Source organism: Schistocerca piceifrons, chromosome 8 (genome assembly GCF_021461385.2).
Source record: "Schistocerca piceifrons isolate TAMUIC-IGC-003096 chromosome 8, iqSchPice1.1, whole genome shotgun sequence".
Taxonomy (NCBI): domain Eukaryota; kingdom Metazoa; phylum Arthropoda; class Insecta; order Orthoptera; family Acrididae; genus Schistocerca; species Schistocerca piceifrons.
Genome location: NC_060145.1, coordinates 236,733,961 through 236,806,049, shown reverse-complemented (window position 1 = coordinate 236,806,049; position 72,089 = coordinate 236,733,961).

The window sequence follows — 72,089 nt, the reverse complement described above, 5'->3', positions numbered from 1 at the left end:
CTCCTTGAAGGAACTGTAAGTACGTCTCGCCAGTTCGGCGTCTTGGGAAAATGAATGGTCCAATAAAGTGTGTTTTGATTATACCACACACAACAGTTCTGCTAAATCGCTGCTGGAAATTGCGTTGCACTGTTGCATGTGGGTTTGCTTCAGACCATACGTGCTCGTTATGTAAATTGTTTACACTATCTCGAGAAAACAGTGTCTCATCAGTAAATAAAATGTATTTGTTTAACTGCCGATTAGTATTTAACCAGTTGTACAACTCCAAGCGAAGTGCAGGATCTCCCGGATGTAAATGATGCACTTTTTGTATATGTTAAGGATATAGATTATTGTACTTCAGTGTACACCATACCTTAGATTGTGAAATGCGTAATCGTTGAGAGGTAAGTTGTGTGCTGGTACCTGGGCTACGTTGAACAGCATCCATAATATCCTCATCATCGTGTTCACGTATCGAGCGCTCGTACTGACTATGAACGTTAGGTGGAGAACCTGTCTCCCATAACATTCGAAATACTCCAATAATGGTTCGTGCATTCGGAATCCTCAGAGTTGGATAACGTGCACGATACTCGTTAACTGCAGCCTTAGCGTTACCATCACAGTTGCCATAAATAAACACCATATCGGCTTGTTCCTCTGTCGTAAATCTGAAAGACATCCCTATTTCATAAATAACTATAACAGTTACTATGTGGTTTCACTTAAATACAGCCGGCCGGAGTGGCCGAGCGATTCTAGGCGCTATAGTCTGGAACCGCGCGACCGCTACGGTCGCAGGTTCAAAATGGCTCTGAGCACTATAGTGCTCAGAGCCATTTGAACCACTTAAATACACTGTTGTTATTGTCTTCCTTCACTAAACAATCAAGAAGCTAACTCGTTTCAAGGTTACGAAACGACTAAAACAACTCACTAACGATTGCCAACAAAGACACAAACGTTTCTGCGTTCTTGATGGAAAGTAAACAAATTTACTTTCATAATGATCATTTCTTCACTGGATGTTGTGGAAAACTACTACAGATACACGTCTGGAACATGTTTCATTAGATTCACCAGACCAATATCAACAAAATAAATGGAAATGTGTGTTACTTTAACCTCGTACACTTTTACTATAGCTTCATATCAGCAAAGTTGCTAAATTTCAGACAAAATCTTTTACTAGCCGTAACTCCGTAACTGAACATTTGCGGACCTATGCCTACTTGAACGTTTTTCTTTAGTTTTACTTGTAGAATAACATATTAAAATATTTGTACATCTTCGTGGATCATCCTATACAAACAAGGGAAAGGCAGTATATGGGGATATGATCATCCGAAGCAAAATTGTCCAACATTAAAATTCATATACGTTAAGCAGTAATAGCACTACTTCATCTTCCATACTGTGAAACAAATTTCTTCTATTGCACGTTGTTTGCTTTCCATATTTTAGGAAGTAATAGTATGAACAAAAACAGTAGCGAAGATGAACAAGTGTTCATAACTCTTAAGGTACGTACTTTAGTCTATTTATACTGGACACCTTTTTCTTTGTTTACCTCTAGAAATATGTTAAGAAAAAACTTGAATCAAAAGGGCTCATAGTTCTTAAAGTATGCATTTTTTGTGACCAAGTTTCGCTTCGAATGATCGTTCCTACCATCTCTTTCAACGTTCGCCTCCCCCCCCCCCCCCCCCCCCTCCCATGAACCAAGGACCTTCCTGTTGTTGGAGAGGCTTGCGTGCCTCAGCTATACAGCTAGCCGTATCGTAAGTACAACCACCCACAACAGAGGGGTATCTGTTGAGACGCAAGACTCACTTGTGGTTCCTGAAGAGGCGCAGCAACCTTTTCAGTAGTTGCAGGGGCAACAGTCTAGATGATTATCTGATCTGTTCTTGTAACATCTACCAGAACGGCCTTGCTGTGCTGGTACTGCGAAAGGCTGAGAGCAAGGGGAAACTACAGCCATAATTTTTCGCGAGGGTATGCAGCTTTACTGTATGGTTAAATGATGGCGTCGTCTTGGGTAAAATATTCCCGAGGTAAAACAGTTCCCCATTCGGATCTCCGGGCGGGGACTACTCAGGAGGACGTTTTTATCAATAGAAACAAAACATGCGTTCTACGGATCGGAGCTGGTAATGGCGGATACCTTAATCGGGCAAGTATGCTATAAACTTCAAGAAGGGACATTGGTAGGTTAATGTTAGATATAGTGGGAATAAGTGAAGTTCGGTGGCAGGATGGACAAGACTTCTGGCCAGGTGATTACAGGGTTAAAAACACAAAATCAAGTAGAGGTAATGCAGGATCAGGTTTAATAATGAATAAAACAAAATAGGAAGGCGGATAAGCCACTACGAATAGCATTATGAACGCATTATTGTGGCCAAGATAGACACGAAACCCACAGTCACTATAGTAGTACAAGCTTATATGTCAACTAGCTCTGCAGCTGATGAAGAGATTGAAGAAATGTATGATGAGATGAAAGAACTTATTCAGATAGTTAAGGGAGATAAAATTTAATATTCATGGGTACTTGAAATCGATACGAGGGAAAGGAAGCTAAGGACAAGTCGAATAGGTGCATATGGACTGCGGGAAACGAATGAAAGAGGAAGCTGCCCGGTAGAATTTTGCACTGAGTATAGTTTAATCATAGCTAACCGCTTTTGACAATGTTGACTGCAATTCTCTCTTTCAGATCATAAAGGTGGCAGGGGTAAAATACTGGGAGCGAAAGGCTATTTACAATTTGTATAGAAACCAGATGGCAATTATAAGAGTCGTGGGGAACGAAAGGGAAGCAGTGGTTGGGAAGTGGGTGAGACAGGGTTGTAGCCTCTCCCCGATGTTATTACATCTGTATATTGAGCAAGCAGTGAAGGAAACAAAAGAAAAATTCAGAGTAGGTATTAAAGTCCATGGAGAAGAAATAAAAACGTTAAGGTTCGCCGATGACATTGTAATTCTGTCAGAGACAGCAAAGGACTTGGAAGAGTAGTTGAACGGAATGGATAGTGTCTTGAAAGGAGGATAGAAGATGAACATCAACAAAAGCAAAATGAGGATAATGGAATGTAGTCGAATTAAGTCGGATGATGCTGAGGGAATTAGATTAGGAAATAAGACACTTAAAGTAGTAAAGGATTTTTCCTATTTGGGGAGCAAAATAACTGATGATGGTCGAAGTAGAGAGGATATAAAATGTAAACTGGCAATGTCAAGGAAAGTGTTTATGAAGAAGAGAAATTTGTTAACATCGAGTATAGATTTAAATGTCAGGAAGTCGTTTCTGAAAGTATTTGTATGGAGTGTAGCCATGTATGGAAGTGAAACATGGACGATAAATAGTTTGGACAAGAAGAGAGTGGAAGCTTTCGAAATGTGGTGCTACGGAAGAATGCTGAAGATTAGATGGGTAGATCACGTAACTAATGAGGAGGTATGGAACAAAATTGGGGAGGAAGAGGAGGTTGCGGCACAACTTTGCAAGAAGAAGGGACCGGTTGGTAGGACATGTTCTGAGGCATCAGGAGATCACAAAATTAGCATTGGAGGGAAGCGTGGAGGATAAAAATCATAGAGGGAGACGAAGAGATGAATACACTAAGCAGATTCAGAAGGATGTAGCTTGGGGTAGGTACTGGGAGATGAAGAAGCTTGCACTGGATAGAGTAGCATGGAGAGCTGGATCAAACCAGTTTCGGGACTGAAGACCAGAACAACAACTCCACTTAGTTTAAGAATCATGAAAGAAGATTGTATACTCGGAAGAGGCCTGGAGACAAAGGAAAGATAGATTATATAATGGTAAGTTGGAGATGCAGGAACCAGGTTTTAAATTGCAAGACATTTCCAGGAGCAGATGTGGACTCTGACCACAATTTGTTGGTTATGAACTGTAGATTAAAACTGAAGAAACTGCAAAAAGGTAGAATTTAGGGAGATTTGACCTGGATAAACTGAAAGAAACAGAGCTTATTACGAGTTCCAGAGAGAGCATTAGGGACGATGGGCAATAACAGGGGAAAGGAACATTGTAGAACAAGAATGGGTAGCTTTGAGAGATGAAATATCGAAGGCAGCAGAGGGTCAAGCAAGTAAAAAGACGAGGTCTATTAGAAGTCCTTGGGTAACAGAACAGATATTTAATTTAACTGACGAAAGGGAAAAAGATGAAAATGTGCTAAGTGAAGCAGTCAAACGAGAATACAAACGTCTCAGAAATGAAGTTAACAGTAAGTGCAAAATGGTTAAGCAGGAATGGCTAGAGGACAAATGTAAGGCTCAAGAAGCATATATCACTAGGGGATTTGAAAATAGCAGTTGGACGGAATGGACAGTGTCTTGGTGGAGTACGTAAGATGAACATCAATAAAAGCAAAACAAGGGTAACGTAATGTTGGTGAATTAAATCAGATGATGCAGAGGGAATTAGGTTAGAAAACGAGACGCTTAAAGTAGTGGAGGAGTTACCTATTTGGGCTGCAAAATAACTGATAATAGTCGAAGTAGGGACGATATAAAATGTAGTCGGCGATGGCAAGGAAAGAGTTTCTGAAGAACATTGAGTTCAGATTTAAGTATCAGGAAGTCTTTACTGGAAGTATTTGTATGGAGCGTAGCCATGTATGGAAGTGAAACAGGGACGATAAACAGTTCAAACGAGAATGGAATACAACCTTTTGAAATGTGGTGCTACAGAAAAATGTTGTAGATTGGGGGGGGGGGGGGGGGGGAGTTAAAATGTGAAACTAATGAGGAGGTACTGAATAGAATGTGATTCAAAAGAAATTCATTGCATAGCTTCACTAAAAGAAGGGATCGGTTGATAGGACACAAGATAAGACATCAAGGGATCACCAATGTTGTTCTGGAGGGAAGTGTGAGGAGGTGGGGCCAGGGAGGGGGGTAAAAATCGTAGGAGGAGACCAAGGTCGAGTACAATAAGCAGATTCACAAAGATATATACAGGGTGTAAATTCTAAGTTGACAAACCAGAATTACTCGAAAAACAAGCTTTACACGAGAAAATGTGTAGAATCCAAAGTTGATTATTTTCGAGAGGGACATCTTCTGGAGGTAAAATTAGCCCGCCACCCCATCCACCTGGGGGTGAGGCGGGAGGCAACATCAAATTTCAAATGGGAACCCCCATTATTTATTGCAGAATCAGATTTTACATTAAAAACTACGTACATTTTGTCTTAAACATTTGTTTTGATTCTTGGTAGTTGGCGCTGAATTCAAGAAAATTCATGTTCTGGTTTTTGCATGGAAAAATGGTTACGGATAAATAAAAACTGAGTTCACTCGTTAGTAAGTAGGATGTCTGGTTAGTTAGCTAGTCAGATGATTTGTTTGATAATTAAAAGTTGTGTGTCCCCATGACCACGAAACAAAGCTTATCCGAACCTGCGGAAAAAATTAATACAGTATTTGGGGTAACATTTGTAAAACTCTAATTCCTCTCTCTCAAACACCACCATATGGTGAGAGAGAAAGAGATTTAGTTTTAGCGAATCAGAATTTACGAAGTAAATAGGTATTTTTTACTTATCCGTTTCTTATGTTGGATCTGTTTCTGCAATAAAAATGGGGGTTCCCATTTGAAATTTTAAAGTTGCCTCCTGTCCCAGCCCCAGGGGGCTGGGGAGGCGGGCTAATTTTAGGGCCAGCAAATGTCCCCCTCGAAAATAATCAACTTTGGATTCTACACATTTTTTCGTGTAAAGCTAATTTTTCGAGTTATTCTGGTTTATCAACTTAAAATATACACGCTGTATATCCCTCACGCTTCCTCCAGAACTAAACTGGTGACCCCTTGATTTCTCATGTGTCCTATTAACCGATCCTTTCTTTTAGTGAAGCTATGTCACAAATTTCTTTTCTTCCCAATTCTGTTCAGTACCCCCTTAAAAGTTTCATAATCTACCCGAAATCTTCAACATTATTTTAATGCTGTTACCAGTTCCCGGCTGTCGTGACCGTTTACAGATAGCTAATGTTTCCAGTTAGAATGACGTATTCGTCACAAGCATACGTCCTGCTTCAGTACTGCGCCAAAATATGTATTTACCGCCTCTTTGTATGTTGTGTGGATTAAAATGATGCACTAATGTGTATTTGAGGAGAAATAGAGTAAAATACTTCTATACTACTCAGATATGATCCGGAAGGCTGTGTTTTGTCTTAGTTTGCTCCTTACTTCTTTACAAAACGACATACGATGTATCACATTGCAAAGGGCACACACTTCATTTTATTCCTCATGTCATCTGCAACCCCTGACTGTGCTTAACGGGGCTGAGGCTGTGTTTGACATTTATGAGGCTGTAACTAGTGTGAGAAATATTATGAAGTCTTTGTGTACCATAGTAGCTTGTTTAGAAAGTGGGTGCTGGTTCCATTTCCATACTTTGTGCGTATCGTCCTGAAAAGCCATAAGGATCGAAGCAACAAGAAACACCGTCCACTAGAACTTACTGTATCTTCGTCACTCACAAGGAGCACAGCGCCACCTTTACCCGCCCTTGTGATGAACGGTTTACATCTCTTTAACTTACTATTTAAGTTACCTATAATCCTACTTTCATTATTGCGGTTGCTCTATGACTGCAGCTGTGTTATGTGTTGCTGACTTTGAAGGCTAGGTCGTTCTTCTTACGAGTGAGAAACTTCGAATCAGTATTTTGCAACCTGAGCTATTATACTGGTGACTGGTAATATTTATACCTTTCAGCAGCTGTCTTCCTTTGATTATGGGCCACTAAGTTCTTCTTAATGTCTGAAGACTTTTAGTCTGTGTCATATACGTTACACATCACTTGAAACAGTTTTGCCATGGCATGTTCTTAGTGTACTTCTGGGAGCACACACACACATATATATATATATATATATATATATATATATATATATATATATATATATATATATATGAGAGAGAGAGAATTGGGTGGGGGAAGATGAATGGATATCAAAGGGTTATCACTCGATTGGAAGAAAAATTCCAGAACTGAATTCTCTGACACATCACCCTCTCAGTATTTGGTGTTATTTGGCTAGTAGTATATGAAGTTAATTTGACAACTGACCATCTAGCCCACTATGCAGAAGGGATGAAACTTACAGAAAAGTAAGTCAATAATTAAAATTATAAATAATGTAGCAGCCAGTCGCGGAAACATAATTTATTTATCTTGTTGAAAATCGGTTTCGCCTTTTATCAGTTATCATCGGTGTATTTTTCTAATCGATCCATGCAATAAGAAAAAGTACTGTCCTTGGCTACATTATTTATAATTTTATATTCCACGATTGCTGCACAGAAAGGGAACCTTATGGATCGTTCAAAAGCAAATAGTTAGTCACTTGTTTAATATACCGAGCGAGGTGGCGTAGTGCTTAGCACACCACGACGGTTCAGACCTTGCGCCTGGTCATCCTGATTTAGGTTTTTCGTGAGTTCCCTACATCACTTCAGACAAATGCCGGTATGGTTCCCTTGGAAGAGCACGGCCGACTTCCTTCCCCATCCTTATTTAGTGACCTCGCTGTTTGAACTCCTCCATAAAATCAACTAACCATGTTTCATAAATCATATGAACGATAGCTTTATCGAAATGATGTGGAATGAGTCATTTTACAGGCGTACAACGTAGATGATCAGTGTTTACGTTAATCAAGACATTACGTTTTAGTCCTACTCAGCCACTGCACCTGGAAACCACTCTTTTTTTACAGTTTACTAATTTTTAAACTGAAATTCGTATGTGGAATAGAAGTCGCTGTCCAGGAGAAAATATTTTAGGCAACATTTAAAACTTGGTTTGCGGCCTTGTCAGATACTTTTAGTGTTGGGAAAATGATAAAAATTTGTTTCTGCTCGTTGAACTGCTTTGTAAGCCACTGTCACCATTAATAATGGATAGTAAACGTCAGTTTTTCCTCTACTTTGTAGGCATGGATATCACAGTTCTTAAATTCTGACCGGTTGTTTATAAAGAATATCATTAGAAAACATATGTCTTTCGATGGTGCAGTTAAAATGCCAATTCCTTGAACAGGTACGTTCATGACGTCTGTGAGTGATTATTCTTAGTATTCGCAATCGATACTTTATTTCTAACTGGTGAGCTACCCACAGTAAATTATTCCGTAAGACATAACTGAGTGTAATTTGTTTCCGGGACTAGCAATTATACGAAGAACAAAATTAGTTCAACTAAATTGTTCGAGAAGCTGAGTAATATACTTCGTCCAATTATAGTTTTCATCAGTACGTACATCCAATAATTTGGAGCATTCATCCTATTTACTGACTCATGTACATGTATTATATCAATTGTTTGTATGACTTTGTTGAACATGTGCTTTTTGAAAATTTAGCGACAGCCACTTTCAGAAACCACTCAACAATTTTTTGTAAAACATCCTTAACAATCTCTTATGTTGCTTTCTCTCTAATGCGACTTAATAGAACTCTTGTATCGTTTGCAAAAAACACCAACCTGCATAATGAATTTTAACTGGAAGATGGTTCACATATACTTGCATGGAACAGGAGTGGTTTTTCCCCAATCATAAATTTTTCTCTCTTTCCAACTTGGTCTGAATTATTCAGCAAAACTTTTTCATTTTGTTTCTTAAGTATGTTTCAAACTAGTTGTGTAAGGACATCAGTTCCATAATATATGGGTTTTTCTAGAAGCGTAACGTGATCTACAGATGAAAATGCTTTGGGAACATCACAGAAAATACTAGCTGGCTATATTTTATTATTTGAAGCTTTTAATATTTGGGGAATATGTAAATACATACATCAAAAAAAGTTTGCATCACCCAGGTTCTCAGATCTCCTGAAGATAAAGTGTAAACAACCATGCATGAGCAGCGCCTATTAGACGGAGGGTGTCCGACAGCCGATCAGTTCCAGTTATTCCACCAGGAAGGAGGTACACGGCTCGTGTTGTCTATAGTTCAATCATGACTAGATGGTCAATACGGCGCTCAGATCGCGTCCACATTGTTACTTTGTGCCGGGAAGGGCTCTCAACTAGGGAAGTGTCCAGGTGTCTCCGAGTGAACCAAAGCGATGTTCTTCGGACATGGAGGAGATACAGAAAGACAGAAACTGTCGATGACATGCTTCGCTCAGGCCGCCCAAGGGCAACTGCTGTAGTGCATAATCGCTACCTACGGGCTATGGCTCGGAGGAATCCTGACAGCAACGCCACCATGTTGAATAATGCTTTTCGTGCAACCACAGGACGTCGTGTTAAGACTCAAACTGTGCGCATTCGGCTGAGTGATGCGCAACTTCACTCCCAACGTCCATGGCGAGGTCCATCTTTGTAACGACGACATAATGCAGCGCGATAGAGATGGGCCCAACAACATGCCGAATGGACCGCTCAGGACTGACATCACGTTCTCTTTACCGATGAGTAATCACAGGAATGTGACGCAAATTTTACTAATGCAAGTGACTCGTTGATGATGAAGATATTAACTACATATCGTAATACGAATGCATTTCATTGCAAGACTATAGTTAATGATGATGATTTCAATCCAGATTTCCCGCTTTTTTACGTTTTGAATGATCTGCAGATGGTTGTAGAAAACATCCGAACTAATCATTATGCTGTAATTGTGTACTGAAAACTGCGGTCTAGACATAAAAAGCCTTTTACAATAACATTTTTTGTATGATAAATTTAAGTCCTTCTTGTTATCTTTCTTGCAAAGTGGCTTAACAACTGTATATATTAACGTGCCTAGAAAAAAACGAAAACAAATGCACGAGATAGCTACAACGACTGGGATAATGTAGTGTAGCTCAACGGTAAACGTCCCAGAATTCGTTTGGAGTAATTACAAAGAAGCTGTTTTACTTACGTTCGCTGAGATCATGATGGACCAGTTGCGGCACTTTTTTACAGATATTTTACGATACGGTTATATAGTAAAGATACAAATGACAAAAGTAAAAAAAGTATCTAATGCAATGTCTCCCGCTAGTTAGGAAAGTAACTAAGATTCGAAATTCGGAAGCTTAGGCCTCCGAGCACCCGATTCTTTGTAGAAGCCACACAGGAGTGCGACGTAAATATTTGTGGAAATCGATAATTCATTAACGGATAATGAATATTTGATGAAGTTATAAAAATGAAACAACTGACTAAACCTCGTTGCAGAGTTGCTTCGTTAATAATTTTTGCCGTGTACAGCTCTGCCGTATGGTCTGTCAAATACATCACCTAAATAATTCCCATATTATTTGTCGTGTACTAGAAGGTGCTAAGTTAGGAAAGAACATATTTACGAACTTCTCGATAGATTATGTGCTTTCATTTACAAACACATTCAGTAGCGCTTTTACATTCTAGACTCTTAGAAGTTTGTATAGAATACTTTGTGGGATGTTACTTAATGTTACTTGCCATGATGTAGGGATATGGAGCATGTGTTAGAACTTTAGCTGTTACTACAATACGTTAAACTGTTCCCTATTTCTAAAGCTTATTCACCATTATTACTACCTACACAACCTCAACCAAAACGGATTAAATTTTGTTTCGATCTAGTACTCTCCAGAGATGTGTGATTGGACACCTAATTCGGTAAGCGACGAGTCATAACTCCAACTCCGAAAGTACTGTATTCATTCCTCCATCGTTTCCAGGATTTCTTCACTGACTTATCCCTTGAAGGAAGGAAGAATGGGTTTAACATCCCATCGACATCGAGGTCACTGGAGACTATCTCGCACCGAGTTCAGGATGGAGAGGGAAATCGGCCGTGCCATTTCGAAGGAACCAGCCTAGCATTTTTATAGAGCGATTTGGGGAAATCACAGTAAACCTAAACCAGGGTCGCCGAACGCGTGTTTTTACCGTCGTCCTCCCGAAAGCGAGTCCAGTGTGTCACTTAGCACTTGTTTCACTTCTGGCAATGACCTGTGGTTGTGAAAAATGCTAACTTCTACCGTGGGTTGCCATTTGTGTTAAAGTGTAGGCCCTTTGTAGCTGGTTTGGTGATGCAGTTGAAAGGGCAGAGGAAGCCAAGGCCACACGAGCCTCAAAAAGCTCGCACCTACTAAATGACTATGACATTGAAACCAACTTTCGCTTGGAGGACAATAAACTTGTAGATGTCAATTAGCAAATTCCATTGAGTGGTATATTTCCCTTAAATTATTGCTAAACTGAGTTTTGTGGATCGCATATAAGGTGAATTGAAGCTGTACGCTTATTAATAATATAACAAGTATGTCTCTACGAATCTTGTCAAGAGGTAAACGAGGTTTGAATATTAGTATCTCTTGTTAGCGACTTCGTTTAGAAAAAAAGAAAAAGCTTTCTGCTTTGGCTGGTGCTTCTTTAGTTTGCATGAAATGAGATTAACGGAAAGTACGATAGTAATGATGAAATCGAACGTCATTGTACCTTGGTTCGCTAATGAGCTGGCGATGTTAAATCTCACTTGCGGTTCTGGTTTTGTCCTGACCGCGACCGACATCAGGCTCCTTAGCGACTAGCTGCGATTTCAGTATTTAAGTGATACTACAATGGAGACAACAGGGGGAAGCCACAGACCAAGGGAAAATGAGACGTGTATGTTAAAATGTTGAGCCGGCCGGGGTGGCCGAGCGGTTCTAGGCGCTACAGTCTGGAACCGCGCGACCGCTACGGTCGCAGATTCGAATCCTGCCTAGGGCATGGGTGTATGTGATGTCCTTAGGTTAGTTAGGTTTAAGTAGTCCTAAGTTCTAGGAGACTGATGACGTTAGAAGTTTAGTCCCATAGTGCTCAGAGCCATTTTTAAAATGTTGAATTTATTTCCAGAAGTACACACTAAATGGGAGGCTGCCTGGTACATGTGAATAGCGGTTACTGTAACAAATTAAGCTTGGAAAATGGCGAGAACACACGAGTAACATTAACGAGCAAACAATTATGGACATTGTACTGTGCCAAGAGATACTTGAAATACTACTAGTCATGAGAATTGAGGCGACAGGTCGAGTTAGGGGCAGTTTAGAATGCTATTCCGGAAACATGATGCGTTCCCACGCCGACGGTTTGATACACGCGGTACTGCATCCATTCGAAAGTATTTCCGATCAGTACGCGATAACTTGTTGTTGACCATACTACAGCAAGTAGCGCGATCAGTGGCTGCTACAGATGCGAGAGGCGTGCACACCCAAGCTTAATGACAGCAATTCACAAGCTGACGATGATCGCGAACCTGAGCGTCGAAGGCGTCTCTTGTCGCTTTTGTGTACGGCCACTCACCGACGCTGCCGGTCCCCGTGACCCATCAAACAGGTGCGTCTCTTGGGAATTAGTTGCAGGTCTTGAAGGCAGTGAAAAAAAAAAATCAAATGTGTGTGAAATCTCATGGGACTTAACTGCTAAGGTCATCAGTCCCTAAGCTTACACACTACTTAACCTAAATTATCCGCGGGAGGACTCGAACCTCCGCCGGGACCAGCCCCACAGTCCATGACTGCAGCGCCCTAGACCACTCGGCTAATCCCGCGCGGCGAAGGCAGTGCCTGCAGCACACAGGTTGGGAGACGTGGAATAGCGGTTCCTTAACGAAAACGGCGGGCGCTGGAGGAGGACTGAAAGTCAAACTAACGGCAACCTGGGCCTTTCGGCATTACGCTCTATTGTGCAAATTCTATTAGACCCGGCGTTATAGCCGGCCGCGGTGGCAGAGTGGCTCTAGACGCTTCAGTCTGGAACCGCGCGACTCCTACGGTCGCAGGTTCGAATCCTGCCTCGGGCATGGATGTGTGATGTCCTTAGGTTAGTTAGGTTTAATTAGTCCTAACTCTAGGGGACCGATGACTTCAGATGTTAAGTCCTATAGTGCTCAGAGCCATTTGAACCATATTTTGAACCAGGCATCACAATATCTCTATACGAGCTAGGAGTTCTGTAGTTAGGTAAGCCTGTGGACATTCCTAATTGCTGCGGAATATTCATTTACTATGATTTAATCGTCATTTAATTAAACTGCGTTTTAAACTACTGGGCCGAATCTTTCGTGCCCTATGTCAGTCGGCCCATAATATGAAGACAAATCTGATTCTATAATGAAAGGTATTAATTAAATTTCATTTGGTCACTCTCTGTCAGAGGGTTAGACCAGCACCTACTGTGCTTCCACATGCTTTGTGGATAGGTATCACAATTCCTATGAACTGGCATTCAGTTGTAACAGCATGTTTAAAGTTAAAACGAATAGAATTCAAGATTATAGTTAAACGAATATGATAAAAGACTTCTATAATAATTATGATTTACATCAGTAGCAATGCGACAGCTTTATATAGAAACCAAGCTCTGAAGAATCGGGCAGTAGTCCATATGTGTCGTGGTTTTGACAGTCTAATATCGGTTGAGTAATAACTAAAATGGTGATATGTAATAAGCCATAGTCCTGGTAAAACTGAAATCTGCTACCTACTTAAAGAACATCTATCACATACAAACGATGAATCTTAATGTGATTATGTACTTCGGCGTTCAGAGATCTCATGCAGTTTTTCCTCAAAATAATCAAAATTAGTAAGAAACTTTATTCTTGAATAGACTTCTACGAACTTTTGATTGGAACAAACTGTCTTAGTGTTATAACGAGTTTTTCTGTTTTTTCCTAGCTGTTCCGACAAAATCTCTTTTAAACGTACAAAAGGAACTGAAAGTACATGAAGCTGAACACTGCGGAAGATGTTTCTCCAGGCATATGCTATTAAGAAATTTAGCTTCGATAAATAGTTTACAGCAGAACGTTTCTCCAAACAACGAGTGAACGTTATGCTGCTGTACGATGTCGAAATTGCGGATGAGTTTAAAGCTGTGGCACACAAGAAATACCTAAGGATGTTTCTTTTCTTAGTGGTAAGCAAGATTCGACATGATTGTTCTGCAACTTTTGCAAGGCGTGACCTTTAAAACGTTGTTGGTAAACGTATTCAGAATGGGTTAGGTGTTACACTATACACGCTGTGTCAGTTTCCTTACCTAGATTTTAATCCTTGCAGTTCCGAAGCACTTCCAGTCACCTTTGCCAATGAATGTCAGCTTCAGCCTATTTACGTTTAGGTGGTCTGTGTTTTATGTTTCGCAATAAATTATATTTCACTCTAGGAAACATGTGTTTATAACCCCTCTACGGCAATGTGAAAGGATATCAATGATACGATTCGCTGATGACATTGCTATCCTGAGTGAAAGTAAAGAAGAATTAAATGATCTGCTGAACGGAATGAACAGTATAATGAGTACACAGTATGGTTTGATAGTAAATCGGAGAAAGACGAAGGTAATGAGAAGTAGTAGAAATGAGAACAGCGAGAAACTTAACATCAGGATTGATGGTCACGAAGTCAATGAAGTTAAGGAATTCTACTACCTAGGCAGTAAAATAACCAATGACGGACGGAGCAAGGAGGACATCAAAAGCAGACTCGCTATGGCAAAAAAGGCATTTCTGGCCAAGAGAAGTCTACTAATATCAAATACCGGCCTTAATTTGAGGAAGAAATTTCTGAGGATGTACGTCTGGAGCACAGCATTGTATGGTAGTGAAACATGGACTGTGGGGAAAACCGGAACAGAAGAGAATCGAAGCATTTGAGATGTGGTGCTATAGACGAATGTTGAAAATTAGGTGGACTGATAAGGTAAGGAATGAGGAGGTTCTATGCAGAATCGGAGAGGAAAGGAATATGTGGAAAACACTGATAAGGAGAAGGGACAGGATGATAGGACATCTGCTAAGACATGAGGGAATGACTTCCATGGTACTAAAGTGCGCGTCATATATGTTGGCGGCCGAGTTTAGGTTTGTTCTGCGCATCTGACGTCACAAAACACAGTCAGCCAATGAACAGAGAACGACGTTGCCAGATCTCGACTGCAGAGCAGAGCATGGACGAGTGTCTTCAGTTTTAGAAACGTTCAGTCATAAATAAAGTAATAGAACAAAAGCAATGTCTTGATAGCAGATTTTCTTTTATAGAAAGTTTGGAAAAAGCATTCTTTATACCAATTGCTTCATATTCTATTAATTAATTAAACCAAACAAGCAATAAGTCTTCTAATTCAGGCGATAGCAAGGAAAGGTGATTGTATCAATCTCTCGAACCGCTTTTTCGCAATAAAGAACAGCGGTAATTGTTTATTTCCTATTGTACTTCATAATCATACCAACAGTGTTTGTCAGTATTTTGCGTGACCTGTTAGATACCTCATGGTGTCATAATGTGGGACGAGTTGCGGTAGCGTAACGGTTAAGGCATTGCCGGCACGGTAGCTCAGCATGCTCGGTCAGAGGGTTAGCAGCCCTCTGTAATAAAAACACTGAGCTAATCGATCAACAACGAACTTAAACGGATGTCTTACGACGTCCGCCCGAGCAGATACAACGAACAATAGCGAACAAAATGAGACTTAAACAAAAAAAAAACAAAAAAAAAAAGGTGTTGGGTTAGTAAGCGAAAGGTGTAGAGTTCAAACCTTGTGCGGTGCTTATTATTTTCTTAATTTTAAAACAATATCGAAGTGTCTTACTTCACGAATTTTATTCGTTTGAATGCCTGTGCAGACACATGGTGTTCTCACTGCTTTGACACATTTATCATTCGATTTCACATAAACTATTTGGCCCAAAAATTAGATTTTTACGCATCTTCTTGACTGATACCTTCCCCCCCATAAATGACTTAATTTTGTTTCGATGTTCAACCCAGTTATTGTGCAGCATTAAATATAGTAAACCACTGCATGAAATTTTGAAGAGTTTGCAGAGGTAAATGTCCATAGAGTATACTTTCCGTATGGTCGATTTTAGTTGCCACAATGTTGAGAATGAAATGTGGACAAGATACCTAAATTTCATATAAATTTACTGTGTAACAATATCTCATTTAATTTAAGTACCACATAGGTGTCGTATGTAATATTGAGAAATATTCCATCTTTCGCGACTGCAACAAAAGTGCGTCTGCACAGGCGAGCAGTGCAGTGACAAAATCGCGCACAGTGCGGAATGCGGGGAGCACGTCTCTGTAGCAGCGAAAGGCTTAATGCGGCCGTGGTGGCATTACTTCATGAACTGCGCGCTCCCCCATAAACGTAAGCTTGCGAACTATGCTATACTATGGTGCTGCTTCTCTTGGCGCTTGCGTCGTGTGCAACTGGCAACGCAGCAATCTCCCGCGTCTGGGCGGGCATGCGCGAGCCGCCAAGATAAAAGAATTGAACTATAGAGGGAGCTGTAGAGGGCAAAAACTGTAGAGGAAGACAGAGATTGGAATACGTCAAGCAAATAATTGAGGACGTAGGTTGTAAGTGCTACTCTGAGATGAAGAGGTTAGCACAGGCAAGGAATTCGTGGCGGGCCGCATCAAACCAGTCAGTAGACTGATGACCAAAAAGAAAAAGAAACAAAAAAACAGCAATGTTTATTCATCTCCCTCCTGCGCTTGGTGGACAGCAGCTTACAGCTTCATATGAATTTCTCGAGTGTAACTACAAAGTTTTCATGAAAACACTTCTGTAAGGAAATAATTATATGACTGTTTGAAACCGTGTTTGTACGAACTTCATATTAAGGCCCAAAGCTCCACTGAAAGAGTAACACAGGTCCCCGTTTATCACAGTTGTGACTTGTTTGGTGCCGTCTCATACACAGCGCAACTATTTCTCTGCTTTCACATTTGGTAAGTCTACATCTGCATATATACTCCGCTAGCCACCAAGCGGTTTATGGCGGAGGGCACAATTCACGCCAAAGTCATATTTCCCCACCTCTGTTTCACTCGCGGACCGTGCGAGGGAAAATCGACTGTGTGAACCTCTTCAGCACGAGCTCAAATTTCCCTTACCTTTGAATGGCGATCATTGCGCGATTTCAAATTTGGTGGTAATCATATATGCTCTACATCCTGGGCGGAGATCAGATTTTGGAATCTAGTGTGCAGCCCCTTCCGTTTAGCGCGTCGTCTATCTGCAAGTGTGTCCCACTTCAAACTTTCTATAACATTTGTAACGCTCTCGCGATGGCTAAATGTACCAGTCACGAATTGTTCCGCTCTTCTTTGAACCTTCTCAGTCTCTTGAATCAGACCCAACTGGTAAAGGTCCCATACAGACGAACAATACTCCAAGACTGGACGAACTAAAATATTGTAAGAATTTCCTATGTTGAAGGACTGCATCGCTTCAGGATTCTACCATTAAACCGCAATCTAGAGTTCACCTTGCCCGTTACTTGTGTAATCTGATCATTCCATTTGAGATCATTTCGAATAGTCACACCCAGGTACTTGACGGATGTTACCGCTTCCAAAGACTGGGCATTCATTCTGTACTCGTACATTAATGGGGATTTTCGTGTTGTTATACGCAGTAGGGTACACTTACTAATACTGAGAGATAACTGTCATATTTTCTGCAAATCCTCATTGATTTGTTAACAACTTTGGTTTGGTACTACTTTCCTGTAGGCAACAGCAGCATCGGCAAACAGTCTAGTGCCGCTGTCAGTACCATCAACCAGATAGTTGATGTAAATCGTAAAATGCTCAAGACCGAAAGTTTTTCTGTCGTTTCTTACAATGATACACTTGTTCAGAAACGTTGGCGATATGCTGAAACTCTCCATGAGACAGATTTTACTTTATGAATCTACCGTTTTTCATAGGGTTTTTGAAAATATTTTTCTATCTTCGGACGTTATTCTTATTTTCACAATTACAAAGTGTTTTCATAACATCTGCATTACGACTTGGAATGCTGTACAAAAATAATGAGAGTAAATTAAAGCGGTGAACGATACCAGGTGCAATAACGGACTTCAATCCAAGTCTCATTATTTCTCACTCCTTTCTTGGGCTGTGATACAGAAGTCCAGATTGATCACTTAGATGTAACTTACCATCAGTTGGAAAAATTGCCATATTGTCTTTCATGTTTTATTTTTTTAACCATATCCGCAGTCATTTGTTGTACAAAAAATGTTATTGCCAGCTAGACTGCCCTTTGTCTCAAATCAATAGAGTCTACTGCTTGCAGAAATACACCAATTACTCGTGAAGCTGTCACAGAACTAAAGAATTATCAATCGAATCGATCGAACCCAAATCCATTACATTATTAGTAAAATATGGGATCTAGATGGATAACGAAATTTGTTGGTTATTTGTCATAGCTGCAAGAACGTATAACGCATAATTTATTGACGTCGCAGCTATTTAAGGCGGTGAATGTGACGTTTTGCACTGTAAGCACACAGTTGACATCTGGATATGGCCCCTAACGGTCGTAACCAGTCTCTATCTCTTGTATATTTTCGCAGTTATAAACAGTTTTAACTCATTAACAGGTACTGTCTTTCCGTAAGACACTATTTGCACGGTTATAAGGGGATTAACATATATTCACTCATTTGCAAGCAATAACCCTTTGCTGCTTTGATTATAACTACTTGCCATCCATTTCTTCTGAATGTTTGTATCCGTGAAACCATTCGAGTTTCTTTGTGAATTTTGATGACTGTTCGTACCATGTAATGATTACCTTCCACTTTGTAGGATACAGTACAATCTTTACCATTTTCTGGAATACAATGCAATGTTGTTTCACTGGGAAGGAAATTGAGGTATAAAATCTAAACATCATTCGGAGAATAGTGCTCAAGGAAGTAACCACAGCCAGTTTAAGGAAACTTACTAATATTCATGTATTCTTTGTTTTGGGTCATCAGTCTTGACTGGTTTGACGCGGCCCGCGGCGCCAGATGCTCTCCTCTTCATCTCGGAGTAACCCACGTACTCAATTATTTGCTGGAAGTTTTCCAATATCTGCCTTCCTCTACAGTCTTTGCTCGCTACAGCTCCCTCTAGTACCATGAAAGTCACTACTTTACTTCTTAACAGATGACCTATCATCCTGTCCCTTCTCCTTATCAGTGTTTTCCCAATATTCGTTCCCTCTCCAGTTCTACATAGAACCTCCTCATTCCTTTCACTACCATACAATGCTGTACTCCAGACGTACATTCTAGGAAATTTCTTCCTCAAGTTGAGGCCGATATTTAATACTAGTAGACTTCTCTTGGCATGAAATACCCTTTTTGAAGTTGCTAGTCTGCTTTTGATGTCCTCCTTGCTCCGTCCGTCATTGGTTATTTCACTGCCTAGGTAGCAGAATTCTTTAATTTCATCTCCTTCGTGACCATCAATCCTGATATTAAGTTTCTCGCTGTTCTCATTTCTTCTGCTCCTCATTACTTTCGACTTTATTCGATTTACTCTCAATCCTTTTTCTGTAGTCAGACCATTTCCTTCAGCACATCATTAAACTCTCCTTCACTTTCACTCAGGATAGCAATGTTACCATTGAATGTTAAAAGTGACATCGTTTCACCTTCAATCTTAATTCCACTCCTGAACCTTTCTTTTATTTCCATCATTGCCTCCTCGATGTACAGATTTAACAGTAGGGGCGAAAGGCTACATCCTTGTCTTACACACTTTGTAATACGAGCACTTCGTTCTTGGTCGTGCACTCTTATTATTCCCTCGTGGTTTCTGTACATATTGTGTATTCCACATCTCTCAGAATTTCAAACATCTTGCACCATTTTAAATTGTCGAACGCTTTTTCCAGGTCGACAAATTCTATGAACGTGTCTTGATTTTTCTTCAGCCTTGCTTCCATTATCAGCTGCGACGTCCGAATTGCCTATCTCGTACCTTTACCTTTTCATATGCCAAACTGATCATCGTCTAGCACATTCTCTATTTTCCTTTCCATTCTTCTGTATATTATTCTTGTCAGCAAGTTGGATGCGTGAGGAGCTGTTAAGCTGGTTTTCGATAGTTCTCGCACTTATCAGATCTTGCGGTCTTCGGAATTGTGTGGATGATATTTTTCCGAAAGTCAGATGGTATGTCGTCATTCTCGTACCCTCCACACACCATCGTGATAGGTCGTTGCCACTTCCCCCAATGATTTTAGAAATTCTGATGGAATGTTACCTATCCCTTCCGTCTTATTTTATCGCAATCCTCCAAAGCTCTTTTAAATTCTGATTCGAATACTGGATCCACTGACTCTTCTAAATCGACTCTTGTTACCACCCTTGCTTTTAATGTTAACTAATGCTGTTCTGTCTTTTTTGTATGCTGAGTCCGTCCTTCTGACAATAATTTCCTTTTCGATTGCTTTAGATTTTTCATAGAGCCATTTCGTCTAGGCTTCCCTGCACTTTCTCTTTATTTCCTTCCTACTGAGTTTCCTTGAACACTTTTGTGCTTAGTCCTTTCATCGATAAACTGAAATACTTAGGGTTCCATGCCCTCTTTTACATGTCGCCTCTCATTTACATCAATTATATTAATGTTTTATGCCATTGCACGGTGGTAACAGGCCGAGTAAGGTTATTCTAAGGAGCGGATTTATACTGAGAGCTCAAAGTACTTTTCACTTGAGTGCTATGCATGTTGGGAAGTGTATGTGGTGTTGCTTTTAGTTTCCTCTGTTACTTCCCTGGGTGGCCTGTTACGAGGTGAGTCCCGGAGGATGCGGCACACTGTGTTTATGTAGGGAGCTGCAGTTCCGCAAATACGGAGAGGGTCGTACATCAGAGGGCTTGAGAGGCTGGCGGGACGACTGACCTCGGTCGAGTTTCGCCTATCGTATGCAGGGCGAAACGACCTGCTAGACGTCTGAGTGTCGTCACAGTGTATGTTTTTCCATTCCAGCGCGTCTTAAACGAAGACTGCTAGCGCCGACTGACTGTATTGTCTTCATGATTTTGAGAATGCCTCTCGATCATGCCCTGCTGAATGCGACAGTCTGGCGCCAGATGGCCGGTGGTCTAGGCATGTTGTTTTCGTAGCCAGTGAAATGGAAAGTTCAGTGCCACCAGCTGGATAGCAGAGCCATGACTTAAACTGAGGCCAGCTGACGTCATAAGGCCCTGCTCGAAATTGGAGGGAACAGTCGCTATTGGCACGAATGATGTTCTGAGATAGTGTGGGGGAATTTTGGAATCAGCACGCGTTGCTGATACGCGGTTTTTCGAGGGTAATGGGGAGCTGAGTAACGTTGACTATGCTGTTGTGTTGCGCTGGCGCAGGGCATTCGGGACCTGATTTTCGTCGATGTACTTTGCGACTTAATCGCACTTTGTCGGCAGAACTTGGAATTCTCGGACAGCCTTCGAGGCCAGGCGTTGAAACAGAGTTGCTGCACAGCAGAAGTCGGCGCTTACATCATCAGAACACTGGCTACCGACGACGTGTTGCAGATTTCCGGACTGGTAAAGTATTTTGCAGCTCCAGCATTGTAGGACCTCATTGTAGGACCTATCCTTTTTATACTGAACTCCTCAGTAGCATGCACGCTCTCTTTGCTACAAGTCCACCTTGCTTGTTTCTCCATGTGATCCAATTTGAGCTCTCACCACTAATTTCAATACTGCAAAATAGTCGGGGGAGTAATATTTGATTCATTAGGACCTCCAGTCATCATCGTCAATCTATTGCATCAGAGAGAGTAGGAGCCACTTGTTCTCGAGGCAACTCTTACTCTCATAACAGTTCAGTATAACCTACCCTTTAGCCTTCTGTTTGTGTTGACAATCAAGTACTTTTGTGCTGTGATTTATAATAAATCACATTGTAATATTTAATCCGCATATCATTTCATAGATAGATGCAGAATCCCACTTACTGTCGTTTATTATGATAAAATTTCTTTTTTCTTTACTGAGTAGATAATGATTTTTTTACTTATTGTGAGTGTGCACTCCTTATTTTACCAACAGCGTCCACCATCAACCCCTTTCGTTCCTGTTGTGCACAAAATCAAGTAAGTGGTAGGTAAGTAGGGGCTCGAGTGCATGTCCAGTTCTCATGCAAAATTCGCCAGAATTAAGGAGGTTCAAATGGCTCTGAGCACTATGGGACTTAACTTCTGAGGTCATCAGTCTCCTAGAACTTAGAACTACTTAAACCTAACTAACCTAAGGACATCACACACATCCATGCCCGAGGCAGGATTCGAACCTGCGACCGTAGCGGTCGCGCGGTTCCAAACTGTAGCGCCTAGAACCGCTCGGTCACCCCGGACGGCTGAATTAAGGAGGTACAAACTCTTCTCCACCATGGCATCTTGCAGTATTTCTTCTGTTATCCATGGTTTATTCAGTTACCTTCTTTGTACCGATATTTTTCTTTCCAACTTCAATGATGGTCCTTTTTAGAGGTGTCCATTCCTCTTAAACTATACTGCCTACTGAGCTATTCCTTTGTTTATTGATTTTTCCTTCCTTCATCCTACTGATTATCACTACTACATTTGATGAGTCTACATCTGCTCCTGGGTATGCTTTACAATCCAATATCTGATTTCGGTATCTCTGTCCGACCACGATGTAATCTAACTGAAATATTCCCGTCCCACCCGGACTTTTCCAGGAATTCCTCCTCCTCTTGTGGCCAAATATTATGTTCTCCTGTGACCTTTTCTTCTACTCCTTCCCCTATAACTGCACTCCAGTTCCCCATGACTATTAGTTTTTCATCTGTCTTTATGTACTGTGTTTCCAATGCGATATCATCATATACTTTTTCCCTCTCTCTTCATCTTCAGCATGCGACGTCGGCACATACCCCTGAACTATCGTCGTCGGTGTTGGTTTGCTGTCAATTCGGATAATAACAAACATATTACTGAACTGTTCACAGTAACACGCTCTCTGCCCTACCTTCCTGTTCATAACAAATCCTAATTCCATTACACCGTTTTCTGCTGCTCTTGATTTTACCCTGTACTCACCTGACCAGAAATCCTTGTCTTCTTTCCAATTCACTTCACTGACAACTGCTATATATAGATTGAGCCTTTGCAATTCCTTTTGCAGATTTTTTAGTTTCCCTACCATGTTCAAGTTTATGACATTTTACGCCCTGATTCGTAGAACGTTATCCTTTCGTTGATTATTGAGTCTTTTTCTCATGGTCATCTGTTCCTTGGCAATCCTCTCCCGGAGATCTAGATGGGGGGCTATTCCGAAATCTTTGGAAACGGAGAGATAATCATGACATTTTTTTTTTTCAATTACAGGTCACATGTCCTATGAATACTCGTTACGTGTCTTTGGTGCAGTGGTTTCCATTGCCTTCTGCATCTACATCTACATGACTACTCTGCAATTCACATTTAAGTGCTTGGCAGAGGGTTCGTCGAACCACAATCATACTATCTCTCTACCATTCCACTCCCGAACAGCGCGCGGGAAAAACGAACACCTAAACCTTTCTGTTCGAGCTCTGATTTCTCTTATTTTATTTTGATGATCATTCCTACCTATGTAGGTTGGGCTCAACAAAATATTTTCGCATTCGGAAGACCACTGCGTCTTTGACCACTGCTTATTCTTCCGCCTTTAGGGGCAGTTTCCCAGCCCAAGGGCGCCCTTTGCCCACTCCTCTGCCCTCTTGACCAGGCTGGAGGCAGAATTAGGGTGACTTATTATGCCGGAAATCTTCGGCCTACACTGCTGATTATTAATCAAAATTTAAGCAGTGGCAGGCATCGAAACCGGGACTGTGGACTATTTGATTAATAAGCAAAGACTCTACCCCGAGAGCCGGCTGGTGTGGCCGAGCGGTTCTAGGCGCTTCAGTCTGGAACCGCGTGACTGCTACGGTCGCAGGTTCGAATCTTGCCTCGGGCATGGATGTGTGTGATGTCGTTAGGTTAGTTAGGTTTAAGTAGTTCTAAGTTCTAGGGGACTTATGACCTCAGCAGTTGAGTCCCATAGTGCTCAGAGCCATTTGAACCATTTTTTTCTACCCCGAGACCACAAGTTCATATGTGGTGACAGCATACTTCTGCGCCATGTTACTCCGTGTGAATTAACGGAGAGATTAATCAGCCATTTAGATGATAAAGATAATTCTCATTCATTGTTCTGCCTCAGTTGCATGCTTTTAATTAGATTACATGTGGCTCTGAGCTGACAAGGCGGGTTGCTGAATCGAGTGCCTAGATCAGGAGATGCACCAGTGTGATCAAAACATATAAGTTAATTAAAAACGTGGAATGATACGGAACAACAAATTAGAATTATCTTAATTGGCAGAGACTTTTGTTTCGGCACATTAACCAATTGCCTGGACTACATGTTTCTCACTTAATATGCATCTCAGACTCACGAGAGCCACCAGTACTATTTACGATACTGATGAACCTACCACAGGAAGTTCTTGATAAATTTAGTCATTAACTCGCACCAGGGATTAACAGTAGAACAGAATTATCAGGTACAAAAATAAATAATGCTCTGACGAGCAGGACGGATTATTGCTAAGTAATCACTAAGAAGTATCGGACAATTGGTAAATGGTTTATTTAAATAAACAGTATGGTACGTTGACGTATTTTTAACGAAAATGTACAGGCTTCCCGTTAGAAAGGACTGTGAGGAAGAAAATGCCGTGCAGTGAAAATAGGCGGTTCGGATGCATTTCTCACAGTCAGTTTCAACTAGTATAGGGGTGCATGTAAACCATTCGGTAAATTGTTTATTTATGTTATACTTTGTTCTTATATGTACTTTCAGACATAAACTTCATATACAGCAGTGTGCTATTCTGTTTTACAGAAAACAGAAATTTTATATTTATATCTTATCGGATTATGATTAAAATACTACGACGGAATATATGTCGGGAACTTTGTAGTTCTATCCATTCGCAGATCAAAAGTGTGCAAAATACTGTTATTGAAGCTGCTAACCTCATGGATCAAGCTGCTGGAGCATTGTCCCTCATTTCTTGTATAAAATAATCCCAACCGATTTACCAGTTCATTCTAAGCCACTTCAATTCCTATTCGAGGTTTCGTTTGCAATAACAATAAACAAGACTAAAGATCAGAGAGAGGGGTAAGAACACACAAATTGTGTGGACGTAGAGAAGAGGGAAGAGTAACGAGGGGTGGAGGTGATGCACAGAAACAGGGGGATAGGAGGGGAAGATGGACAAAGAGAGGGGGGGTGGTGGAGGAGATTGGAAGAGAGGAGGAGGGAAGGAGTTCAGGATGTGTATCCAGTTCCCATACATACTTAGCAATTGCGAAGTATTGCCGGGTTCGCTAGTAATGAATTAAGTAGTGATTTACTACTTCTAATACAATAGTAAACAAGTCACCAGCAGCTGAAACCGTAAATAAGACGCTAAAAATACAGAGTTACGTAGCGATTTTCTATTCGAGTTGTGAAAGAGATAAATAGAAAGCATTGTGCTGTTGGCAGATAAGTCGCTGTATAAAATATGCCAGAAATAGAAATACCGGCAGAAAATAACGTAACTGTGAAACTAATTTTGGGATATACGAGAAAGAGCAAAAAGTTACCTACACTTACCGTTCTAAGTTCTTATATACCAAGAAAAAGTTTGCGTATTCGTCGCAAAGCCAATTTCGCATCGCTTTATCCAGATTTGAAAAAAAGAACTGTGAAACTAGTTTTGGGATATACGAGAAAGAGCAAAAAGTTACCTACACTTACCGTTCTAAGTCGTATATACCAAGAAAAAGTTTGCGTATTCGTCGCAAAGCCACTTTCGCATCGCTTTATCCAGATTTGAAAAAAAAGAAAAAAAAGTCGACCATCTTGCAAAACATCCCTGAATGGCCCAAAAAACAAAGTCGGGTGGCGCATTAGCTGGATTGTAGGGTGACGGGAAGGGGGGGGGGGGAGGGGGTTGTTCCAGCAGCACAGGAACCAAATTCTTGAAGATTTCAACGGTGTAATGAGCCGTGTGTGGGCAGAGGTTGTCAGGCTGCAGCTGGAGAGGAACAATAATAAAACAAAGCTGCTGGGCACAACCTCAAGACACTGTTCCCCAAATGAAATATGGATGAGAACTGACAGAAGGCATAAAAAAACTGAGGCGTATACTAAAAATTAAAAAAGTTGTAAGAAATATTTTAACAGCATACAACGCTGCTTACACGATGCTGGAATGCGAATTAAGATAAAACGATTGAATAAACGCAAAAACACTAGACCCATAGACGGAGTGTACATAACGTTTACCGGTTAAATATAAATAGTTTAAGCTTAAACGTCTGTGGTTTAATTAATCATAGAAACTTACACAACTGCAACACATTTCGGCAAGCACAATTTGATGTAACAGTGACACCGCCGACAACACAGTAGCAAACAGGAAATTACTGAACGCTCCAAGTTGTAGCACAGTTTGAAGGTGAAACACAGCGATCCCAGGCGACTCACAATCGGTGTTTTCCCAGAGCAGCACCGGAAAACTGTCTTCTCCTGCATCGTCGTTCAACATCACAGACCACAGGTTAATATTCACTTGTGTGCAGCCAGCGCGCTCTTCATTGGAGCCAAGATGCCAGACACCGTACACCCACCAGTGGCTGCGTTCTGATGCCAAGTTGCCGCTAGCCGCTGGCTCAGGTCCGATCCCCACACCAGACTGCCCCCGCACCGCCTCGCCCCTCCATCCCCTGTCGTGCTGGCCGTGCGAACTTGCAGCCTCAAATCCCTCCTCGCTGGCTCTCGACTGAATGATTCACAACTCCAGCTGACGCTCGGCGCAGCTCGAGTGGGGGTGTGGTGTCGGCAGACTGCTGCGCTTGACGCGTCCACTGGGCGTCCAGGCGGCAAGTAAACGCTAGACACTTGAGGCGTCCTGGTAGTTCACAGCTGTAATTCATGGCACACAGAATGCATGTATTACACCAAGTGAAGACGGGTCAAAACCCGAAACGCACGTTGGAGTAAACAAATCTGTTCAAAAATACGTATTTTTCGGGCAGTTCCACAGTAACGGAATTTGGGCTGTACGACGAAAGATGAAGGAATTACCTGAATGTGGAAATCGGTGAATATTATGTACATGTACAGATAAACAAATGATTGCATTTAAAAAAAAAGGAATACCCATTCTTAAAAAAAAACTTAAATGGGCGAGTCAGTAACGCTTTGGTCCAGCTCTGGCAGTTGAGCAAACAACTGATTAAAATTCATCTGGGTATTGTGCCGCGTCATTGCTAAAAACTAACAACAAAAATAAACTAAAACCGACGTTTCGGCCGAATTGCAACGGCCTTCCTCAGGGCACGACTGGTTTTGCATGGGAGATAGGTGCTTCTATTTATTACAGACTGTCGCTGTCTCACGTCACTGTTGTAAAACTTTTAATTGGCCCTCTGATATGATTGGCTAGTCATGGCGTAAGGTAAGATGCAAGGAAAGAGGCTATTCGTGGATGCCCATGTCGTCAACGATTGGTAACGGCAACTTTTCCTCCTGGTGTGCGCGGAAGTGGACTGACAGTTGCTCTACAGCTGCTTGTGCAGATACGTCCGTGTCCCGTGTCGCTTCTGCCCCGCGACCGCTCGCGGCCTATCGGACTGGGATGGCCGGCAGCCAGGACACCGGGAGTTTGTAGTCGTCTTCTCTGTTGATGTTGTCAGGCTGCTTAATAATTTCTATCGCCTCCCGTATTTTACGTCTCTCATCCACGATACTTTCGCCAGTACTCGGGCTTCCTGGAACCTGATAGGTCGTCCACAGTCACGGTGGTGTTCCGCTATCGCCGATTTATTATGTTGTTGTAATCGAACATAGCGTTCGTGTTCTGCTTGTCGTAAGCAGACACCGTAGTTCGTAAACACCTGCAGTGTCAAGATTGTTGACTACATACTTGGTGGAATGTATCATTTTGTGGATCCTGTGACTGCTTCGAAAAATCGGTTTGAAACCTCGTCGGCGGAGGACTTTGCCTAGCCGTTCACTGACGCCTTTTATATATGGTAAGTGTACCAGTGGAATTTTAACACTGCAGGTGTTTACGAACGACGGTGTGAGTGCGGAGCTGCCTACATAGGAGAAACAGGAGACCTGTCAGCTTACGACAAGCAGACCACGAACGCCATGTTCGATTACAACAACATAATAAATCGGTGATAGTGGAACACCACCATGACTGTGGACAACCTATCACGTTCCAGTAAGCCCGAGTACTGGGGAAAGAATCGTGGATACGAGAACGCAAAAATACGGGAGGCGATCAAAATTATTAAGCAGCCTGACAACATCAACAGAGAAGATGGCTACAAACTCCCGGCGTCCTGGCTGCCGGCCATCCCAGTCCAACGGGCCGCGAGCGGTCGCGGGGCAGAAGCTACACGGGACACGGAAGTACCTGCACAAACAGCTGTAGAGCAACTGTCAGTCCACTTCCGCGCACACCAGGAGGAGAAGTTGCCGACCAGAAGCCGAGCGCTGATTGGTGCACAACTACCAGTCTTTGACGACATGAACGTCTACGAATAGCTTCTTTCCTTCCATCTCCCCTTACGTCATGACTAGCCAATCTTATTAGAGGCCCAATTAAAAGTTTTACAACAGTGACGTCAGACATCGATAGTCTGTAATAAATAGAAGCACCTATCCCCCATGAAAAACCAGTCGTGCCCTGAGGAAGACCGTTGCAATTCGGCCGAAACGTCGGTTTTATTTTATTTTTGTTGTTAGTTTTTAGCAATGACGTGGCATAATGCCCAGAAGAATTTTAATCACTATGACAACGGGCACGGAAGCCTACGTTCATATAAAAATTGTTTGGCTTAGCATTGATTGACAAACAATCGTGCCATATTCAGTCCGACTGACGCGTCACATCGTCAAAATCCCGTTTTGGTTGGAGGACCCTGCTTATACTGCTCCATTGAGGAGAGATCCGACGACCTAGCCGGTCAAGGTAGGGTTTGGTCAACACTAAGACAAGCGGTGGGAATTGTAAGCTTGAGTTGTATGGTAACAAAGTGGGGCGTAGGATGTCGTCGACGTAGCAATGTGCTGTGACGGTGCCGCGGATGACAACCAAAGAGGTCCTGTTTTGAAAAGAAACGCCACCCCTGACCACGACTCCTTGTTGTCAGGCCGTATGACGAGCGACGGCCAGTTTGCTATCCCACGGCTCTCCAGTGCATCTCCAGATACATCTTCGGCCTGGAATCTGATTGACTGGAGTAGAATTGTCTTCAGTGATGAGTCCCACTTCGAATCAGGCCCGATATCCAGTGAAGACCTGTATGAAGACAGTCTGGACAGTGATGGGATACCAGCCTGTCACCTGCCATACGGAGCGGCAGTCCTGATTCATGTCACTGGACATTTAATAAGACGCGATGTTCATCTCCTCGAAGAAAAGCGGATTGAGACTGAAGGAGCTCGTGAAATTACTCACTCATTCACACATACTGAGTCTCCTGCACAACATGTGGTGGAATAGAGCCCCATATGCGACAGTTCTGCGCATTCACAGCACCGTGCAGAGTCAAATGTTCTACGTCCATCCAAAGAATATTCCCAAGTCACATGTGATCCATTTCAGTATGTGCCAAATGATGGACAAAGTACAGTACTGAGCGAGGTGGCGCAGTAGTTAGCACACTGGCCTCGCATTCGGGAGGACGACAATTCAAACCCACGTCTTGCTTCCAACATTTAGATAACTCGTGATTCCCTTAAATCTTTGCAGACAAATGCCGGGTGGGTTCGTTTGCGAGAGCAGGGCCAAACTTCCCTCCCCATCCTTTCCTAATCCGATGGGGCCGATGACATCGCTGTATGGTACGTTCCCCCAAATCAACCAATCAGCAAAATTTTGTAGCGTATCTTGGGGCTTTATTTGGTGGCCATTCTCCATCATGTAGGGATAGCAGCTTAAAATGCGCCACGTTGACTTCGGATCTCTCCCTGTTGCCCTACGTAATTTACCTGTTTCTTCAGATTTCTTGATAACGTTCTTTAGCCCATTTATTGACATGGGCCCTCTTCGCAGCTGCTTCTGTCGCTGATACTACCGCAATGAAGTGCTACTGTTGCTGCCGTTCTGATAAAAAACTTTACTATAGTGCATAGTCTTTCTTCACAACAGCCATTGCGTTTCGTATGGGAAACTTCAACTATCTTAACCCTTTACACTAGCAGTCGCTTCACAAAAGATACAGCATACTGGCCGCAAAAAAGGAAACATTTCAGATTCTGACTGCTTACCGCGCCATATTTTCGCCCTGTGGCAGAAAGTGGAACAATTATTTTTCCAGCGTACTCTGCGACCGCACAGATTAAGGAACATTGCCACGATGCTTCAGAGCACTGCGATGTATACAGCCAGCACTGTGGCAGTCTAAAAACCGTCACTTTAATTATCACCATCCGTTGTATCAATCGATGCCATGTGATGACACGATTACGAAACTGAAACTGAATTTCTTCTGGGTGAAAGATTGCAAAATATGTTGATGTCTTTGTTCTAATTAATTTTTAGTAATTACGAAGCAATCGAAACATCGCCTTTTAAGAGAAACTAGTTACCATAACACAGGTATTTTGACCTTATGATTCGGGTGATGTACAGTACTTGCTTTAACTGCTCTTAATAATAGCCAAATGAAGCTGAGCACAGATCTCACATCAGACTTCGCAGGGTTAGTTCGTGGGTGCTACCAACCACTAACCTAAAACGTCACTGCGGAAAAGAGGTGGTTATGGTTCCAGGACCAGTCAGTAAAGCTGGGGATAATTTCTGCAAGCGAAACCAAAATACGAAAAACGCAACCAAGCGAAGAAATCTCATAAAGTGAATGAGAATAAGAAGACTGATGTGTAAACGGATGGATGACTTCAAGTGATTTCATATAGTGACTAATAAAAATCAGCTTTCGCTACATAGAATTTTTGGTTACATCTACAGCTACATGGTTACTCCGCAATTAACACTTATGTGCCTGGCAGAGGGTTCATCGAACTATTTTCATACTATTTCTCTACCATTCAGATCTCGAAGAGCGCGTGGGGAAAAGGAACACCTAAATCTTTCCGTTCGAGCTCTGATTTCTCTTATTTTATTATGATGATAATTTCTTCCTACGTAGGTGGGGGTCAACAAAATACTTTCGCATTCGGAAGAGAAAGTTGGTGATCGAAACTTCGTAAATAGATCTCGCCCCAAAGAAAACCGCATTTGTTTCAATGACTGCCACCCCAACTCGCGTATCATATCAGTGACACTCTCATCCCTATTGCGCGATAACAAGAAACGAGCTGCCCTTCTTTGCACATTTTCGATGTCCTCCCTCAATCCTACCTGTTAAGGATCCCATACCGTGCAGCAATATTCCAGCAGAGGACGGACAAGTGTAATGTAAGCTGTCTCTTTAATGGGTTTGTCGCATTTTCTAAGTGTTCTGCCAACAAAGCGCAGTGTTTGTTTCACCTTCCCACAATATTATTTACGTAGTTTTCGAATTTAAGTTGCTCGTAATTGTAGTTCCTAGGTATTTAGTCGAATTGACAGCCCTTACATAGATAGTGTCGGAAGTTCCATGCGACTTTTCGCGGGTGATGCTGTAGTATACAGAGAAGTTGCAGCATTAGAAAATTGCAGCGAAATGCAGGAAGATCTGCAGCGGATAGGCACTTGGTGCAGGGAGTGGCAACTGACCCTTAACATAGACAAATGTAATGTATTACGAATACATAGAAAGAAGGACCCTTTATTGTATGATTATATGATAGCGGAACAAACACTGGTAGCAGTTACTTCTGTAAAACATCTGGGAGTATGCGTGCGGAACGATTTGAAGTGGAATGATCATATACAATTAATTGTTGGTAAGGCGGGTGCCAGGTTGAGATTCATTGGGAGAGTCGTTAGAAAATGTAGTCCATCAACGAAGGAGGTGGCTTACAAAACACTCGTTCGACCTGTACTTGAGTATTGCTCATCAGTGTGGGATCCGTACCAGGTCGGATTGACATAGGAGATAGAGAAGATCCAAAGAAGAGCGGTGCGATTCGTCACAGGGTTATTTGGTAAGCGTGATAGTGCTACGGCGATGTTTAGCAAACTCAAGTGGCAGACTCTGCAAGAGAGGCACTCTGCATCGCGGTGTAGCTTGCAGTCCAGGTTTTGAGAGGGTGCGTTTCTGGATGAGGTATCGAAAATATTGCTTCCCGCTACTTATACCTCCAGAGGAGATCACGAATGTAAAATTAGAGAGATTCGAGTACGAACGGAGGCTTTCCGGCAGTCGTTCTTCCTGCGAACGATTGGCGACTGGAACAGGAAAGGGAGGTAATGACAGTGGCATGTAAAGTGCCCTTTGCCACACACCGTTGGGTGGCTTGCGGAGTATAAATGTAGATGCAGATGTAGATTTGGGCGATTTATCGAATACCCAAAATTTATCGGATTTCCTTTAGTACCCATATGGATGACCTCCCACTTTTCTTTTAGTGCTGCCACTTTTCGCACCATAGAGAAATTCTATCTAGATAGTTGCTAGTTTTGTCCGAAGCAATAGATTTGGAATGGATCGCAATTAATCTCGGATTCCCGAAAATGGCGCCCACTTGAAAGGAGTTTTATCACGTGCTCAACCACCATGAACACGAATCACTCATTGTATCTCTAATATGTTGATTAATTCCGTCGCGTGGCGGCAGTAGCTGGTTCTTTGGCGTCGCCAAACGTGTCGTCTTTAAGATTGGGTGTATTTTAGGAGGGTGTCGCCTCCCTGCGAGACTGAAATGTTTCAGCTGGCTGTCGCGTCCCGCCCGGCCTCGTCCCAGCGGCCTCGTTAACTGCCGGCACAAAGACTGCGCTACCTGTGGACCGGCAGGCGGCAGTTAAAACAGCCGGGGTTGGCGCTTTTAAAGGGGCCCGATAGCCCACCTAGGCTCAGAACTACGTCTCACGTCCTGTATATAAACAGGTGCTGTCTCCTCAACTCTTGCTGGTCGACACCTACCGTTTACGAGGAATATTTCTATGTTCCAGATGGAGATCTCATCAGCAGGAAAGTTCCTCATTGGAGACTGATATGACTGCTACTATTCACGATGCGCAACATGCCTCCCGTTATGTGGAAACCTGTAAAGTTTTATAAACCATCTCAAGTTTTAAAACGCATTCATCAAGTGACAGAGCACAAAGGAGCAAGTGTTCTGCTGCGTGGTTTACATCTCTCATTTTTTTATCTATCTACATAATGCAGGCTACAAGGGTTTCTTACATTTTAATGTTTGGTGTTCCCTGTAGAGAAGAATACACTGATGAGGCAAAACATTACGACCACCTGCTTAATAGCGTGTCTGTTCGTCTTTGGAACGGAATAAATAACCGATTCCGCTTATCAGGGATCCGACAGTTTGTTGGTAGTTTCGTAGAGGTGTGTGGTATTAGTCTATGCACAGGTCATGTAATTCGTGTGAATAACGAATCGTTGATTTGTGTACGCTAACATGGCGCCCGATGGCGACCCAGAAGGGATTCCACATGATTTACATCGGCGTTTTTACAAAAAAATTGAAAGCGCTAAATATTAGACTCAGGAATAGGATATTTGTACGAAGCTTCAGTTTGATATTAAAACATTAACTATGTGACCCCATTAAGCTACCTCTAATAGTTTTGGCGTAATAACTAAACCTGGATCACAAACAGCTTCGATTGTAATAAATTAAGTATCATTTATATTAATGATAAGTTCTGATTACAGCTATGACAAGTTTCAAGACCTTAATGCAAATAACGATCAATACAAGGTATCTTAAGGATTTAGTTCAGAGGTCATGTTCTACTGTCAGTTCCGTTTTAAAAATTCTAGCTGGCAAAGTTTAAATGCAGTCAAGCTACAACTTCTTTTGTACTCCAAGCCAACGTAACTCCAGTCACACAAAAATTACGAAGATTGTAATTTGATACACGACAGAGTTACTTAATAACACGTGCCCGAGAAAGCGGACATTTAGATACTGCCACTTGGACTTAGGGCAGATGTTCGGTTTGGCCGTCCGTTGCACCCATATATAAATACGGCCGTAGAGGTAGTAAGACACGTTGCATATAGCTATCAATTGGTCCGCGTCAGTCAAACGTCGGCTTACGAGCTGCCTTGGATGACGTCACAGCCAGGCTGCTACTACTAAACACATGTTTTCGGTACAAATAGGAAGTGAAATCGCGAGTACTCTACGCCGTCCTGGATCTCTTTGATTTCGTAGAAGTAACTGTTTTTGTGCCGCCCGTAATGTTAACAAAACCGCGTGGCAAATGGTGAACTTATCTTCCGTTTATGAGGGGAGCAACGAACTTTGATTATTAGAAGTCAGAGCGAGAGACCGTTCAATTGGAACTTACTGTAGAGTTCACCTCTGAACTGCTCATAGTGCTGTTTATGATAGAGACATCATTATTACTATTATCACGAATATTACTGTGTTGTGCTTGTGAAATTTGATGGAATATATGAAAGAGTTGGAAGACTTTCTTTTATAATAATAGTTCCTGATCCTGCTGAGTAAATATAGAGTAGAAACATTTCTGTCAATGAGCGCCAGACGAATGTGGACTTGCAGACTGAGATGGTCAGTGTGTTCTCCATCGCTTTCGAGCTGACGGCAAAAGTAGTTTTCAGGCTCATGTGGAAAAGACGGCGACGAACGAACAAATACATTTATTACTATTATTAAGCCGCCGCCCCACATACTCTCACTCTGCGACAGCCGTAAGCCATCCCTTCGGCGATTCTCCGTATTGGAAACCCACTCCATGTCTTGGAAATGGAAGAGCGATCTGTCACGCCAGGGTCAATATAAGATACGCCAACATCCTCCCCCTCCCCACCGCCCGCCCACCTACCCAGCTGACGCCATAAACTGTAGTATTGGATAAGAAACCGGATTGTTCCTTCTACAACACAACAGATACAATTAATAGCCAAATCGTTACAGCTACTGCCCATTTCGGGTTTTAAAGTTGCCCCGTGGCGTTGCGAGCGCGAGGACGAAGGGGGAATCACAATGGCCAGATGCAGATGTCAAATGTAGAAATCCAATGTTGAAAACGACTTTGAAAGAGGGCAGTTTGTTATAGCCCAGCGCCTGGGAGCGAGCATCGCAGAAATGGTCAAGCTGGTTGGCCGTACGCTTGTTACGCTTTTGGGGATCTACAGAAAATGATTGAACGACGGTAAAACCACGATTAGACGACGTGGTGTTGGCCGTATCAGAGAACGTGGAAGTCACTGGTTAGCCCGCTCTGTAAAGCGGGATAGGCGGCAATCTGCGTCGGGTCTGACGGCAGAGTACATTTTTGGAGGAGTTACAATTGTTTGGGGCTATACCTTGCAGCGCACATTGTTAACCATGGAGCTCCGCAGCTGACGACCTCTGCAGGACCCAAGGTGACCCAAAGACATCTTGAATTCTCATTGCAGTGGTCAAAGAGTGGTAGAGACTGGACCGTGGATTAGTCGGATAGTGTAGGTTGTTACATCAGGTCGATGGCTGGGTAGAGCCGTCATCCAGCTGCTCGGAAGATGCACCGCGAAACACACGCAGACGGTGGGGCCTGTGTTATGCTGTGTGGGACATTCGCCTGGGCTCCCATGGGCTCTACGGTAATATACGAAGGCATCGTGACGGCAATAAACTAAGTTGACACTGTTGCCGACGGCCTGCATCTCCTCATGCTTGCTGTCTTAACTGACGGTGTTGCTTCTCTTTGTGCCACAAGATTGTAACTATGCTACAATGGTTTTAGGACAACGTTCGTGAGGTAAGGTTGGCATATTGGTCATCAAATTCGCCTGATCTGGAGCCCGGATCGAACACTTCTAGGACGCTACCATCAGCTGCTTGTTCACGAAGTACCCATAATTTACGTATAGATATATGGTGCCACATATCCCCAGAAACCTACCAAGGACTTCTACAATCTGTACCACACAGAATCGATGCTTTATTGCATTGTAAATATTGACTAACACGCTATTCACACTAAATTACTAAACCCTTGTAGAATTTGGATTGTGAGAGATTATAAAACGAGACATTCTGTATTTAATTTGGTACGTAACATACCATTGGATATCTAATAGTGGCAGATAACTGATGCATAACCTATAAATATGACTTCCTTTGAATAAAATGTGGAGTAGTAACCTTTACGATGGTTTAGTAGTTACGTAACATTTTTCCTCTTTTAGTATTCTAGGGCTAAGTATGAACATCCAGCACAATGAAATTAAGGTTCTATATAAATAAAATCTACTGGTACAGCGAATGTTCCCTCATTAGTGTAAGATTGTGCTTACGTAAAATTGACGCACGCTACTGATGACATGTGTCAAGCCACTAATCCTTATTCTTCAGTAGCGAACTACACACGACAATTAACCATGGATTTCAAATCTGAATAATCGGTTTCTTTCTGAATTTACTGATAACGCCGTAATGTGCCGTTCCATAGTCATTTCCCGTTCCTCATAACATTTTTGTAAGTAAAGTTTTTGTTTCACTACATGATGCTTCTCTAGTATTTTTTAAGCATTCCGTAATATGAGCACAGTTAAGCCGCAGTATACCGCTGTATATTTTGAAAGGTTTCCTACCCTTATTACGTATCCTCAACTCACAAAAATTTGTCATCCAAATGGTTTAGGTGAATAAAGATGAAAGATGGCCTGCCCAAAGGGTTGCCACCTTTCATTTTTATCCGGTTATTGTCTTATGAAAGTCTGAATAGCATTTCACTTATTGTTAGTAGTTCGTAATTGGTTGCAAGTTTTTAGGAACCAAATTCCTTACTCGATTAATGCAATGTGGGATGTCATTTTAAAGATAGCTAGCAGATCGTGCTTCAGATTCGCATAGATTCTGACGCTACTTCTAGCGCTCTCTGGCTTATTTACCTTTAAGCTGCTCTAACTTCATATATACGTTGTCCTGGTACTGTGTGGGAAGAATCACTGATAATATGTTGTAGATAATTTTGTACATGTTACGCATGGCTACCGATTGTGGCTATTTGGAAATGTACTGACCGTACCATATTCCAGTACTTACGATGAAGACTTTATAAAACAAAGAACTGTGTCCTCTGTACGTGAAACTGTTCATTTTCAAGGAAGCTTATAACAAGTTTTGTAATGTGTTAGAAAAAGTTCTGACTGGCTGGTCATTGGAATTGCACCCTTCCACATCCTCCAGACCTATGGAGCCCCAATACACCCACCTCTGTTATGCCAATGTGGCACAGACTTCCGCTCCTCCCTCCTTTTATCATGTCCTACAGATCCTCGATCGCCATGCACTCGGCCTAGCCTTTCGGATCCGCCTACACTCCCCCACCGCATTCTCCGCCAACTTCTAAAATTCGGCACCCTACTCTTCCATCTTGAACACTTACGAATATCCTACGTTACCAGTAAATTCTACACAACTCACTTCCTAGTTTCCCCGCTGCTCACTGATCCTGCTAGTCTGCCATGCCACGCCTCTATCACCACATTCCCCCAGCACTATATCTGCACTGCACATCTTCCACGTGCTTTCCCAGCGGAACATTAATCGCCTTCCCACAGCCGAGCATGAAACTCGGTCTGATACTTACCTGCACTAAGAGATCGGGCAGATCCCTTCCACCACCCGTTGTCAGGGCTCCATCTACCTCCAATCCTCTCCACTCACTTCCTAAGTTTTGGTTCCAGTCCCTCTCCACTCTTCCCCCATCCGTCCTCCAATCACCAACCAACACAAGTCCCCTACTATTCACGACTTTCAAACGCTGTGTCCCCTTGATACCCTTCTCCCTGGCAGTCTACATTCACTAATCTCTTCAGTCTTCTGTATATCTCTTTTAATCAACCACATATCGGACTTTTTGTTTCACTCTATACAACTGTCTGTTTTTATAACATCATACACGACGTTCATTTTGCATTCATCTGTGTCTATATTTTAAATAATCGCCGAATTTACCTCTTTTTATGTCTTCGTGTGCGACACTCACTTTCCATTCACCTTTTTCTATATTTTAATTAATCACCGAAACAACATTTTATACTTTAACTTATGCAACTGACGATCTGTCTTTTCATTGTACAGAGCGTTTATTTGGTCAACCGACATGTTCAACGCTTCTGTTATATTTTTCAATTTTCCTCTCGCGTGGCTGAGGAGCGGCATATTGTCTCCTGGCAGTTCATCCACAGCCCATATGGGGAGAGGGGGATGAAATAACAATAAAGAAAGAAGTTGTCATGTGTTTATGGGCGATAGTTTGATAATAGACGTAGTGTCCTGAACTAGTCCAAATAAAGAATATTTCTAATAGTAATAGTAATTTCTCGTAGCTCTATGGCCTGGTGGAAGTCTTTCTATTGGACACTGTTTCGGCGACTGGCGTGTCCCTAACTTACCCCACTAATCTTATCAAGAAAATGGGACCTACAGCTTAACGTAAATTCCGAAACACATGTCAGGTGGTCGTAAGTGTATGACTCGTGAGTGTATTTGTTATTCAACTGCTCATGACTCTATGCACCAAGACTATACAGACGCATCAGCCTGGTGCTGAATTAAGTCTTGTTACTTCTAAAGGTAAACACGGTGACAATGTAAATGCTTGAATTAAAAAAAAAATCGGACAACAGTAAAATATCTGTTTATCTCAAGCGGAAAGCAGTAGCTCTGCAGAACATTTTTAAGGACATATTCAAAATGGGTAATAGAGCTTTCTCATTTCTTCTTTAGAAATCAGTTCCGAGCAAACGTACATACAAATTTCTGATATTTCCTAGCACAATATTGTGCTACAACATCCGGCAACTGCGTATTTATCGACGACATCAACAATGAAAGTTACGATATAATAATTTAATTTATACTAAGACAAGTAATTTGCGAGCTATTGCTAACTGATTAGAAAAACTGGTACAAGAAAGCTATCCAGGTCGACATGGCAACAAAATGTCGGTACATTATAAGCGTGCTTGGTTGCTCTCTCAGCGGTGGCTGGACCTGTAATCCTGCTGATATCTGTGTGTGCGTTCTGGCTCGCTTCCCTGGCTCTTTCGCTGGACTGAATCAAAGTGCTCGGTTCATCATATCTAATTACTAGTGGATCTGAAACTGGACTACGAGTGCGGGCAACGCAACTGAGAGATTTAGAGAGATCGACGTTGAAGTTCTGTTTCCGAAATCCGTATTTAGGTATGACACTTTTTCAGTTAACCTTAAGCGAACAATCTCAAGTTATTATTAGTACGTTGGAGAAAAAAATAGTCTCCTCCAGGAATCATCTCGTTAATACTGCGTAATAGTGCCTCCACCGTTAATAATGGCCCCAATACAGCGGAGAAGACTTCAAGTTTCTTGAGTTATGCCGAGTCTTGCTGAAACGACTCACTGATAATTACCAGGTGATCAAAAAGTTAGTATAAATGTGAAAACTGAATAAATCACGGAATAATGTAGATAGGGAGGTACAAATTTACACACATGCTTGGAATGACATGGGGTTTTATTAGAACCGAAAAAAATACAAATGTTCAAAAAATGTCCGACAGATGGCGCTTCATCTGATCAGAACAGCAATAATTAGCATAACAAAGTAAGACAAAGCAAAGATGATGTTCTTTACAGGAAATGCTCAATATGTCCACCATCATTCCTCAACAATAGCTGTAGTCGAGGAATAATGTTATGAACAGTACTGTAAAGCATGTCCGGAGCTATGGTGAGGCATTGGCGTAGGATGTTGTCTTTTAGCATCCCTAGAAATGTCGGTCGATCACGATACACTTGCGACTTCAGGTAACCCCAAAGCCAATTATCGCACGGACTGATGTCTGGGGACCTGGGAGGCCAAGCATGACGAAAGTGGCGGCTGAGCACACGATCATCACCAAACGACGCGCGCAAGAGATCTTTCCCGCGTCTAGCAATATGGGGTGGAGCGCCATCCTGCATAAACATTGTACGTTCCAGCAGGTGTTTATCAGCCAGGCTGGGGATGATGCGATTCTGTAACATATCGGCGTACCTCTCACCGTCACGGTAGCAGTTACAAAACCAGAATCACGCATTTCCTCGAAGAAAAAAGGCCCGATAACAGTAGATGTGGTAAATCCAACCCATACCGGACTTTCTCGTCGTGCAGTGGAGTTTCCGCGACAGTTCTAGGATTTTCGGTAGCCGAAATTCTGCAGTTGTGGGCGTTGACAGACCCTCGGAGCGTGAAATGAGCTTCGTCGGTCCACAACACGTTACTCAACCAATCGTCATCTTCCGCCATCTTTTGAAACGCCCGCACCGCAAATACTCTCCACTTCACTAAATCGCCATGTAACAGTTCATGATGCCGTTGGATTTTGTATGGATAGCATTGGACGGTACGCCTAAGTGCCAACCAAACAGTAGTGTATGGAATGCCGGTGCGACGTGCGACTGCACGAGCGCTGACTTCCCCGTGCATAGACGAACCCGCTACAGTCTCCATTTCTTCCTGAACTGTCTCAGCAGCATTACGCCTTGTGCTTGGTCGGCCACTGCGGGGTCCATCGTCTAACCAACCCGTGGCTTCGAACTTCGAAATCATTCTCGCCACAGCTGCATTTGTCAACGGACCTTTACCCGTTCGAATACCCTTCCTATAGCGATACGATCGTAACGATGAACTAGAACATCCCCTATTCTGATAATACAGCTTCACTAAAAGCGCCTTTTCAGGTAACGTCAACATGCTGCGACTGCTGGCTCATCTGATTCTCTCTCTCATTACAGCTCCTTTTATACACGATCGTCATGCGCAGTCACTGACGTTTGGCTGTCCAGCGCCATCTGTCGGGAATTTTGTGAACTTAGTTTTTTTTGTTCTAATAAAACCCCATGTAATTCCAGGCATGTGTGTCAATTTTTACCTCTCCATCTACATTATTCCGTGGTTTATAAAGTTTTCGAATTTATACTGGCTTTGTGATCACCCGGTATATCCCGCAAAGGTATCAGATTGAGGGTGTATTGATTACTAAGTTTCAGCCGTTGTTCCAGACAGACCTAGATATTTCCTATGGGATTAAGACCGGTTGATACAGCTGGCCATTCGAGGTGCAGTACGGAGACTGAGTTTTCGTAAAACTAGTATCGCATGTGTGCAGTCTTGAACAGGTCTTCCGTCATCTTGGAAGCAGGGAGCGTCCGTAACATACTCACCATGAAGACATTGGTAACAGGGCAAAGATTTCTCAACGCCTGTGACCTAAATCTACATCTAAATACATACTCTGCAATGCATGGTGGAAGATATCCTGTATCATTACTAGCCATTTCCCTTCCTGTTCCACTCGCAAATGGAGCGAGGGAAAAACAACTGTCGATATGCCCCCGTATGACCACAAATGTCTCATATCTTATCTTTGTTATCGTTATGCGAAATGTATGCTGCTGGCCGAAGAATTGTTCTACCCTCAATTTCAAATGCCGGTTCTTTAAATTTCCTCAATAGTGTCCCTCGAAAAGAACTTCACCTTACCTCCATAGATTGCCACTTGAGTTACCGAAGCGTCTCCGCAACGCTTGCATGTGATTCAAGATGTTCGAATCTGCCTGTAACAAATCTAACAGCTTGCCTCTGAATTGCTTCGATGTCTTCCTTTAATGTGACCTCGTACGGAAGCCGAACACTAGACCAGTGCTCAAGAATAGGTAGCACAAGCGTTATATAAGGTGCAATGAAGTTAATCTGTCACAACAGAATATAAAAACTTATGCTGGTTTTCTAAAAATGGTTTAATCATTCAGGATAATTAACTGTATTGGATTTCCTGTACCCAGAACACTCCTACCAGTCTAAATCATTCACATTGCCTAATGATTTATGTGAACCTCTCATTTCTTACGCTTCTTCTATTACTCCTGCATCCATTTCGATCCGACGCGCTAAAGATATTCATCACCAATCTTGCAGTGCCATACCATCGCGTTCTCTCTCTTTGTTGTAGACATTGTCTTAAATGTATTGACACTTAAACAGAGCTGACATTCACTGCGTCATGTAAAGTTTTCGTTCAAGTCTTTCTATAGTTCCCCAAGATAGTCCAATAACGATAACTTTCTATAGGGGAAACCCCTGTCTGGCAGTGCTGGTTAATCGCTTGTGTGTGTAGATCCTATGAAGCTTCCATGGTGCACACTGGATGTTACTATCTTATCTGCAGAACATTCGCGTCTAGTAAAATCTACTGCGTTCTATGAGTCAAAGATGCATCTATTCAAAAATATACTTACTGAGGTACTAAGATCGTATTTTTATTAGTGGCTACAACGTGGTACTATCCTCATTGCGTTTCGGGAATCTAGCAAAATGGAACCTACCTGTCCGCCTTGTGACGTAGCCTACCATAAGTTGTAAAATAAAATACTGAGAAGTTCCGTTAATTGTGTACATTTAGTCTGGCACACAAATATACGTCAGGATGAGTATCCAGAAATACAAAATATTCATCTTGTACACTTAGACTCATCGTGATGTTCTTTGATTCTCACACAGAAGTTGTTCCAGATGAGTAATCGATTATGGCAATGAAACAATGTCAAATACGTTTTGGAAATTGCATAAAACCTGGTTGATAACTGGGAAACCTGCCTCAGAATCTGATACAAACTGCCTCAGGATCTATCACAATATTGCCACTCAAGCTGATACACACCTACATAAACGGACTTGCTTAGCGCCTACCGCTTCGCCCGAGTAGGCTATATGGTCTGCGCAATAAGTTTTTGGTTTCCTTAAAATGAATTTTCATATTGTTCACAAATTGCAACATCATCTCAGTTTTCACGCTAATTAAGACCGTAATAGCATGGTCTTTTCCAAATGTATTTATGACCAAAAAGCGATTCTGATAGCTGGAGTGGGAGCTCTTTCTTTATGTTGCCTTTCGAATTTTTGTGGTGATATTTCCATAAAAACTTCCATTCCTTACCACATATTTCTTTAGATATCAGGTAAGAAGTTTCATAGATATAGCTGCAAAAATGTTTCAATATAAAAAATATCTTCATACAAATTTTAATCCTCTATTTCACTGCCGTAGGAGATGAATTTCCCAAAAGCACTGAATCGCACACTTTTTAACGGAGAAATTAAATACAAATTTTCAGAGATTTAGTTTCGAAAACGCTTTCGAAACGACATATTTCCATTAGAGCTGTAGGGGTTGCATTTCCAAAAATACTGAAACACGTAATTTTTTGTTTGTAACTGGGAAGCCAAATTCAAATTTTCACAGATTTAGCTTTAAAAACACTTTCATTATGTAATATTTTCATTAACAGTTTCACCCCTATTGCATCCCATTAGGGGTTGAGTTTCCAAAAGTACTGAAACGTTTTTGTTTTTTATTTTTTTTTAATTCGCAACTGGGAAGCCAGTACCAATTTTCATAGAGGTAACTTTTAAATGCCTTAGTGGTTCCTGTATAATGACGTATTTTAGAAAACGCTTTCACTCACTATTACATTCTCATAGGGGTTACATTTCTAAAAATTCTGAAACTCGTATTTATTTCTGACAGAGATACCGTAGTTCCAGCTTCAAAATTGACTTAATAGCGAAATATTTTCAAATATTTTTTCATCCCCTATTTCACCTCATTATGGATGTAATTTCGAAAAATCCGTTCTTGAATGAAGCTTACAGAAAACGATGAGCACCCTTTCCAAATTTCAAGTTTCCATCCTTAGCGGTTTGTGCTAGTTGATTTGAGGCAGTCAGTCAGGACACCAACCTTTTTATAAATATAGAAGCTTAGACACCTTTTATGCTTTATAGTGATAAGTAAATTTGTAAAACTGCAGTGAAGAAATAAATATTCAGAAAATCCTAGCTCTTTCAACAAATTGTAAACCGACAGCGAATACCTTCAAAAACTTTATTTCTTATACTTATATTTTCGTGTTAATCAACTAGGATCATATACCAACTTCCCTTTCTTTTTTTCTTTCTTTGCTATTGTTTGCTATTGCTCCAGTATTCCTTCATCTTCTGCCCAAGTTATATTTTACTTTCTTTTGTCTATTTTTATTCTGATTATTTCTTCCGCCTTGAAAGGGTTCTAAATTTAGTATTTTTTTCTTAAAATGTTTTCTTTCTGCTATTTCAGACTCTTTGACGTTCTTTATTTCCAGATCTTTGATTATTTCTATATTTAATGATATTGTCAATTTATTTTCTCAGAAACAAAAAAAAAAATATATTCTCGTTAGGCTCATGCTTCTCATTAATTTAGTAGAAGTTGCGAAGGAAATCTTCGCTTTGCCATTACTTCTGTTATTTTCGTAGTCCTCTTCGTTACATCTCATTTCCCAACCATCTTTGGTTTGTATTGCACTCACTATTTTTCTAATAATCCGTCTTATAGGCACCTCTATTCTGTCCAATTTATACTTCATCATTAACCTTTTACAAGCATATAAACATTCTAATTCTACGCTGTGATGTAGTTTTTTGGTTTTATTTTTCTAGATATGAAATTCTTCTTGCAGCGGTATATATTTTTTGTCAAGTCATGTGATCTTATCGTTTTATTAACACTTACATCTATTCCAATATTCATGTTATTAGATTTATATTACTGCTATTTAAAAAGTCATTGAATTTTATATCAAAACAACACTAAATTATATATATATATGTATATATATATATATATATATGTATATATATATATATATATATATATATATATATATATATATAAATGACGAATAAATTCATTTTTTGTTGGTTTCATTTACTAATGCGCCAATGATCATACGTAATATGAATTTAATATAGCGCCAAAGTTATGACATTACGTAATGTTTATATTTTGAACCATCGACAGTGCTATTCCAGTCCGTATTCCAAATGTTTCTTTATTGCAGTGGTGTTTGTTTTACTCAAAAAACATAAACGAATTTTTGTTTCCATGGATTTGAAATTACAACTAAGTTCCGATCTCTATAATTACATAAATTTGCATATGAAATGGGATGAAATAGTTTTCCCTCTGCACGTCATTCAGTTACGTTAAATGATATCAAATAACGATTAATATGTCTTACGCTGACAAACGCAATGGCAAATACGTGTCTTATAATTCACTTGACAGCATACCGCCTTAAAAAGGATTGTAGCAATGCTTATTATTATCAGAAGGTATTTGCTTGGAACCCGCAATTTAAGTGCTCTTTGTAAGAAAATGAAAAGGATAGTTTCGTTTAACTGAAAATTAAAGTGTTACTTAAAAGCGTAGAAGTACGGTGGAGAGCAAATATGTGTTCCTGTCGAACTGATACGGTGGACGTGTATGTTTGCATATAACGATACCCCAACAGGATGGAGCAACTGCACTTACAGCCGACCGAACCCTGGAGCATATTTGCACAATCTTCACGCCTGACATAGTTGTTAGCACAGGTCAGTCTGGTCGCGGCACTAGTTGACCGCCCAGATCACCTGATTTGTCAGTACGTGATAACTAAGGTGTATCGCAGCAACCCTCATAATCTTTAAGAACTGCAGCAGAACATTTCGGATGAGACTTCAGCAATTAAAGCAGTCCAGCTTTGATCCTCCTCCAGCAACTTGCTGACCAGGTCCCAAAAGTGCCACGAGATGAACGTTGGCCACTTTCACCATCTGCTATAATCAGTTTAGTACTGTATTTCGTTTCCTCTGCTTTGTTTGTTTGTACCTTGGAACTCCATTCCTCAGGCTACTTTCATTTGCTCCACCCTGTATAAATTCAGTTAATCTGAATACTTTTTACGTGACCCAAAATAAAATCATAAGTTATCTAAACTCTCGAGCTTAACTAGCGCGTTTTATTGCAAATTTATATTACATTAATGTCACAGCCACTGTAGATTCGCAGAGCTGAAAGCGGAAAATTGCGGAACTCGAAGATTCTCTTCTGCTTAGCGCCGCCGCTGCTGTTAAACTCCATAGATATCAGTAACGTAATCTCTTGTTATTCAAGATTTGCGCTAGACAAGCCGGAGATCACATAGGTAGGTGCAATGTAGTGCCCTCTAGCCAATATTGAATACTGGCTTCCAATTGAGAAAAATCTTTGCTATTTAAAGAAAGTTCCGTCAGGAAGGGATATAATTCGTTGGAACTGGACCGTGTGCAGGCTCGAACCGACAATCGGTCTTCAGTGGAGCCGACTGTCTATGCGTGTGCGTATAGAGCATTTAAAAACAATTTTTGTCATTTTTAGCAAAAGCTGTTTATTTAAATCTTTTACTATCGCCTAAGAACATTAAATTTGTTTTTTAATACACAGATACCCGCCGTCCGTTTAAATAAACTTCTAACCGCAAAGAATTTAGCAATTTCTCTGCGTGAGAGATAGTCAAAGAATAATACTACGAGCCACAGAGCTGATGCATTGTTCCTCGCAGTCGCTAACATTCATTGTATATTGCTACATAAATCTCGTTTTCCCTCGAACATGTCATAATGGCGCTAATATTTACGTGCCAACCGCTCAGCTAATCTGCAAGTACCCAACAAAGTCGAGCTATTACAGCCAACTCGTATGCAAATCTGGTGTCGGGTATTTCGTTATACAACTCTCTAAACAAGCCAGTTACATCTCAACCTGCGTATATTGTTCCGAGGATGTTCTGTCGTTCCCACATTTCTTTCTTGTGTTTCTACTTATTCATCTACATCCTTAGCCGGGAAATCACTGTAATACTTCCCACTCACGAATGGATTACAGAAACAATGATTGCGTAAACGCCACTGTGCGGGCTGTAATATGTCTAACCTATCATAACGATCCTCATAGGAGCGACACGAAGAGGAGGGAAGTTCATTCCTAGATTCCTCATTTGAAAGTGTTATTGCAGGCTTTCATGCGGTAGTTCGCGTCTATCGTCGGGTATGTACCAGTTCAGTTTCTCTAGCATCTCCAAGACGTTCTCCCACGCTCAAACAAAACTGTGACCATTTATACTATCCTTCTAAATCTACATGGATACTCTGAAAATCACATTAAGTGCCTGGTAGAGAGTTCATCGAACCACCTTCACAACTCGCTATTATTTCAATCCTGTATAGCGCGCGGAAAGAATGAACACCTATAGCTTTCCGCATGAGCTCTGATTTCCCTTACTTTATCGTGGTGATCGTTCCGCCCTATGTAGGTCGGTTTCAACAAAATATTTTCGCATTCGGAGGAGAAAGTTGGTGATTGGAATTTTTTGAGACGATTCCATCGCAACGAAAAACGCCTTTCTTTTAATGAAAAAAAAAAAAATCCGCTACATCTGACTGCCTTGATCCATGAGTTTTAGGATGTCGTGTGAGGAAAGCGGGAGTTCGGTTTCACGTTAACGATGTTTATGAAAAGGAAGTTGTTCTGCATAGTGGAGGTTGTTGTATTCGATTTGAGATAGTAATATTTACAAAAGTGGGCTAGAGGCAGCGTTGTTGACAAGTAATCCAAACGTCCTCGATCCCAGGTTCGAACGCCACCACTACCTAAATTTTAAATAAAAGCCATCTCCATTGGCGGCCGAAGAATTCCTGCATAAGATAATACCCTCCTCCTCCCAATGTCCTTGTCAAAGAACGTGGAGGAGGGGACGAAGTTTCAGGGCACCCTCTTGCTCTTGGGGTGGGAAACTTCGCAAGGCGGAAGACTCAGCAATGATCAACATCATGAAGATACAGAAGACATATAATGTGTGTCCACAGCACATGTGGCCTGTAATTGAAGTAGTGTCATGATGATCTCTCCATTGGCAAAATGTTCCGAGCTAGTCGGTTACCTCCCTTCTCCCTAACTTTTTCTTCCAACTTCTGTCATCGCCTTTTTTACAGACGTCCATTCCTTTACAACTCAACTGTCTGCTGAGCCATTCATTAATGCAATATCTATAGCTTCAGTGAACTTCAAGGGTATGTCTGGATTTCTTAATACTTCTGCATCCCACTTCTTTTTCTATTGATTCTTTCTGACTAGTCCCTGGAAATACAGCCTACTCTTCATCATCATTACATTTTGATCCAATTATACATCTGCTCATGGAAAAGGGATGCATGGAGGAGGTAACTATGATAAAAAGATGGAATAACCAACGAAGGGATAACATTCTAAAAGTCGGAGCATAGACTCATAAGTTCCAATGTAGTAAGAAAGACTCAATCTACGTATTTAGTAGGGGCCAGTGAAATGAAATGGAAAGAAGATACGGATTTCTGGTCAAATGAGAATAGGGTAATAGGAACAGCAGCAGAATAACCGGAGTAGAATTGTTATGGATAGATAGGCAGAGAGTGAGTAACTAGGAACAGTCTAGTAATAAACTTATTCTCATCAGAATATACAGCATACGAACACCGGCAACAGTGTTTCACATATACATGCCGACATCGCAAGCAGCAGATGAAGGTTTTAAGAAAGTATATGAGGATACTGAACGTCTAAACCTAATAGTCATGGGGAGTTGGAATGCGGCTGTAGAAGGAGTAGAAGAAATATTTACTAGGGAAACATGGAACTGGTAGTAGAAATGAGGCAGGAGAAAGAGTAATTGAGTTCTGCAACAAATTTCAGCTAGTAACAGCGAATACTTTCTTCAGAAATCACAACAGAAGGGAACATGATTGGATAAAAGTGGGAGATACGGAAAGAATTCAGTTAGATTACATCATAATTAGGCAGAGATTCCGAAATAAGATACAGGATTGTAAGGCGTACCTAATAGCAGATACATAATCAGATCACGATTTAGTAATGATGAAGAGCAGGCTGAATTTGAAGAGGTTAGTCAGAAAAAATAAATGCGCAATGAAGCGGGTTATGTATGTACTAAGGAATGATATATACGCTTGAAGTTCTCTGTGCAGTTCAGTGGAAAAGTAATGGACGTCTCTAAAAAGGGCAATCGGAGAAGTTGCAATGCAACAGCGAAGAAACCGTGGGTAACAGGATAAATACTTCAGTTGATCGAAGAAAGAATAAAGTGCAAAACGCTCAATGAACTTCAGGCAAACGTACGAATGAAATAAATAGGAAATGCAGGGAAGCTAAGGCTGCATAAAAATGTGGAGAAATTGTAAAAGAAATGATTGTCAGAAAGACTGTCTGACCATGTAGAAAAGTCAAAACAACCGTAGGTGAAATTAAAGATAGGGGAGATAACAATAAAAATGCAATGGGAATTCCGCTTTTAAATGGAGAGGAGAGAGCGGTTAGGAAGAAAGAATGCACTGAATTGTTCAGTGTTGGAGGATGGCTTCTCTGATGACGTGATAGCAGAAACAGGATTCAGTAGGTATAGATAGGGGATTCAGTATTAGAATCAGAATTTAAAAGAGCTTTGGAAGGCTTAATATCAAATAAGGCAGAAGACATAGATAACATTACATCGGAACTTCTGAAATCATTGGGAGAAGCAGCAACTAAACAATTATTCATACTGGCGTGTAGAATATAGGGCCTATGAGACATACCATCAGACCTTCGGGGAAAGATCATTCACACATTTCCGGAGATTGCAAGAGCCGACAACTGCGAGAATTATTGCACAATCAGCTTAACATCTCATGTATCCAAATTGCTGACCAGAATAATATAAAGAGCCGGCCGGTGTGGCCGAGTGGTTCTAGGTGCTTTAGTCTGGAACCGCGCGACCGCTACGATCGCAGGTTCGAATCCTGCCTCGGGCATGGCATGGATGTGTGTGATGTCCTTAGGTTAGTTAGGTGTAAGTAGTTCTAAGTTCTAGGGGACTGATGACCGCAGATGTTAAGTCTCATAGTGCTCATAGCTATTTGAACCAATAATATACAGAATAATGGACAAGAAAACTGAAGATCACTTGGATGAAGATTATTTTGGCTTTATGAAAGGTAAATCCACTGGAGGGGCAGTTATGACGTTGCGGTTCATTATGGAATCAGGAGTGAACAAAAAAAAGAAACAACTAGAGACTTTTATAGGACTTGCCGACTTGGAAAAAGTTTTCGACCATGTAAGCTGACATAGGATGTTCGAAAGTCTGAGGGCAACAGGAGTATGCTTTATAGGAAGATGGGTGATACATAACGTGTATGATACACAGTACCTACACGAACCAGGAGGGAACCGTAAGACTGGAAGACCAAGATCGAATTGCTCGGATTAAAAAGTTTCGAAGACGGGGGTGTAGTCTTCCGCTCCTACTGTTCGACCTACACAGGGTGTCCCAGCTATCTTGTCCACCCAAAATATCTCTGGAACAATAACAGCTATTGGAAAACGACTTTCACCGGTATCAATGTAGGGCTAGGGCCCATGAATGTACATATTTGGAAACATTCTAAAACGAAAGCATATGTGTTTTTTAACACAAACTTGTTTTTTTTTAAATGGACCTCCTATATTTTTTCTTCAGCAATCCATAGCATGACGAAGCACATACACAATGGCGTTGATTGCATCGCAATATTCCCATTACATCACGAGATATTGAGACGCGAAGTTGACGCTTGAAACACCTGACATGCGCTGCTAGCGCACGTCCTGAGGCTCAGGTGTGAACCCCATGCTGCCCGTAATCGCGATGTGATTGACATGCGTAATCACACTTACATACTTATCAAGAGGTCCGAAAAGAATAATACGGTCTGCTGCCGTCCTGCATTAACGTCGTACATTCCAGCAGGTATTTATCCCATAGGCTAGGGTTGATGCGGTTCTGTAACATATCTGTGTACCGCAACGTTAGTCACAAAGTTAAATTCGCTTATCGTTAATCCGTTACTAAAAAGGTAATGCCGTTCGACGTTAAAACTTTACTTTACTGTAGATCTAGCGCAAGTGACAGTTAATCGTTCACTCGTAATAGTAAAATTCATGTTGATGGTTTTAGTGAAACGAGGAAGTGGACTAAAAGTTTTACCGTTGTTTAGGTAAAAATGTTTTGATTTGGGAAGTTCAGGTAGGACATAGAAGATGAATGTAAACATGTTTAACCAATTAGTTTTATTATCCCCATAATTATCAATGTTATGTTTATCTAATGCGTTAAATGACAAATTGTTGCAAACAAATGTTTCTTAACATCACTGGGTAAAATGGCCCTTTGTAGAAACTTCTACTGTGATACCAGCACTACATACTAAACATAGCTTTCATATCTCATGCTGAAAGTGATGCCCATTTGCTTGCATACATAGGGTCACTCTGCAGATGAAGGATGCCCTACTTCGTGCTACTGTTTCGTCTTTGATGGCTGTACAAGCATCAATAATGCGTTGCTTCATGTCCTCTGGTGTTGTTGGTTCATGTTGCTAAACAGCATCCTTCACTGCTCCCCAAAGAAAATAATCCAGTGGTGTAAGGTCCGGAGATCGGGCAGGCCACCTAACTGGGCCACCTCGTCCAATCCACCTACCAGGGAACTTACGGCTCAGAAGTCGTCGTGCTCGTAAGGCGTTATGTGCAGGACATCCGTCATGCTGATACCACATGACCATTCTCAGGTTCAGAGGTACGGTGTCCAAGAGAACAGGAATATTGTGTCGTATAAATCTGGAGTATTGTCTGCCATTTTGGATGCCATTTATAAAGTAAGTTCCGATAATGGTATCTCCAATAATCCCACACCAAACATTAACTTTCCACGGACGTTGATGTTCTACCTGACGGAGCCATTTTGGATTGTCTGCGGACCAGTAATGCATATTCCTCATATGACAATTCCTTTGTTGGAGAATGAGGCCTCGTCAGTAAAGAGAACATCTGCAAAAAAATTTGGAATAGTTAGAAGTTTTTGCTGAGCCCACCGTCAAAATGTTACCCTATTGCGGAAGTCATTTCCATGACGATCCTGGTGTAAATGAACATGGTAAGGATGAAATTTATGACGTTTAAGAATACGCTGTGCACTTGATTTCGACACACCAACTTCACGTTCAATTTGACGTGTGTTGACTTTAGGATTCACAGCTATGGTAGCGAGCACAGCAACTTCAGTACGTTCATCTGTGCGTGTTCTAGGACGATGTCGAGGTCTTTGATTTAAGCTTCCCGTTTCACGTAGACGAGATGTGAGACGACCAAACATCCGGCGCGAAGGCGATGGCTTGTCAGGGAATCGTCTCCTGTGCAGTCGTTCTGCCTGAACATCATTTCATCCACCTACAACAGGGTACAGTACAGGTATGTAGAGTAGGGTAGAAAACAGACATATTAACTTAATAATCACAATGTTCGCTAACAGTACTATCAAGAAACAAGCAATCTCATAACGTATTTCCCGTCAACGTACATTCTCCATAGATCAGCAGCATTTCTACCATATCTTCATGTGTGTACGTTATACTGTACAGTATAAGTTCCACAGCACAACGTTTATTCACAATGTGTACTACCTCCCTGCCGTCACTAGATTACTCTGATGCACGACTACACTGGCAAGCGGTGTACTGCACCCCAAAGCAACAACAAATGGGATGCTCGGAGGGTGGCGGAGTACAGGAGTTTGCATGGGTCGCAAATCATAAACAAGGTGAAGTGGTAACTGTGGCAGTAGTGGGAACTACATTGGACACTTGACTAGGTAGAGCCAGGCCCTGCGCGACAGGCACAATGGATCACATAACGCATTAGATAAACCTTATTTTGGGTGTGCAGGATAAATAAGACAACCTGACGGGTGTACACCCATCGGTACTGGTTCATATTGTGTACGTAGATACGTAAAACGTGCAAGAGGGAAACCATTATGTGCTTATGAGAGTTGATGGCAGCAGACCGTAAAATTCGTTTCGGACCTCTTGATAAGTATGGAGGTGTGATTACACATGTCAGTCACATCGCGATTACGGGCAGCATGGGGTTCACGCCTGAGCCTCAGGACGTGCGCAAGCAGCGCATGTCGGGTGTTTCAAGTGTCAACTTCGCGTCTCAATATCTCGTGATGTAATGGGAATATTGCGATGCAATCAACGCCATTGTGTATGTGCTTTGTCATGCTATGGATTTCTGAAGAAAAAATATAGGAGTTCCATTAAAAAAAATAAGTTTGCGTTAAAAGCACATATGCTTTCGTTTTAGAATGTTTCCAAATATGTACACTCGACAGCAAAAAAAGTGGGTGACCCCCGAATTCCATCATGTAGGCTGCACCTGAATGTATGCAACCAACATAGCATATCTGTGTTGCACATAGTCGCAACCCTCCACAGTACAGTCGTTGTAAGATACACAATGGGTACCGCTAGAGACTATTAGAGAACACCAGTCTTTATCACAGTCCGTCCAGAAGTAACACCACGATAGTACAGAAGAGATCAGACAGTTCTTAACGTTTGTGAACTAAACTTAATTGCAATAAGTGACATTTCAAATTTTATGGGACAATTAGTTTTGTCACATAAATCGTTCAGTTATCCTTAGGCACAATTAAATATTTGAGACTGTATATGGATTTATAAAGTTGTATGGCAATTGGAAACAAGTTCTTTGCTGTGTAAAAGGTTTACCCAACACATGCTGAACGTCGTTCAACGTTCAACGGGGAGTTGTTTCGCATCAACTTTATGTAATACTAAGCAGTTAAAAGAAAACGTGATTAACGGCGACAACCACTCTACGGAAATCCCAACATTGACAGCGAATCACGAGTAATATCATTGTTCACATTACTCATCAACAGTAACTTGTACACGAAGTTGTACTTTAAATGGCATGCCGGCCGGAGTGGCCGAGCGGTTCTAGGCGTTACAGTCTGGAACCGCGCGACCGCTACGGTCGCAGGTTCGACTCCTACCTCGGGCATGGATGTGTGTGATGTCCTTAGGTTAGTTACGTTTGAGTAGTTGTAAGTTCTAGGGGACTGATGACCTCAGCAGTTAAGTCCCATAGCGCTCACAGCCATTTGAACCATTTTAAATGACATGACCAACGTCTTCGTTCTGGATCCGGATGCAAACCCAGAATGTAAAGCCATTGTTAACCAAGCAAAGCTTTGTGCCTTATCGAGACTCGATCACTAGGCAGAAAGAGACGTGAAATATTGACGTTTGCACCAGTATCAGTTATCAATTCTCAACTTGAACGTAAATGACGATAATGTTTGTACGAAAGCAGGAACCCTAACATGACAATTACCTTCTTGGTAATTAACCTCGAAAGACGTTGTATAGTGTTGCGTTGTCAAGGAATAAAGGATGCACACGTTTAAAATTGAAATGCCATCATGTAATGCTGGGGACAAGGATGTGAACCCAGCCCCTAATCGAATTGTTGAATAAGTACGCAAAATCAGAATGTAGATATCACAGTTTGTCAACAGTAGTGAGGTTGGAATCTTAAATGATGACTGAAGTTGTATTGCCTGACCGGGATTCGAACCCGGCACCTACCGCCGTCGTTGTCTAACCAGGAAAAGATGAAAAATGTCCAATGTTGGTCCACCATCAGCGAGATGTGCACATGTTTAACTATAAATAAGGTGACGAAAACGTCTATGCTGACTGAGAGTCGAACGCCGCACGCATGGTTATGAAGACACGTTGATAATCAACTTCATATTCAGTAGTAGCTAGGAGTAGCTTGTTTAGTTGCAAACCTTAAGGCCTTACTCATCCCTAGTAACGTGTTGAATAATATCTGCGATATCATGTAGTTAATTTACAAGTGGATTGACTGCCGTAAAGAGCATGTTCTCTAGTAGTCGTGTATCATTGAGATGTAAATGAAGTGCCTCAGCAGAAAGTAATTTCCGTCGTGCAGCACGTATTGTTTCTGAGACACTGAATACATGTTATAAGTGCACAAAACGTGTATTATACACTAAGTATATACTATTATTTGGAGAAGCTGGCGCCAAACCTGTTTACTTTTACATTCCGCTTAGTTGTCGTGGTTGAATACAGGTCTTCTTAAGGCTACATCTAATGCACAGCGCTTACAAGAAATGGCTCTGAGCACTATGGGACTTAACATCTGAGGTCATCAGTCCCATAGACTTAGAACTACTTAAACCTAACTAACCTAAGGACATCACACACATCCATGCCCGAGGCAGGATTCGAACCTGCGACCGTAGCAGCTTTCAAGAAAGTATAGTTTCCTGCGTCATGCTATTGCTAGCTAGGTGAAATATTTTGCGGTAGCTATGTTTAAAATGAATGTATTTTTGAAAGTATTGTTCGTCAAATATTTGAATAAATCGTCAACTGTAGGTGTGCCTGTACATGTTATAGCATAACAGCTTAGCTGCGTTAGTTTATATTACAGAGTTGGGTAGGTTAGGTGTAACTTTTGATCCTTCAAGGGGTGATCGTGGCCTTGCGGCCCGGGTCTGTACTAGCCGCGGCTCGCGAGCTACGGGCCAGCCAGGCTGGCCGAGGCGAGACGCAAGTGAGCGAGCTGGCGGTGGCGTTGGTGGGCCAACAGCCCGGGACGAGCCAGCACGGCTGCGCCGCATGCCTCTACCTCTGCCGCTCCGTTTGACGTAAATATGTTTACCTCCTCTCCTGGAATCAGTATAAGAGCAGCAAGCAGAAATACACATCAGGCTGTCTGCCGTAATGGCTCACTGGGAGAGGTCTATTCGAGGTAGAGTCAAAAAATGGTTCAAATGGCTCTGAGCACTTTGGGACTTAAAATCTGAGGTCATCAGTCCCCTAGAACTTAGAACTACTTAAACCTAACTATCCTAAGGATACCACACACATCCATGCCCGAGGCAGGATTCGAACCTGCGACCGTAGCGGTCACGTGGTTCCAGACTGGAGCGCCTAGAACCGCTCGGCCCCGCCGGCCGGCCGTCGCTCTCATTGAGGAAGGAGGATGTTCCATCAGAGAAGCTGGCAGACGGTTTGGCGTACCACATACCACTGCAACGAGATGGTGGAGGATCTGCCTTGAAACAGGCACCACCAACAGGGCTCCTGGCTCAGGCAGGAAGAGTGTGATCTCACAGCAGGAAGATAGGGATCTAGTGTCTAGGAGCAGAGCAAATTCCTTTGCTGAACGCGAAGCAGTTGCGGCGGGAGACCAACTTCCCCGGCTCCAGTGACACGATTCGCCGAAAGCTGAGGGACGCTGGACTGCATGCACGACGATCCGCCGTGAAACAAGGGCTCAGCGAAGACAACGTTTTATACCGGCTAGCATTTGCGGAGCTCCATCTTAGGGCGTCATGGGACAACGTCATTTTCACTGATGAGAAGGTGTTTTCCACCAATAACGACGGTCCACGAATCGTTTACAGGTCGCAAGGGACTCGCCTTCGACGCGAATATGTAACCACGACGAGTAGAAGTGGCCGGCTATCTGTTACCTGCTGGGGTTGGAATTCTGCGAGAGGGGCGGGAATTCTTCACAGGATAGAAGGAACTCTGGACAGCGCGCAGTATGCCCACATATTGGAAAAAGTGATGCTTCCGTCAGTGTGAATGCTGTACGCAGAAGGGGACGTCACATTGGAAGAGGACCATTCTCCCATTCAAAAGTCTGTATTTGTTCAGCAACGGCTCTCCACGATTGGCGTCAACGTCATGGACTGGCCGCCACGGGCGGCTGATATGAACTCCATGGAAAACATGTGGGCTGAGGTCGCCAGAACATTATCAGAGAATTGGTCACGAAACCCAACTACTGCGGACACTCTTTGAGACTGAGTCCTGGAAGCCTGGGAGGAAGTTGCTTCTTCAGGTTGTTATGTCCGACGGCTTATACATTCAATGCCAAGACGCGTGATAGAAGTACAAAATAATGAAGGATTCTGGATAGAATATTAGAGTTCTTAAAATGTTTTCTTATGTCTTCTTTTTCGTCATATTTCCTCATTGGGAGCTAGTGGAAGATCGCGTGGCAACAGAAAAGATAAAGTATAGGTTAGCTTTCCTTTGAGTTGCCCTTTTCATTCAAGTGGGTTTCTTTTGAATATACAGTTTGTTAAGTATTCGATTTTGATTTCATTTATACCCTGTCTACATACTTACAAACTAATCAGCGTAGATGGACTCTGTCACAGTAGTTTTTATTATTTCAAATACGTCTCTCTCTTCCCCTCCATCCATGAATATACCCTCCATCCTCCACACAATACGCCAACGATTTCATATTATGTTTACTAGCCGCGTGGGATTAGCCGAGCGGTCTGAGGCGCTGAAATCATGGACTGTGAGGGTGGTCCCGGCGGAGGTTCGAGACCTCCCTCGGGCATGGGTGTGTATGTTTGTCCTTAGAATAATTTAGTTTAAGTAGTGGGTAAGATTAGGGACTGATGACCTTAGCAGTTAAGTCCCATAAGATTTCACACACATTTGAACATTCATGTTTAGTCGTTGTTAATTTCTCTTCTATTATCTCTCACACACTCTCTCGCTGACACTAGCGCCGCAAGTGTCCTTCTATTACACTCCCCCAAAACTTTGTAAACAAATCTAGCGGTTTCCAACGACGCTACATTTTCTCTTTTAATTGCTGCTGTCTTTACTCTCTATTATTCCTCTCACCACCTATGAAACCGTATTCTTTGATCTCCCCTTCCCTACAACCCATTCTTCGTTCTGAGAACAGTCCTTCCTTATCTTTCGGTCCTAAGATAAAACGAGCTGTGGCACACATCTAAGTAAGCAATACTTTGCAAGCATTTCACGCATATATTTTGCACATCTGCACTTCTATCCATTCCCAGATCCCGCCCTCCTTCCTGTTACGCGTCCCTTGACATCTGCATCTACATCTAAATGAATACTCTGCGATTAATAATTATGTGCTTGGCAGGGGGTTCTGTGGTCTGGTGGATTAATCTTGTATTGATGTGTAAAACGTGTAGGTTCACATCTCACGTCAGGCGTAGGTTTCTAACACACACAAGTGGCTCTCCCTCACCCCTAGTAACGCCAAGTGCAGAACTCCAGTAAGCTCCGTACTTCAATATCCGCAGTAAAGATAACATCCCTTCGCTGCCAACTGGGCATTCGTTTGAGCTGTGACAGATGGAGAAACCCGTACGGCAGAGACTCTGTCACCAGCAAGCCGTCGTAAACTAGAAAACGTATTTCATTTAATGAGCCAATGGCCATGTAAGTTCACAAGGCTCTTACTTTATTTGAGACTGAGACGTTGAAAATTGTGGTTCTGGACTGGGATTAGAATTCGATTTAACTCTGTTCCCGAAGATTGCAAACTCTTCTAGGCGTCCTTGAAAGGCATCTATCTGGTTTCGAATCCTGATCAGCACAAAATATTCATTATTTAATTCAATCCCTAGCATGTGCACTCCGAACTACTGGTGAAAAATAGTTGCATTTTCAACGTCTCTTCGTGCGTTGTCAGCTGTAACGTGTTCGTTTCAACTCACAGCCACATGATGAGCTTTTTATCACAACATTACAAGATCAAAGTTTCCTTACATCTTTTCAAGTTCAAACATTCCTCTCCATCCTACTGGTGAAAACGGATTTGGGTTTGACGTTGTGTTCGCTGTGATCACCAAAGACGACATGTTGTCGATTCAACTTCTAGCCAGCAGAGTATTATCCATCACAGCACTGAAAGTACAAACATGCCATTCCTAGCTATTATTGGAAAAGAATTTGATAGTTAAAGCGTCTTCATGACCACGTGTGCGGGGTCTGAATTCCATTCACCACAGAACATTTCGTCGCCTGATGTCTAGCTAAACATGCGCCCATCTCGCTACTGGTGAACCAACAATAGCTATTTACCGTCTGTTCCTGGCTAGAAAACGACGGTGGTAGATGCTGAGTTCGAATCCCAGTCAGGCAAAAACAATTCTATCGTCAATTAATGTTCCAGCATTTCGCTATTGGTGAAAACATTTGATATTTAACTTCTTATTTTATGTACAGTCATGCTCAAAAGTATCCGAACGACCTGAATTGCATTTCACCTGATTACCGTCCGACCTACATAACGCAGCTGTCTAGCAGGTCCTCTAATCGTTCCTTGGTACAGTCGTTTGACTATTGAAAATGGTTCCAACAAATCACCACAGAAAACACTGCTCTGTATCGCAATAACTCAAGACGTAAAGTAATACCACGATACTACAAATATCAGGGAACACCTCATCACAGATAAGACTTGTAAGCTCACATTTATTGCAATAAATGACATAACTGAAATGTTAGCACTCTCATTATTACGTCAGATAGGTAATGCACGTACTAAGTTCGTCATGATTTCCTCTTCAAAGTAACACAACATACTTGTTATTTAACACAAAATGTCGTTAAAATTTACGTTATTTACGAGCAGCTAGTTGTGAATATGTATGAACTTCAAATGCCACGACGAACCGACTCGTTCTGCACAGGGATTCAAACCCAGGTCATGCAGGCTAGGCCTCGGTCGCCGTGCGGTTCTAGGCACTTCAGTCAGGAACCGCGTGACAGCTACGGTCGCAGGTTCGAATCCTACTTCGGGCATGGATGTGTGTGATGTCCTTAGTTTAGTTAGGTTTGGGTAGTTCTAGGTTCTAGGGGACTGATGAGCTCAGATGTTGAGTCCCATAGTGCTCAGAGCCCATTGAACCAATCATGCAGCCTACGATTTCGTGGCTGACGGAAATTAGCAGTCATGCCTCACTAGGTATAAAGAGAGTGATATACCTCATTTTTGGACAGTATCAGTTAGCAAATATCAGCTTTAAATTACATGACGTAACATTTTTAACGGACGCGAATTCCTACCCAGCGTCTATTGTCCCTGTTAACGAACTACGAGAGATGTTAAATATTGCTACTTCACAAGTAACTTACTTGAAATAAAGTAAGGTAAAGCTTTGAGTTGGACTATGATTCGAACCCAGAACCTAATCGGATTGTTATCGAAGCACAATCAACTTTGACATATCGGATTTTCTCGGCAACTGCTAGATGTATTAAATGAAATGACGAGACAGAACATTAATTTTTCCTTTCCAGGACTCCAACCCGGCACATATCGCTGTTATATTCTAGAGAAAAGGAACGTTAAGTATGGGTTTGTTACACCAGCAGCGACATGTGAGCATGTTTGAACTAGAAGTAATATGACGGAAGTGTTCAGTGCTGACTGAGAATCGAACCACAAACATATCGTTGTTAACTACACACAAAGAGACAACACTTAAAGAATTTTTCTCCACCAGCAGCTCGGAATAACATCCTTGAACTTACAGTGATCTCGCAAATAGTTCTGTGTCTCACTGGGAGTCAAAAACGTCAGATATCGTTAGTGTTGACAACGAATGAAAATGCATTAAAAATAAAAATTATTATCCACCAGCAGATAGGTATTCTCATGCTAGAGCTTGATAACACATAGTGAAAAGTTTAGTGCCTGGCCAGGATTCCAACCCATGCATGCGCAATATGTGGAGATGTTGAGGAATGTGCAGTTTTGAACAAACAACAAGTTGTAGTCGAGCTGTATTGTCACGAAGGGATCAAATTCCGCGTTAAGGGCGGTCTGAGTTGCATTCCCACTTCAGAACCAATTTTATCGACATACAGAAGCTCAAATAAAAGATGGAATAAGTGTCCTGTGACCATACACAGAGCTTGTTTCGTCACTAGAAATAAATAACTAGTATAAGAAAGGTTACTGGTGATAGAGTTTCTACATGTCGCCATTCCAGACTTTATTGTGGCTCAACCTAACGTCTGCTTGGTAGAGAAGGAATATCATGTTTAATGTGATTTTCAGACCACAATGCCATTATAACTTCTTCACTTGGCGTAGCCAGAAGAGAATAGAATCTGCCTCTCCCTATCAAAAAACATCGGCAGATGTTGGAATCGAACCGAAACCAACATCATATGAAACTATCATCAGTCCAACAGACCACCAAACCCTCTTCTCTACGACTCATTTCTCTATCATAGCACCGTTGCGGCACACAAGATGAGAATTCTGACACACAGGCCCCCTGTAGAGGTTTGTAGGATGTTCAGTACATTCATTTACTTGGATGACCGAATCGCCAAGAACTAGCTGCCTTGGCTACCCAGTGCATACATTCGACTCTATTTTGTAATCACCGAAATAAAATAACGTAACTGCCACCTACACAGAACTGCCAACAGTGTAGGATGCAGAAATTTAAACAGCAAGTGTTCCTTTCCATTTGAGCTACTCTATTGCGCTATCTGTTTGTTGAAACCATCGTGCAGTGCAAAAGAAATGCTGTAACTGTCTGTCTCTCAGAAGTCTAGATCCGGCCATATGCATTATCTCACAGCACTGTGGAATGCTGAAGTTCTGGAGGAACTGTTGTTCACATCCAGAGGTGTTGTAGCTACGTCACAGCTAGTAGCGTAACGGTAAGCGTCACGCACTGTTGATAAGACGTCGCGTGTTATGTTACACTCACTACTACATTTTTTTAAAACGCAATTCTGCTGTTTGCTGAAGTTAACAATTTAATGGAACTTTGAAAATAATCCTCTTCACTTCTCAACCCAAAATAGTCGCATGTGAAAAAAAGGCTATCTTCTGCGTCATTTCGTTTTTTTCAGGTTTTAATAGACGGCCAGGCAGCAGATGCGTCTCGAAGCTTTTGTATTATGTATGGGGAGAGTGCATCGTGCGAAAATAGCCAGAAAAGTATTTTCTCATTAGCTGTCGTCTGGTAGTGGCATTTTATTCTTCTTCAAACCTTGTTTGACAGCTTTAACTCAGAACAAGTTTTCTACATGCATGTAATCAATAAACTGAATGTGCATTATCAGACTGTAATAGATAACATCAGAGAATTCGCATATGTCGATGATTAATTTCTCTCTCATGTTTAGTATTTTTTTTAACAACACTAAAAGAAACCTTACGAAAACTGTGCACTGTATTGTAAGAAAAGAAATAAAACTACCCACGATAACCTTACGACGAAAGTAAGTCTGTTTTAACAAAACTGAGTATCTGTACACAAGCGTGCCTCTATCTGCACGAATTAGTAAAACACTATTCACTTAGATTTCGATTGGGTCTGTGTTTAAATGGTATGCTGTGTCATACTCAACAGGTATGCAAACGTGGCATTTCGTAAATAAAGTTACGTATTCCTAGAAACCCAAAATTTGCTTGTCAGCAGCGGAAAGAGCGTTACCTGTTGTGTAGCATTGTAAGTTTTTCACCATTGCACATTGAGCTGAAAGTATTTTCTTGCGATTTGCTAATCGATTTATTTCCTTCATACTTATCACCCTGGCATGGGAGTCTTAAGTGAAGAAAATTATTGAATATCGTATCGTTGACGGTCGATTCGAATTTCTTCAGAGACGCTTGTATTGTATAGCAGCTTGGCAGTCAGAAAGCCGAGATCTACGACCAGTAACACAACTTACTGAGTCGAGCTGCCAAGAGGATTTGATGTGTAAAGGTTTTTTTCTGATTTTGTTACAGAATTTTTTCTGGGAATTCCCAGCACCATGAAACAATACACAAAAAAGCTCGCACGCGCTGCCCCTACCACGGTTAGAACTGAAGGTTTTTTTTAACCGTTGGAACATGAGACACGGGCGGTACCACGGGGCTACGGACACACTGTTGCCAGCGCGCCACTCTCTTCATGGTATTGGTCTCTCAGCCTCATAGCTAATCGCGAAAGATATTAAAAGTTGTCACTTATGTGAAGAATAGCACTTCTTTAGCCAAAAGATTGAAATTTCTGTCTCAGTGTCTTAGCTTACGTGAGGATTATATACCACGAGTCATTCAAATGGAAAGAGAATATCAAGTGAATTTAGCGAGTCAGTTCAGTACCATACGCGGAAGTGATTGCACTGTCACAGTGTTGCCAAATGTTTGTGACGATGTTGCCAAATCTCATCTGTGTTAGGAACAGCTCTATAGCGGTATAGGAGGAGAATGCTGTGCTCGTGTCATAGGAGGATATGGTGAGGAGGCGTGGGGTTTGGTTAATATGCAGCGTTTTCTCCTACCAGCTGTGTCAAACATTCAGGTGTGTAATCTTCCATCACGATTTCAGTTTCCCATAAAATATATACGAGTAAAACGCTTACCTTGTTACTTTGTACAAAAGATTATTTCAGTACAATAAAAAGTCTTTGGAAATCAACTTTGCCAACCTGTCACGAAAAGTAAGGTAACAAACACTTTGCACCTCGAAATCGATTGCATCTATGTGCAGTCTTGTGATCATACAAGTAGAATTTCATTAATTGCATGAGAATGTAGAAAATTGTTGGTGCGAATGGAAGCTGTAAGAAACACAGTTACCTAATTATTCTGTACCACGTAAAAATCAATTCATTTGATAATTCAGACGAGAAGAAACTAAACATTATGTCCATTAAGACAGAAACTAAAGTGCAGATGCGGGAACTGTGCAGATCTGCGCTTTTTCATCTTCAGATCTATGCAAATAATGCATACTAACCAGCGTATTGATTGCTTTCGTAATGTTTCCCTCTCCTTTAGTCTTCTTATGATGAACTGGATCCACACCCATGAGTCTGATTTTTTTTCTTTGTATCCTTCCATCTACTGTCTTTGTGTGTTATTGTTCGGTGTTCAAAAAGCAAAATATTATGCCTGCTCCCACGAGGTATTAAAATGAGGGCGCAAAAAGGCTAACGAAATATAATCAAAATACAGTGAGACGCCAATTTGTCTGTCGTCATGGTGTTAAGTGGACGGAAATAGTTGAGTGTTATTGTCGTTTTTTCGTATTGAGATTTTCATATTACCCTGACACAAGACGCCGAGATAAATGTGTATATTCTCCGTGACGAAACATCCCACATTCCATTCATCCTCATCCATTCGTTACGTGCATCGGCGGCAATGAGTGATGGGAAAGCTGTTGTGGGGTGACGAATAAAAAAAAAACAAAAATTGGTAGTAATTACAAATCAATATTGAAGGCTGTTTACTGCATTACAGACGATTAACAAAATAACCAAGAATGGCTGAGTGTTTAATTGGCGCACTGAGTAGGTGTTCTTACCACTTTGTTACTGAATTCTGTTCTACTTGTTTGCAGAGAGAAAACAAAGAACCCCGTAGCCATACATATCGCTAGTACAACGAGATATTACCTATCAACTATCCTTGCTTTACATCACGAGACGAACATGGCGTCACTGAGCTGATATTTGAAATACATTTCTGTTTTCTTTCTCTGCCTCTTTCTCTCTCTCTTTTTATTTTTATTTTAATTTTCTGAGGAAAGTATCGAGAAGCGCCATAATAAGCAAGTAGGGGATACATAATACAAAAAAACAACTTTTAAGTGTGTTACTGCGTAATTCCAGTTATTGACAGTCTATTTGTGAGCTTGCTCGCATTCAGTGGGGTGAAACCTATCACAGAAGCAAGCAAAACACAAATATTTCTTGCACCATGCGCAACACATAAACGAAATCTCGCTGCACTGGCGTGTTGTCCGATATATTGCACGGAAAACATATCTGATTCATGTTGCTAAATACAGCTCTATCAGATATCAATTTGGACGCGTACCAAGTGTATAAAAGTATATCTTGGAATACGCAGAAAGGCCCATAGAGGTACTCGACTGAAACATAGCCATGACCAAAATTGTAACTGGGGTCGACAGCATCGTCGTCTACCACCTTGACAACTCGAACGGTGACAGTGCTCTGCTGGTTACTTACGTTTACTGGTATCAAAGCTACAGCATGAAAACACAAAAATATTAATAACCCGAAGACCATTAGTTTTGGAACCCATAGAAAGTAAAGCAGTCATCAGTCGGAAGAGTGGTTTCAACACCACAGTGCTTTAATAGGCACGGACTTGTTGGAGGTGGTATGCTGTTGCTTTCATCCGACTTTTGAGTTGACTTACCGAGCCAGTTAATAGGGGAACCTATAGTTTTACGTGGCTTTCGGACCACAGTGCAGCTTATCATTTTTCACATCAACAAACACTGCCCCAGGGGAAATATGTGTAAAACGGCACATAAAAATCGTGGCACTGGTGAGGGATCGAACCTGAGACCTTCATATCCATATTCTTGCTCTTTATCACCTTGCCACCATGCAGCCAACACTGCGGTTTCTGCTTGCCATTAAAATTTAGGATCTCTCGTTTGTGCCTGCGTTGGCACTTGCGTATCCCTTAGGAGACCTTACCTTTGGGATTACCCTAGTATACGTGTGTGTAAACGCCTTCCAATGCCCACTCAAGGAAGACAAGGATACCTAGTCTAGCTTCAATATTACAAATACGCCTTTGTTTGTGGATGAACGCAGACTTAGGTTGATAATCATTTTGAATATTTATCAGTACTGTACCCATTGGTGTGAAACTAGTTTTCTACCAATGATTCCCACAGCTAGGGGAACACTACTGTAATACCTCTTACACAAAATACTTACGCAGTGCTATCAGACGAAAAGATCAAACTGACACAAACTGTGGGAAGTTCGTTTTACAACCTTCGTACCCGGATAAAGAGCTTTTCCTCTTTGAGATATCTGTGAACGTTGCTGCATAAAACGATTTAAGATGAAACTAAATTCCTTCAGCTGCGCCAGTGTTTAAAGAAATCGTGTTAACGGCACTAAATCGTGGTTGGTAAATCGTTTACCTGCCGTACTCTGCCGCATTTCGCTGGTTCGAAGGCTAAAAGCTTACTGACAAATGTCAGAAGCAAAAGGGGGACGAAATGTCTCCCACTCGAAGGTCATGTTGTTTTACTTAAATGATTACAAAATCGGGTAAAATGAACAATGAGGTTGTCAGTATAAGCACATTGCTGTTGTCAGTATGATGATGCACCGCCCAGGGCCTGTACACAGAAGTGGAAGAGAGAGCACCACTAAATTCTACAATCCGTATACATTGCATACACTCAGAAATTACTGTTAAAGTTTACTTATGGAGCCCAATGAGTGAATTACATATATCCCGGTGATAAAGAGCACTGGCAAACAGTCTTCGCTACATTAGGTTACTTAAACTGGCGTCACTTTAAGCTAGAATTTATGGCCAGCGACTAAGTGTAAGGACAGTGAGTCGGATGCAGGTTTTGCAACTGTGAAATACTTTCCTTACATTATGGAAGCGAATATTAAATTTTAACTAATATTGCGAAAATTTTGGACTTGGACAGCTTAGAATGAAAATCTTTCTGCTTATTGAAAAGGAAAACAATTGATTATCTAAGACATTCTGTGTCGTACACAACTTGAAACAGGTCACGTCGACCAAATCATATGGAAGAACCGACAGCGACGTATGTTGGAAGGCAGTAAAATCCCTTGGCTTTTGGTTTGGCAGTATTCGACAGCCATTTCTAGGCGAAAGTAAATGAAGAAGGGCAGCGCGTTTTCGTTATCAAGTAACGTCTTCATCAATTACTTTAATTTTAATGTGATCTAAGAGTAATTGCCGATGTTTGATATTAACAAGAAAAGGATTCCGTAGACAGGGAAAGAACTTGTTCTTGGGCAACTACTTCTATAATGACCAAAAGGACTTAAATGATCATCAATCACATGTGTTCAAGCAGCGGTATGAAGAAAATGATAGTAATAATGACGGTGTTAATCGAATTATCCGGTAACTTCACACTTCACAGTGGATTTTCCCGAACTAAGAAATTTCCTGAATTAGTAAAAATTTCAAAATGGCTTCAAATCGAGGCATGAGAATAGCATAATCTCCACGTCAGAAGCTTGCTTCTACTTAACCATTTAATAGACTCGCGTTTTTTTCCACCGTGATTAGTTTAGTAAGCTAAGCGCATCATCCATTACAGCACACTCCAGAGGCTGGGAAATGTGGCCACATTGGTCTAGCGGAACGAACCATCTATCACAAGTGCGATGCGTGGGTTCAGGCATTTACTTTTAAGAGCCACAAACAGATTTACTTTACCTCTGATAATCTCAAGAGAAAGCTGTTATAATCCAGAATCCGGATTAAACATCACGTTCCTTCTTTCCAAACTGGGCAGAGCCGGTTTACGTTGGAAAATGACATAGGTGGAAGTCAGGGCAAACAGAAATACTGTCGCCAGTAAACTTACTTACATTAGAAAATTTTATTTTATTTGATGAACTGATAGCCGTCTAAAGGAACAGGGCTCTTATTTTACTTGTACTTGATTGGACTAGAGACGTTGAAAAATTTGGTGCTGGACTGTGATTCGAATTCGTATCTCCTCTTTCGCGGATCAGAATCTCTCGGAACAGTATAGTTCAATCATTTCATTCCTTTTCCCAAGACTGCAGTCTTCTCTAGGTCTCCTCCAAAGGTAAGTATGTGGGTCCGAATCCTGATCCAGTACAAAAATTTTCACAATTTCATTTAAAGCCCTATCACGTGCACACCGGCCTGCTAGTGAAAATTAACGTGCATTTTTAATGTCTGTTCATGTTGCCAACAATTTCTGGACAAACACGCACACCTCTTACTGTTGGTGAGTAAGCAATTGATGCTTAAGCAGTATTCGTGGACAATAAAGAAGAACGATAGGAGTGCGGTTCGGTTGTCGCTCAGGCACAAATATTTGTTTCCTTATTTTAGATTAAACACCTAGCAGCTGGCAAGAAAAACCGATACGTAACATTTGATTTTACTAGGTTAACAATCCGATTACGTCTTGGGTTCGTATCTCCGTCGCAGAACTTCACATCATGCGCTTCATCATTAAATTCATGCACACTTCGTTACTTCTGAATTGAGGTATATCAGACATCTTTCATGGTTAGTTAACAGGGATGAAAGGGTCTTGATAGGAGTCCCGGTTTATTACGAAAACTGTCTTCTTTTATTTTCAAGTTTAGATTTGGTTACTGATATAAGCGAAAATTTCGGTACTTCATGACTCTTCATGGATAGTCAGCGATATGATATGGTATGATTAGATTAGATTAGATTAATACTTGTTCCATAGATCATGAATACGACATTTCGTAATGATATGGAACGAGTCATTTTAATGAAAGATTTCTTTACATACCAGTATTCAATTTCTTTACAACAATTTCCCCCCCCCCCTCTCTCTCTCTCTCTCTCTCTCTCTCTCTCTCTCTCTCTCTCTCTCTCTCTCTCTCTCTCTCTCTCTCACACACACACACACGCACACACATTCTCTTTTTATTTTTATTTGTTTGTTGTGCTCGACTATCGTCGAGGCACGAAAACGTCCGTGAATGAGTTTCTTAGTTTTGAGTACAGTTACGAAAGAAATACAATGTAACCTCCCCACACAAAAAGTGTTAAATAAAAATGATAATGAGCCAAGCGTAAACTCCCCACAAAAAAATGTTAAATGGAAAATGTGCCAAGTGTAGCCTCGCCACAAAAAAATAATAATTAAATGAATTTTTCTAATATTGTGACCTCTGAACAAAATTGGCTCCCATTTATAGTCTGTGTGCAAAAATGCATTCACATTTAATATTCCCACAAAATTCTTTTCTCATTTAATGTCAAGTTCGAAACAGAAAAATTCCTAAACACCAAAATAATAAAAAAGTTTAGTAACCTGATAAATTTTATGAGGACAGCAGCGCTGACCTTCGGCCCTGTATTCTGAATAAAATAAGCAAAAATTCCTACTTCAATAAAAACTGCAATTATATCTGCTCTTAGATATTTTTTTTGGCACAGCTTCGTGCAATGCTGGCGCATTTTTTTTTTTTTTTTTTTTTTTTTTTTTTGATTCTTGGAAGGAATGATCATGCATTGGAAATTCTTTAAATTGAAATGAATGCTTTTCTTTTAAAAGAGTTACTTTATATCATAAAATTATTATTGGGGAATTTCTTGGAACAAATTAAATTACAATTAACATACATTATTAAGTATGCGCAAGGCTGCTTCTTTACCTTCTACAACAATACTCATCCTCCAGAATCCTGACCAGAGTCGCGAGCAGAGCACACAGCCGATACATGCCGACTCCACCACACTACTACTCGACTGCTACTGTCGACTCGAGCAGATAAACGCAGACTAGCGACAAGCAACAACTAACGATAAACTACTCTCTGGTCAAAGATTCTGTCATGCCTCGCCCATCGCCGGCGAAGCATACATCTTACATAACCCTCCAATGGGGGGGCAAAAATTTGGCAGCGATGGTGAGTCACTTGGACTTGCCATGAGCAACAAATTTTTCTTAATTAACTAACTTTACAATCACAGAATATATACATATATATATAGGTGCAGAACATGAAATAAAATATAGTGCACATGCACTGAGTACAGAACATATCAGGCAATGACAAAATATATACATAATGAGTACAAAACATATTAACAAATGGCAAAAGTGCACACGCACTGTAGAAGTCTTTAGCATTTTTACATAACATATCATGGAGTGAAATACAGTGCACACGCGCTGTAGAAGTCTTTAGCATTTTTATGTAACATATCATGGAGTAAAATAAGTGCACACGCACTGTAAAAGTCTTTATCATTTTACAGGAATTTAAACGCATTGTATAAGTGTTTACCGTTTTACAAGAACTAGGAAAGGAATGGGAAGGATTGCGTCATGGTTGTAGCACTTTAGGTTGCACGCAGCTGCACTGAAAGTCCATATCTTTCTACAGAAGCACAACACCAAGTGAGACAATCTGAAGTTCTTTTCCTTGAAGTATTAATCAGTGTAGCCGAGACACTGACATGTCGTAATAATATTCCATGCTATCATTTTGGTAGTACACTAGGTACACCAAACAGTGGGACCATAATAACATCTCCATCGGTCAAGGTGGTGGACAGCATGTCGTGTCAACACCACGTTCTTGTAAAGTACACCAACGTAGAATTAGTGCAAAAACCAAATAGTGCTCCATGATCATGAGGATAGACAGGACAAACGGATATTGCAGTAATTTCTGGTAATTAGGTCAGAAGGTGAAGTACATTAAGTCACATACTAGTCTTCATTGAGAATTACACTAATCTAACAACTGAATCGAGTAATTGGTGGCACTCATCGCCCAGTTACTGAACATTTCTGTACCATGTATGTAGTATTACAGAATAATGTTCATAAATTATCTGTTTACAGACAACATTGGCACTCACTGGCCAGTTACAAACCATCAGAAGTCATCATTCAAGACAGGAGCTAATGAATGGCATAGTATTAACGTAATTCACTTAGTTATAGTAATCATTGGCACTCATTGTCCAGTTACAAAACATGTAGCAAGTATTGAATAGTACAAAACAATTTTCATCATTCAAGTGACATATGACATAGTGAAAATGTAACATACTGTAACTATTACTCAAGGTCTGTGGTTAGAAAACATTATTCAGTGTTTCTCAGAATTCATAATTCAAATGACACATTCCTCAGAGCTGATCATTCCAGTGACATAGAACATATTAAAAATGTAACATACTGTAACTATTATTCAAGGTCTGTGACTAGAAAATATTATTCAGTACTACTCAGAATTCATCATTCAAATGACATATTACTCAGAGCTGATCATTCCAGTGACATAGAACATTTTGAAAATGTAACATACTGTAACTATTATTCAAGGTCTGTGACTAGAAAATATTATTCAGCATTACTCAGAATTCTCTTAAACTGGTAGCATTATTTGGGACTGGTAATACATTTTTCTTTTTTTTTTTTTTGTGCCAGCAATGCATTGCGTTGGGATCGATAATTAATTACTGGGGCATAACAATATCTGCTTTTGAGTTATCGCTGGAAATGAAGATGAAGATGTGTAACGTCATTCGTCATGAGTCAGCTGTAGCAAGGTTATGAAACAAGTAGAGTATATGTGATCACATTCATAAATGACACAGGTTTAATGAACAACTGCTTCTAGCACATTAATTTCATGAATAATTTCTCCTGCAAAATATACAAAAATGGATTATTAAACTGAAAGAAGAAACGCATATTATGCTGAAAAGTAGTGAATTTCGAATTAACAGGTAATGAAATGTGTATTAAATATATATGTTCTCTAGCTGTCCTTTCCAAAACCTTCAGTCATCATACCATGCGATATAAGACATACTGTCAAAACGAACTGCAACAAATACTTAAATAACTACATAGCATAAATACATAAACTTCATTATCCTCATCTGCAAGGAAAATTTCATTATCCATATTATCATAACTCCATTATTATCATCACTTGTAAAGAAAAACTTCATTATCCATAGTAGCATATTCTTCATCCTTATTCATCATCATTCATTATCATCTGCAAAAAAGTCACTTCATTATTCATTATACAACTATTCCTTATTTCTAGCATATTTCATCACTAAAACTAAGATGTGTAGTTCTGTCTGACAGCCTGCATCAATCGCCTCGTATTCTGAAAGAAAAAATTAGTTAAGACTGCTATTCTACGATGTGTATAGTATATTCTTGTTAATGCTGGTTAATTCTGATCCATTTACTCTTCGTCACGAAGTAATGCATCTTCTTTCGTTCATTCCGAAGGTGAAATTCCCATTTCTGTTTAATTTATTTCTTTTACACGTTATTTCTTTCTGAAAATGATGAACAAAGATTAATGTCTTGCATTTACTTCATATACCCATTAAATAAAAACTGGTTTATAGTGGTATAATTGAGCATACAGCATAGCATGACAGAAAACGTAATATGTCAAAAACATAGACAGTGTTAAGAGACAAAAATGTACACAGTGTATCACAATGTAGCAGCAGAAAAAAAAATGTAAAATAGTCACGATGTTGAGATATTATAAGGCAAAATGTTAAAGTCAACTGGTGTTTGTTATATCTTAAATATTTCATAGTGCATACAAACAAAACAGGAAAACAGTCATACATACATAAAAAATGGAAAATATGCACGGTCTGATGTGTAACGACAAGAAGAGCGCCATGCTAACCTTACCTTGCCGGACACTTGCCAAGAAAAATAAGACTATCATCAGTAAGTAGTCACATAAATATAATTGCATAAGTGGTCATAAAATGTGTAAGTTCACCTGGAAAAATGTGCACGGTCTGATGTGTAACGACAAGAAGAGCGACCTGCTAACCTTACCTTGCCGGGCACTTGCAAGAAAAAATACGATAATCATCAGTAGGTGTTCATGTGAATATAATTGCATAAGTGGTCATAAAAAATTAGCAAATAGCATTACAGTGTGATAAATC